Source organism: Ylistrum balloti, unplaced genomic scaffold, assembly GCF_031769215.1.
Source record: "Ylistrum balloti isolate Yb309-2 unplaced genomic scaffold, AGI_CSIRO_Ybal_v1 Utg370682, whole genome shotgun sequence".
In the NCBI taxonomy this organism is placed as follows: Eukaryota; Metazoa; Mollusca; class Bivalvia; order Pectinida; family Pectinidae; genus Ylistrum; species Ylistrum balloti.
Window position 1 is genome coordinate 2,759 of NW_026782411.1, and position 60,948 is coordinate 63,706.

General features: G+C 35.8%; 1 long non-coding RNA gene across 1 annotated transcript; it reads left to right on the top strand.

The window, feature by feature from the left end:
- Positions 1-33,052: 33,052 nt before the first annotated feature.
- LOC132557518 (uncharacterized) lies at positions 33,053-52,987 on the top strand. The gene is made up of 2 exons (XR_009554516.1): positions 33,053-33,217; positions 49,631-52,987. It is a non-coding gene; the product is annotated as an uncharacterized LOC132557518 (long non-coding RNA).
- The last annotated feature ends 7,961 nt before the right edge of the window (positions 52,988-60,948 follow it).

The following is a 60,948-nucleotide window of genomic DNA, read 5'->3' on the forward strand; positions in this document are numbered from 1 at the left end:
TTTTGGATTTTTCGAAAAATTTGACCTTTTTATTTTTCAGTTTCCATCACTCCTGAACATTTGTATTGGGTATAGCGCTTAGGAAATTTGGATTTTTCGAAACGTTTCGAACTTTGGTTTCTTCATTTTCCATCACTCACAGGTATTCTTCGATGCTGCCCTATGCTGCAAACACCGAAGTTTTGCTATTTGGAGTAATAGAAAAAACAAAAGCCAAAACTTGTTGGTAAGTTTCAAGTCATCTAAACATCTATATAGGTGATTGCGCCTAGGAAATGTGGATTTTTCGAAAAACTTCGAAAGTTGGATTTTTCCTTTTCATTCACTCCTGAGGCTTCCCCGGTATTACATAAGCCTGCAAATAACGAAATTTTCCGAATTTAAGTAAAAAGCTAATTTTTGCAAAAAATATCAGGAATTTTATGATTTTTAGAAAAATTTCGAAATTTTTATTTTTCAGTTTCCATCACTCCCGAGACTTTCCTGCTGCTGTCCTGACCTACAAACACCAAAAATTGTAAGAAAATAAAATCGTTCCTTAGTTACAAGTCGTCCAAACCTCTGTTTGGGTTTTGCGCCTAGGAAATTTGGATTTTTCGAAAAATTTCGAAATTTGTATTCTTCATTTTCATTCACTCCTGAGGCTTCCCCGGTGCTGCACTAGCCTGCAAATAACGAAATTTTCCGAATTTAATGAAAACAAATTTGACCAAAAAATATCAGGAAATTTTGGATTTTTCGAAAAATTTGACCTTTTTATTTTTCAGTTTCCATCACTCCTGAACATTTGTATTGGGTATAGCGCTTAGGAAATTTGGATTTTTCGAAACGTTTCGAACTTTGGTTTCTTCATTTTCCATCACTCACAGGTATTCTTCGATGCTGCCCTATGCTGCAAACACCGAAGTTTTGCTATTTGGAGTAATAGAAAAAACAAAAGCCAAAACTTGTTGGTAAGTTTCAAGTCATCTAAACATCTGTATAGGTGATTGCGTCTAGGAAATGTGGATTTTTCGAAAAACTTCGAAAGTTGGATCTTTCCTTTTCATTCACTCCTGAGGCTTCCCCGGTATTACATAAGCCTGCAAATAACGAAACTTTCCGAATTGAAGTAAAAAGCTATTTTTTTGCAAAAAATATCAGGAATTTTATGATTTTTAGAAAAATTTCGAAATTTTTATTTTTCAGTTTCCATCACTCCCGAGACTTTCCTCTGCTGTCCTGACCTACAAACACCAAAAATTGTAAGAAAATAAAATCGTTCCTTAGTTACAAGTCGTCCAAACCTCTGTTTGGGTTTTGCGCCTAGGAAATTTGGATTTTTCGAAAAATTTCGAAATTTGTATTCTTCATTTTCATTCACTCCTGAGGCTTCCCCGGTGCTGCACTAGCCTGCAAATAACGAAATTTTCCGAATTTAATGAAAACAAATTTGACAAAAAATATCAGGAAATTTTGGATTTTTCGAAAAATTTGACCTTTTTATTTTTCAGTTTCCATCACTCCTGAACATTTGTATTGGGTATAGCGCTTAGGAAATTTGGATTTTTCGAAACGTTTCGAACTTTGGTTTCTTCATTTTCCATCACTCACAGGTATTCTTCGATGCTGCCCTATGCTGCAAACACCGAAGTTTTGCTATTTGGAGTAATAGAAAAAACAAAAGCCAAAACTTGTTGGTAAGTTTCAAGTCATCTAAACATCTGTATAGGTGATTGCGCCTAGGAAATGTGGATTTTTCGAAAAACTTCGAAAGTTGGATCTTTCCTTTTCATTCACTCCTGAGGCTTCCCCGGTATTACATAAGCCTGCAAATAACGAAACTTTCCGAATTGAAGTAAAAAGCTAATTTTTTGCAAAAAATATCAGGAATTTTATGATTTTTAGAAAAATTTCGAAATTTTTTATTTTTCAGTTTCCATCACTCCCGAGACTTTCCTGCTGCTGTCCTGACCTACAAACACCAAAAATTGTAAGAAAATAAAATCGTTCCTTAGTTACAAGTCGTCCAAACCTCTGTTTGGGTTTTGCGCCTAGGAAATTTGGATTTTTCGAAAAATTTCGAAATTTGTATTCTTCATTTTCATTCACTCCTGAGGCTTCCCCGGTGCTGCACTAGCCTGCAAATAACGAAATTTTCCGAATTTAATGAAAACAAATTTGACAAAAAATATCAGGAAATTTTGGATTTTTCGAAAAATTTGACCTTTTTATTTTTCAGTTTCCATCACTCCTGAACATTTGTATTGGGTATAGCGCTTAGGAAATTTGGATTTTTCGAAACGTTTCGAACTTTGGTTTCTTCATTTTCCATCACTCACAGGTATTCTTCGATGCTGCCCTATGCTGCAAACACCGAAGTTTTGCTATTTGGAGTAATAGAAAAAACAAAAGCCAAAACTTGTTGTTAAGTTTCAAGTCATCTAAACATCTGTATAGGTGATTGCGCCTAGGAAATGTGGATTTTTCGAAAAACTTCGAAAGTTGGATCTTTCCTTTTCATTCACTCCTGAGGCTTCCCCGGTATTACATCAGCCTGCAAATAACGAAATTTTCCGAATTGAAGTAAAAAGCTAATTTTTGCAAAAAATATCAGGAATTTTATGATTTTTAGAAAAATTTCGAAATTTTTATTTTTCAGTTTCCATCACACCCGAGACTTTCCTGGTGCTGTCCTGACCAGCAAACACCAAAAATTGTAAGAAAATAAAATCGTTCCTTAGTTACAAGTTCACCAAACCTCTGTTTGGGTTTTGCGCCTAGGAAATTTGGATTTTTCGAAAAATTTCGAAATTTGTATTCTTCATTTTCATTCACTCCTGAGGCTTCCCCGGTGCTGCACTAGCCTGCAAATAACGAAATTTTCCGAATTTAATGAAAACAAATTTGACAAAAAAATATCAGGAAATTTTGGATTTTTCGAAAAATTTGACCTTTTTATTTTTCAGTTTCCATCACTCCTGAACATTTGTATTGGGTATAAGTTTCGAACTTTGGTTTCTTCATTTTCCATCACTCACAGGTATTCTTCGATGCTGCCCTATGCTGCAAACACCGAAGTTTTGCTATTTGGTGTAATAGAAAAAACAAAAGCCAAAACTTGTAAGGTTTCAAGTCATCTAAACATCTGTATAGGTGATTGCGCCTAGGAAATGTGGATTTTTCGAAAAACCTCGAAAGTTGGATCTTTCCTTTTCATTCACTCCTGAGGCTTCCCCGGTATTACATCAGCCTGCAAATAACGAAATTTTCCCAATTGAAGTAAAAAGCTATTTTTTGCAAAAAATATCAGGAATTTTATGATTTTTAGAAAAATTTCGAAATTTTTATTTTTCAGTTTCCATTACTCCCGAGACTTTCTTGGTGCTGTGCTGACCTACAAACACCAAAAATTGTAAGAAAATAAAATCGTTCCTTAGTTACAAGTTCACCAAACCTCTTTTTCGGTTTTGCGCATAGGAAATTTGGATTTTTCGAAAAATTTCGAAATTTGTATTCTTCATTTTCATTCACTCCTGAGGCTTCCCCGGTGCTGCACTAGCCTGCAAATAACGAAATTTTCCGAATTTAATGAAAACAAATTTGACAAAAAATATCAGGAAATTTTGGATTTTTCGAAAAATTTGACCTTTTTATTTTTCAGTTTCCATCACTCCTGAACATTTGTATTGGGTATAGCGCTTAGGAAATTTGGATTTTTCGAAAAGTTTCGAACTTTGGTTTCTTCATTTTCCATCACTCACAGGTATTCTTCGATGCTGCCCTATGCTGCAAACACCGAAGTTTTGCTATTTGGAGTAATAGAAAAAACAAAAGCCAAAACTTGTTCTTAAGTTTCAAGTCATCTAAACATCTGTATAGGTGATTGCGCCTAGGAAATATGGATTTTTCGAAAAAACCTCGAAAGTTGGATCTTTCCTTCTCATTCACTCCTGAGGCTTCCCCGGTATTACATCAGCCTGCAAATAACGAAATTTTCCCAATTGAAGTAAAAAGCTATTTTTTGCAAAAAATATCAGGAATTTTATGATTTTTAGAAAAATTTCGAAATTTTTTATTTTTCAGTTTCCATTACTCCCGAGACTTTCTTGGTGCTGTGCTGACCTACAAACACCAAAAATTGTAAGAAAATAAAATCGTTCCTTAGTTACAAGTTCACCAAACCTCTTTTTCGGTTTTGCGCATAGGAAATTTGGATTTTTCGAAAAATTTCGAAATTTGTATTCTTCATTTTCATTCACTCCTGAGGCTTCCCCGGTGCTGCACTAGTCTGCAAATAACGAAATTTTCCGAATTTAATGAAAACAAATTTGACAAAAAATATCAGGAAATTTTGGATTTTTCGAAAAATTTGACCTTTTTATTTTTCAGTTTCCATCACTCCTGAACATTTGTATTGGGTATAGCGCTTAGGAAATTTGGATTTTTCGGAAAGTTCCGAACTTTGGCTTCTTCATTTTCCATCACTCACAGGTATTCTTCGATGCTGCCCTATGCTGCAAACACCGAAGTTTTGCTATTTGGAGTTATAGAAAAAACAAAAGCCAAAACTTGTTAAGTTTCAAGTCATCTAAACATCTGTATAGGTGATTGCGCCTAGGAAATATGGATTTTTCGAAAAAACCTCGAAAGTTGGATCTTTCCTTCTCATTCACTCCTGAGGCTTCCCCGGTATTACATCAGCCTGCAAATAACGAAATTTTCCCAATTGAAGTAAAAAGCTATTTTTTGCAAAAAATATCAGGAATTTTATGATTTTTAGAAAAATTTCGAAATTTTTTATTTTTCAGTTTCCATTACTCCCGAGACTTTCTTGGTGCTGTGCTGACCTACAAACACCAAAAATTGTAAGAAAACAAAATCGTTCCTTAGTTACAAGTTCACCAAACCTCTTTTTCGGTTTTGCGCATAGGAAATTTGGATTTTTCGAAAAATTTCGAAATTTGTATTCTTCATTTTCATTCACTCCTGAGGCTTCCCCGGTGCTGCACTAGTCTGCAAATAACGAAATTTTCCGAATTTAATGAAAACAAATTTGACAAAAAATATCAGGAAATTTTGGATTTTTCGAAAAATTTGACATTTTTATTTTTCAGTTTCCATCACTCCTGAACATTTGTATTGGGTATAGCGCTTAGGAAATTTGGATTTTTCGAAAAGTTTCGAACTTTGGTTTCTTCATTTTCCATCACTCACAGGTATTCTTCGATGCTGCCCTATGCTGCAAACACCGAAGTTTTGCTATTTGGAGTTATAGAAAAAACAAAAGCCAAAACTTGTTAAGTTTCAAGTCATCTAAACATCTGTATAGGTGATTGCGCCTAGGAAATGTGGATTTTTCGAAAAAACCTCGAAAGTTGGATCTTTCCTTTCTCATTCACTCCTGAGGCTTCCCCGGTATTACATCAGCCTGCAAATAACGAAATTTTCCCAATTGAAGTAAAAAGCTATTTTTTGCAAAAAATATCAGGAATTTTATGATTTTTAGAAAAATTTCGAAATTTTTTATTTTTCAGTTTCCATTACTCCCGAGACTTTCTTGGTGCTGTGCTGACCTACAAACACCAAAAATTGTAAGAAAATAAAATCGTTCCTTAGTTACAAGTTCACCAAACCTCTTTTTCGGTTTTGCGGATAGGAAATTTGGATTTTTCGAAAAATTTCGAAATTTGTATTCTTCATTTTCATTCACTCCTGAGGCTTCCCCGGTGCTGCACTAGCCTGCAAATAACGAAATTTTCCGAATTTAATGAAAACAAATTTGACAAAAAATATCAGGAAATTTTGGATTTTTCGAAAAATTTGACATTTTTATTTTTCAGTTTCCATCACTCCTGAACATTTGTATTGGGTATAGCGCTTAGGAAATTTGGATTTTTCGAAAAATTTCGAACTTTGGTTTCTTCATTTTCCATCACTCACAGGTATTCTTCGATGCTGCCCTATGCTGCAAACACCGAAGTTTTGCTATTTGGAGTTATAGAAAAAACAAAAGCCAAAACTTGTTGGTAAGTTTCAAGTCATCTAAACATCTGTATAGGTGATTGCGCCTAGGAAATGTGGATTTTTCGAAAAACCTCGAAAGTTGGATCTTTCTTCTGTTTGGGTTTTGCGCCTAGGAAATTTGGATTTTTCGAAAAATTTCGAAATTTGTATTCTTCATTTTCATTCACTCCTGAGGCTTCCTCGGTGCTGCACTAGCCTGCAAATAACGAAATTTTCCGAATTTAATGAAAACAAATTTGACAAAAAATATCAGGAAATTTTGGATTTTTCGAAAAATTTGACATTTTTATTTTTCAGTTTCCATCACTCCTGAACATTTGTATTGGGTATATCGCTTAGGAAATTTGGATTTTTCGAAAAATTTCGAACTTTGGTTTCTTCATTTTCCATCACTCAGAGGTATTCTTCGATGCTGCCCTATGCCGCAAACACTGAGGTTTTGCTATTTGGAGTTATAGAAAAAACAAAAGCCAAAACTTGTTGGTAAATTTCAAGTCATCTAAACATCTGTATAGGTGATTGCGCCTAGGAAATCTGGATTTTTCGAAAAACCTCGAAAGTTGAATCTTTCCTTTTCATTCACTCCTGAGGCTTCCCCGGTATTACATCAGCCTGCAAATAACGAAATTTTCCGAATTTAAGTAAAAAGCTAATTTTTGCAAAAAATATCAGGAATTTTATGATTTTTAGAAAAATTTCGAAATTTTTATTTTTCAGTTTCCATCACTCCCGAGACTTTCTTGGTGCTGTGCTGACCTACAAACACCAAAAATTGTAAGAAAATAAAATCGTTCCTTAGTTACAAGTCGTCCAAACTTCTGTTTGGGTTTTGCGCCTAGGAAATTTGGATTTTTCGAAAAATTTCGAAATTTGTATTCTTCATTTTCATTCACTCCTGAGGCTTCCCCGGTGCTGCACTAGCCTGCAAATAATGAAATTTTCCGAATTAAATGAAAACAAATTTGACAAAAAATATCAGGAAATTTTGGATTTTTCGAAAAATTTGACATTTTTATTTTTCAGTTTCCATCACTCCTGAACATTTGTATTAGGTATATCACTTAGGAAATTTGGATTTTTCGAAAAATTTCGAACTTTGGTTTCTTCATTTTCCATCACTCAGAGGTATTCTTCGATGCTGCCCTATGCCGCAAACACTGAGGTTTTGCTATTTGGAGTTATAGACAAAACAAAAGCCAAAACTTGTTGGTAAATTTCAAGTCATCTAAACATCTGTATAGGTGATTGCGCCTAGGAAATCTGGATTTTTCGAAAAACCTCGAAAGTTGAATCTTTCCTTTTCATTCACTCCTGAGGCTTCCCGGTATTACATCAGCCTGCAAATAACGAAATTTTCCGAATTTAAGTAAAAAGCTAATTTTTGCAAAAAATATCAGGAATTTTATGATTTTTAGAAAAATTTCGAAATTTTTATTTTTCAGTCCCGAGACTTTCTTGGTGCTGTGCTGACCTGCAAACACCAAAAATTGTAAGAAAATAAAATCGTTCCTTAGTTACAAGTCGTCCAAACTTCTGTTTGGGTTTTGCGCCTAGGAAATTTGGATTTTTCGAAAAATTTCGAAATTTGTATTCTTCATTTTCATTCACTCCTGAGGCTTCCCCGGTGCTGCACTAGCCTGCAAATAATGAAATTTTCCGAATTAAATGAAAACAAATTTGACAAAAAATATCAGGAAATTTTTGGATTTTTCGAAAAATTTGACATTTTTATTTTTCAGTTTCCATCACTCCTGAACATTTGTATTGGGTATATCACTTAGGAAATTTGGATTTTTCGAAAAATTTCGAACTTTGGTTTCTTCATTTTCCATCACTCAGAGGTATTCTTCGATGCTGCCCTATGCCGCAAACACTGAGGTTTTGCTATTTGGAGTTATAGACAAAACAAAAGCCAAAACTTGTTGGTAAATTTCAAGTCATCTAAACATCTGTATAGGTGATTGCGCCTAGGAAATCTGGATTTTTCGAAAAACCTCGAAAGTTGAATCTTTCCTTTTCATTCACTCCTGAGGCTTCCCCGGTATTACATCAGCCTGCAAATAACGAAATTTTCCGAATTTAAGTAAAAAGCTAATTTTTGCAAAAAATATCAGGAATTTTATGATTTTTAGAAAAATTTCGAAATTTTTATTTTTCAGTTTCCATCACTCCCGAGACTTTCTTGGTGCTGTGCTGACCTACAAACACCAAAAATTGTAAGAAAATAAAATCGTTCCTTAGTTACAAGTCGTCCAAACTTCTGTTTGGGTTTTGCGCCTAGGAAATTTGGATTTTTCGAAAAATTTCGAAATTTGTATTCTTCATTTTCATTCACTCCTGAGGCTTCCCCGGTGCTGCACTAGCCTGCAAATAATGAAATTTTCCGAATTAAATGAAAACAAATTTGACAAAAAATATCAGGAAATTTTGGATTTTTCGAAAAATTTGACATTTTTATTTTTCAGTTTCCATCACTCCTGAACATTTGTATTGGGTATATCACTTAGGAAATTTGGATTTTTCGAAAAATTTCGAACTTTGGTTTCTTCATTTTCCATCACTCAGAGGTATTCTTCGATGCTGCCCTATGCCGCAAACACTGAGGTTTTGCTATTTGGAGTTATAGACAAAACAAAAGCCAAAACTTGTTGGTAAATTTCAAGTCATCTAAACATCTGTATAGGTCCCCGGTATTACATCAGCCTGCAAATAAGGAAATTTTTCGAATTCAAGAAAAAAGCTAATTTTTGCAAAAAATATCAGAAATTTTATGTTTTTTAGAAAAATTTCGAAATTTTTATTTTTCAGTTTCCATCACTCCCGAGACTTTCTTGGTGCTGTGCTGACCTACAAACACCAAAAATTGTAAGAAAATAAAATCGTTCCTTAGTTACAAGTCGTCCAAACTTCTGTTTGGGTTTTGCGCCTAGGAAATTTGGATTTTTCGAAAAATTTCGAAATTTGTATTCTTCATTTTCATTCACTCCTGAGGCTTCCCCGGTGCTGCACTAGCCTGCAAATAATGAAATTTTCCGAATTAAATGAAAACAAATTTGACAAAAAATATCAGGAAATTTTGGATTTTTCGAAAAATTTGACATTTTTATTTTTCAGTTTCCATCACTCCTGAACATTTGTATTGGGTATATCACTTAGGAAATTTGGATTTTTCGAAAAATTTCGAACTTTGGTTTCTTCATTTTCCATCACTCAGAGGTATTCTTCGATGCTGCCCTATGCCGCAAACACTGAGGTTTTGCTATTTGGAGTTATAGACAAAACAAAAGCCAAAACTTGTTGGTAAATTTCAAGTCATCTAAACATCTGTATAGGTGATTGCGCCTAGGAAATCTGGATTTTTCGAAAAACCTCGAAAGTTGAATCTTTCCTTTTCATTCACTCCTGAGGCTTCCCCGGTATTACATCAGCCTGCAAATAACGAAATTTTCCGAATTTAAGTAAAAAGCTAATTTTTGCAAAAATTTACATAGTAAGGACAAGGTCAGTGGTCTGATTTACACAGTAAGGACAATGTCAGGGGTCTGATTTACACAGTAAGGACAAGGTCAGTGGTCTGATTTACACAGTAAGGACAAGGTCAGAGGCTAATTTACACAGTAAGGACAAAGTCAGGAGTCTGATTTACATAGTAATTACAAGGTCAGGGGTCTGATTTACATAGTAATTACAAGGTCAGGGATCTGATTTACATAGTAAGGACAAGGTCAGGGATCTGATTTACATAGTAATTACAAGGTCAGGGGTCTGATTTACATAGTAAGGACAAGGTCAGGGATCTGATTTACATAGTAAGGACAAGGTCAGGGATCTGATTTACACAGTAAGGACAAGGTCAGGGGTCTGATTTACACAGTAAGGACAAGGTCAGTGGTCTGATTTACATAGTAAGGACAAGGTCAGAGGCTAATTTACACAGTAAGGCCAAGGTCAGAGGCTAATTTACATAGTAAGGACAAGGTCAGTGTTCTGATTTACACAGTAAGGACAAGGTCAGTGGTCTGATTTACATAGTAAGGACAAGGTCAGAGGCTAATTTACACAGTAAGGACAAGGTCAGGGATCTGATTTACACAGTAAGGACAAGGTCAGTGGTCTGATTTACACAGTAAGGACAAGGTCAGTGGTCTGATTTACATAGTAAGGACAAGGTCAGTGGTCTGATTTACATAGTAAGGACAAGGTCAGTGGTCTGATTTACACAGTAAGGACAAGGTCAGTGGTCTGATTTACATAGTAAGGACAAGGTCAGGGGTCTGATTTACATAGTAAGGACAAGGTCAGTGGTCTGATTTACATAGTAAGGACAAGGTCAGAGGCTAATTTACACAGTAAGGACAAGGTCAGAGGCTAATTTACACAGTAAGGACAAGGTCAGTGGTCTGATTTACATAGTAAGGACAAGGTCAGTGGTCTGATTTACATAGTAAGGACAAGGTCAGAGGCTAATTTACACAGTAAGGACAAGGTCAGAGGCTAATTTACACAGTAAGGACAAGGTCAGTGTTCTGATTTACACAGTAAGGACAAGGTCAGTGGTCTGATTTACATAGTAAGGACAAGGTCAGGAGCTAATGTACACAGTAAGGACAAGGTCAGAGGCTAATTTACATAGTAAGGACAAGGTCAGGGGCTAATTTACACAGTAAGGACAAGGTGAGAGGCTAATTTACACAGTAAGGACAAGGTCAGTGTTCTGATTTACACAGTAAGGACAAGGTCAGTGGTCTGATTTACATAGTAAGGACAAGGTCAGGAGCTAATTTACACAGTAAGGACAAGGTCAGAGGCTAATTTACACAGTAAGGACAAGGTCAGGGGCTAATTTACACAGTAAGGACAAGGTCAGAGGCTAATTTACACAGTAAGGACAAGGTCAGGGGCTAATTTACACAGTAAGGACAAGGTCAGAGGCTAATTTACACAGTAAGGACAAGGTGAGAGGCTAATTTACACAGTAAGGACAAGGTCAGTGTTCTGATTTACACAGTAAGGACAAGGTCAGTGGTCTGATTTACATAGTAAGGACAAGGTCAGGAGCTAATTTACACAGTAAGGACAAGGTCAGAGGCTAATTTACACAGTGAGGACAAGGTCAGGGGCTAATTTACACAGTAAGGACAAGGTCAGAGGCTAATTTACATAGTAAGGACAAGGTCAGTGTTCTGATTTACACAGTAAGGACAAGGTCAGTGGTCTGATTTACATAGTAAGGACAAGGTGAGAGGCTAATTTACACAGTAAGGACAAGGTGAGAGGCTAATTTACACAGTAAGGACAAGGTCAGTGTTCTGATTTACACAGTAAGGACAAGGTCAGTGGTCTGATTTACATAGTAAGGTAAAGGTGAGAGTCTAATTTACACAGTAAGGACAAGTCAAGTGTTCTGATTTACACAGTAAGGACAATGTCAGTGGTCTGATTTACATAGTAAGGACAAGGTCAGGGGTCTAATTTACACAGTAAGGACAAGGTCAGAGGCTAATTTACATAGTAAGGACAAGGTCAGTGTTCTGATTTACACAGTAAGGACAAGGTCAGTGGTCTGATTTACACAGTAAGGACAAGGTCTGACAGTTAGGACAAGGTCTGGGTTCTAATTAACATAGTAAGGACAAAGTCAGGGGTCTGATTTACATAGTAAGGACAAGGTGAGAGGCTAATTTACACAGTAAGGACAAGGTGAGAGGCTAATTTACACAGTAAGGACAAGGTCAGGGACTAATTTACACAGTAAGGACAAGGTCAGTGTTCTGATTTACACAGTAAGGACAAGGTGAGAGGCTAATTTACACAGTAAGGACAAGGTCAGGGACTAATTTACACAGTAAGGACAAGGTCAGTGTTCTGATTTACACAGTAAGGACAAGGTGAGAGGCTAATTTACATAGTAAGGACAAGGTCAGTGTTCTGATTTACACAGTAAGGACAAGGTCAGTGGTCTGATTTACACAGTAAGGACAAGGTCTGACAGTTAGGACAAGGTCTGGGTTCTAATTAACATAGTAAGGACAAAGTCAGGGGTCTGATTTACATTGTAAGGACAAGGTGAGAGGCTAATTTACACAGTAAGGACAAGGTGAGAGGCTAATTTACACAGTAAGGACAAGGTCAGTGGTCTGATTTACACAGTAAGGACAAGGTCAGAGGCTAATTTACACAGTAAGGACAAGGTCAGGGGCTAATTTACACAGTAAGGACAAAGTCAGGAGTCTGATTTACACAGTAAGGACAAGGTGAGAGGCTAATTTACACAGTAAGGACAAGGTCAGAGGCTAATTTACACAGTAAGGACAAGGTCAGTGTTCTGATTTACACAGTAAGGACAAGGTGAGAGGCTAATGTACACAGTAAGGACAAGGTCAGAGGCTAATTTACACAGTAAGGACAAGGTCAGGAGCTAATTTACACAGTAAGGACAAGGTCAGTGTTCTGATTTACACAGTAAGGACAAGGTGAGAGGCTAATTTACACAGTAAGGACAAGGTCAGGGACTAATTTACACAGTAAGGACAAGGTCAGGAGCTAATTTACACAGTAAGGACAAGGTCAGTGTTCTGATTTACACAGTAAGGACAAGGTGAGAGGCTAATTTACACAGTAAGGACAAGGTCAGGGACTAATTTACACAGTAAGGACAAGGTCAGTGTTCTGATTTACACAGTAAGGACAAGGTGAGAGGCTAATTTACACAGTAAGGACAAGGTCAGAGGCTAATTTACACAGTAAGGACAAGGTCAGGAGCTAATTTACACAGTAAGGACAAGGTCAGTGTTCTGATTTACACAGTAAGGACAAGGTGAGAGGCTAATTTACACAGTAAGGACAAGGTCAGGGACTAATTTACACAGTAAGGACAAGGTCAGTGTTCTGATTTACACAGTAAGGACAAGGTGAGAGGCTAATTTACACAGTAAGGACAAGGTCAGTGTTCTGATTTACACAGTAAGGACAAGGTGAGAGGCTAATTTACACAGTAAGGACAAGGTCAGGGACTAATTTACACAGTAAGGACAAGGTCAGTGTTCTGATTTACACAGTAAGGACAAGGTGAGAGGCTAATTTACACAGTAAGGACAAGGTCAGTGGTCTGATTTACACAGTAAGGACAAGGTCAGAGGCTAATTTACACAGTAAGGACAAGGTGAGAGGCTAATTTACACAGTAAGGACAAGGTCAGGGGCTAATTTACACAGTAAGGACAAGGTCAGGAGCTAATTTACACAGTAAGGACAAGGTCAGGGGCTAATTTACACAGTAAGGACAAGGTCAGTGGTCTGATTTACATAGTAAGGACAAGGTCAGAGGCTAATGTACACAGTAAGGACAAGGTCAGAGGCTAATTTACACAGTAAGGACAAGGTCAGTGTTCTGATTTACACAGTAAGGACAAGGTGAGAGGCTAATTTACACAGTAAGGACAAGGTCAGGAGCTAATTTACACAGTAAGGACAAGGTCAGAGGCTAATTTACACAGTAAGGACAAGGTCAGAGGCTAATTTACATAGTAAGGACAAGGTCAGTGTTCTGATTTACACAGTAAGGACAAGGTCAGAGGCTAATTTACACAGTAAGGACAAGGTCAGGGGCTAATTTACACAGTAAGGACAAGGTCAGGGGCTAATTTACACAGTAAGGACAAGGTCAGAGGCTAATTTACACAGTAAGGACAAGGTCAGGGGCTAATTTACACAGTAAGGACAAGGTCAGAGGCTAATTTACACAGTAAGGACAAGGTCAGGGGTCTGATTTACACAGTAAGGACAAAGTCAGGAGTCTGATTTACACAGTAAGGACAAGGTGAGAGGCTAATTTACACAGTAAGGACAAGGTGAAAGACTAATTTACACAGTAAGGACAAGGTCAGAGGCTAATTTACACAGTAAGGACAAGGTCAGAGGCTAATTTACACAGTAAGGACAAGGTCAGAGGCTAATTTACACAGTAAGGACAAGGTCAGTGTTCTGATTTACACAGTAAGGACAAGGTGAGATTTACACAGTAAGGACAAGGTCAGAGGCTAATTTACACAGTAAGGACAAGGTCAGGGGCTAATTTACACAGTAAGGACAAGGTCAGGGATCTGATTTTCTTTCTCCCCATAAGTTCCCTATACAAGTCCCCTACATAACGTTATTCTGTCTCTATAGGTTCCCAGATCAAGCCCTCTGTCGGACTTTTTTCCTTCCCCAAATGTTTCCTGAACACGCCCCCTGCCTATCTGTTCTCCCTCTCTATAGGTTCCCTGAACAAGTCCCCTACCTACCTTTTCTCCCTTTCTATAGGTTCCCTGAACAAGTCCCCTACCTAACTTTTCTCCCTCTCTATAGGTTCCCTGAACAAGTCTCCTACCTAACTTTTCTCCCTCTCTATAGGTTCCCTGAACATGTCCCCTACCTAACTTTTCTCCCTCTCTATAGATTCCCTGAACAAGTCCCCTACCTAACTTTTCTCCTTCTCCAAATGTTTCCTGAACAAGTCCCCTACCTAACTTTTCTCCCTCTCTATAGATTCCCTGAACAAGTCCCCTACCTAACTTTTCTCCCTCTCTATAGATTCCTTGAACAATTCCCCTACCTAACTTCTCTCCTTCTCCATTGGTTCCCTGAACATGTCCCCTACCTAACTTTTTTGCCTCTCTATATGTTCCTTGAACAATTCCCCTACCTAACTTCTCTCCTTCTCCATTGGTTCCCTGAACAAGTCCCCTATCTAACTTCTCTCCTTCTCCATTGGTTCCCTGAACAAGTCCCCTATCTAACTTCTCTCCTTCTCCATTGGTCATTCCTTGAATAAGTCCACTACTTAACCTTTTTTCAAAGAGGCCTGTATTATAATTCCCCTTTACTAATGATCTGTTCTCTTTCAATTTAGCAATTTTCCCTTTCCCCTTCACATTTTTGTTCTTCTAAATCTTTCAACTCCTTTTGTTTTTATTTAACAATAACCCCACTCAATCCATTACAGTCCTTATTTGTCTTTTCCCAAATACACACAAATCTTTTCTTATTTCCCCTCTCATCTGCCCTATTTCTCATTCAGCTCATCTCCTCTCTCTTTCACTTTCCCTTTCCCTTCCACCTCTCTTTCCTCCTTCATCCTTTCCTTTTGCCTCCCTTTCTTATTTATCCCCCTTGCCTACCCCAGCGTGGGCTATATAATGATAGGTGACTCACTAGGTATGTAAGATCTCTATGGAACATTTCTATCCAATGACAGTTCATCACTATAGTAAGTAATTTTGCTACCACAATGTCTGTTTATCTCGCTACAGAACCAACACTCATAACAGACTACATTTATCATAACTCCTATTTTTTAACCTCTTCCAGAGAAAATAATATCTATATCTTTTTCCCCCACAACATTAAATTCTTGAGATTAAAAATGTTTTTTCTAATGGCCTCAGCTTCATAAGAGTCCTTGTGAACGGCACCATGGGAAAAGTTTGAATCAGCATCTCCTACTTGTTGGAAATTCCAATTTTTTTTTTGGCTTGTTGTTAAAAGCACAAAAACATGTTATATCTTATTAAGCAAAGTTTTGAGGTATTTTGCTATCATTTCTTTCATATTAGAATTTAAAAACACAAATGAAATTAATTTGATAAAGAGATTTATCTCCTAACAAAATTTGCTTTTTCAAGACATTACTACTCATGTTATGTTGGCACTGATGTACTTTAACTATATATAGATATCAAGTGTACAGTACTGTAACTATATATAGATATCAAGTGTACAGTACTGTAGCTATATACATAGATGTATATCTAGTGTACAGTACTGTAGCTATATACAGATGTCAAGTGTACAGTACTGTGACTATATACATAGATGTATATCTAGTGTACAATATTCTAGCTATATATAGATGTATATCTAGTGTACAGTATTCTAGCTATATATAGATGTATATCTAGTGTACAGTATTCTAGCTATATACATATATGTATATCTAGTGTACAGTATTCTAGCTATATATAGATGTATATCTAGTGTACAGTATTCTAGCTATATACATAGATGTATATCTAGTGTACAGTATTCTAGCTATATACATAGATGTATATCTAGTGTACAGTACTGTGACTATATACAGATATCAAGTGTACAGTACTGTGACTATATACAGATATCAAGTGTACAGTACTGTAACTATATATAGATATCAAGTGTACAGTACTGTAGCTATATATAGATATCATGTGTACAGTACTGTGACTATATACATAGAAGTATATCTAGTGTACAGTACTCTAGCTACATGTATATACATAGATGTATATCTAGTGTACAGTATTCTAGCTATATACATAGATGTATATCTAGTGTACAGTATTCTAGCTATATACATAGATGTATATCTAGTGTACAGTATTCTAGCTATATACATAGATGTATATGTAGTGTACAGTATTCTAGCTATATACATAGATGTATATCTAGTGTACAGTACTGTGACTATATACATACCGTAAATATTCACGTATAGTGCGCACTCGCGTATAGTGCGCAGGTACTTTTTGGAGATCAGATTTTAAAAAAAAATCTACAGAAAAATTAATTGACGGGTCACTACGACGAAACATTTGATGTGGTCTGATCCATTGATAATTAGGAAACCACAATGAGCGTGACCCTAACACATATAATTACCTTAAGTAAACAAATTTACCCAGGTGAACTTACAAGCATGACAGGCTTGGCTGATTGTATAATTAACGGTTAATGACAGTTAACACGTTGAGTATGTGGAGACTGATGACACCCGGCTTGGGCTGAACGCGTACTATTGGTCAGAAAACGATGTTGTTTTAACTGTCTGAACATTTTCAATCCTACCTTGTCCCCATAAAAGCAGGTGGTTTGTTCAGTATAGGCATGATCTTTCATGGTATCTGTACCCATCGCGGTATCCGAAGGTATTTAATGATAGATTGTTTACACCGACTTTGACATGGGGAAACAGCGAACGCCATTTGACTACGCCGAGAGACTGGAGTTTCGTGCCGCCGGTCGCCACTTCAACATTCCAGAGTGAAATATCAAGGCACGGAAGAAAGAAAAGACCGTCTAAAGTCCCAACCACTGACCAGAAGGGCTGACATAGGTGCGACAGCGAAACACCCAGAGATGGAGAGAGAGAGCTGTTCAACTTTGTATGCAATCGCCGATATCCCGGCATCGCTGCCAGTACAACAGAACTGCACGTGCGGGCCATGCAGATCAAGAGAGGTCATGGGGTCACCAACTTTGGGCATCGGTGGGATGGGCTGTCCGATTTATGAACAGAACGACAATCGCCTAAAAACTTCCGGATTCATTGAATTCCACAGATACAGCATCAAAATGAGGCAGAAATTCAGACACTACTATAGCCCCGACCAATAGTAAGACCGACGGGAAACAAAAAAAAATTAGATTCACCGTAATGCTAGCGTGAATGACAGATGATTAAAACATTTTTTTATTTTATTTTTTTGTTGTTTTTATCTCCAAACTATCATATAAGACCGACGACTTTTACATATAACTATGTGAAGGGAGGTAATCCAATATGGCGGATGCAGAACTCGGGAATAATAACCCCAGGAATGGCATGTACCTGCGTATAGTGCGCACCCCCTTTTTGACACGACAGTTTCAGCTTAAAAAAGTGCGCACTATACACGAATATTTACGGTAGATGTATATCTAGTGTACAGTATTCTAGCTATATACATAGATGTATATCTAGTGTACAGTACTGTGACTATATACATAGATGTATATCAAGTGTACAGTATTCTAGCTATATACATAGATGTATATCTAGTGTACAGTACTCTAGCTACATGTATATACATAGATGTATATCTAGTGTACAGTACTGTAGCTTTATACATAGATGTATATCTAGTGTACAGTATTTTAGCTATATACATAGATGTATATCTAGTGTACAGTACTGTGACTATATACATAGATGTATATCTAGTGTACAGTACTGTGACTATATACATAGATGTATATCTAGTGTACAGTATTCTAGCTATATACATAGATGTATATCTAGTGTACAGTATTCTAGCTATATACATAGATGTATATCTAGTGTACAGTATTCTAGCTATATACATAGATGTATATCTAGTGTACAGTATTCTAGCTATATACATAGATGTATATCTGGTGTACAGTACTCTAGCTACATGTATATACATAGATGTATATCTAGTGTACAGTACTGTAGCTATATACATAGATGTATATCTAGTGTACAGTACTCTAGCTATATAGAGATATCAAATGTAACGAGATAGCCATATATCGTTGTCAAAGGTACAGTCTTAACAGTATGGTAGCTATGTTACTATATAATTTCCACATCCTGATAAACATATGGTAAATAATGATAATTATTACTCTCTACCATACAGTATCACTTTACCAGCAGTAATAGAAGTTTAAGGTGTTGCTAGAGAGAATTTGGCAGGTGCTTCAAACTTTTCGCTGAAGTAAAGTATATTGATGGCATGGAAACAGCTGCTTCCATTTATAAAGTAGAGTGTGATATCAATAGATTGGACCTTAATGAAAATTTGTAGAGGTATTTATCTTGATTGATAAATTAAATAAGTTGAACTTTTCCAAAAGTAATCAAATATTATCTTTTACATGTATATATGTATTGAAAAAAATTGATTGGTTTATTTACATTTTTACAGATATAACTTATCACTTACGTGTACTGGTTTCTGCATGTTTGAAAGATAAGGTGTCTTTAAAAGGTGGACTTGTAAGAGAACAATGAAATGATACTTGTGTGTAATGTTGCTGAATAGCAGTTGTTATGGTGGGCTTATGAACAGACATCAGCTTATTGTCAAATAAATATGTTAACTTTTACAGATGAAATCAGGCAATATCATCATTCTTGTCATCTGTTGATGTCATTGATTGTTTGTTCCAGTTTCTAAAAATGTTCTCTTTTTCTGCACAGATGATGTTTTAATGACCAAGTTTTACAAATGTTTCTGTTTTTAAGGATCTAATTAAAGTCAAATAAGGCTTCCAAAGTGTTTCCATGATGTTCTACCCTGTTTCCAATTGTTTCATATCAATAACAATGTGACTTTACTGTGATAGATATATATCTGGCCACTAGTGATGACTTTACTGTGATAGATATATATCAGGCCACTAGTGATGACTTTACTGTGATAGATATATATCAGGCCACTAGTGATGACTTTACTGTGATAGATATATATCTGGCCACTAGTGATAACTTTACTGTGATAGATATATATCTGGCCACTAGTGATGACTTTACTGTGATAGATATATATCAGGCCACTAGTGATGACTTTACTGTGATAGATATATATCTGGCCACTAGTGATGACTTTACTGTGATAGATATATATCAGGCCACTAGTGATGACTTTACTGTGATAGATATATATCTGGCCACTAGTGATGACTTTACTGTGATAGATATATATCTGGCCACTAGTGATGACTTTACTGTGATAGATATATATCAGGCCACTAGTGATGACTTTACTGTGATAGATATATATCTGGCCACTAGTGATGACTTTACTGTGATAGATATATATCAGGCCACTAGTGATGACTTTACTGTGATAGATATATATCAGGCCACTGGTGATGACTTTACTGTGATATATATATATATATATCAGGCCACTAGTGATGACTTTACTGTGATAGATATATATCTGGCCACTGGTGATGACTTTACTGTGATAGATATATATCTGGCCACTAGTGATGACTTTACTGTGATAGATATATATCAGGCCACTAGTGATGACTTTACTGTGATAGATATATATCTGGCCACTAGTGATGACTTTACTGTGATAGATATATATCAGGCCACTGGTGATGACTTTACTGTGATATATATATATCAGGCCACTAGTGATGACTTTACTGTGATAGATATATATCAGGCCACTGGTGATGACTTTACTGTGATATATATATATATATATCAGGCCACTGGTGATGACTTTACTGTGATAGATATATATCTGGCCACTGGTGATGACTTTACTGTGATATATATATATATATATATATATCAGGCCACTAGTGATGACTTTACTGTGATAGATATATATCAGGCAACTAGTAATGACTTTACTGTGATATATATATATCTGGCCACTGGTGATGACTTTACTGTGATAGATATATATCTGGCTACTGGTGATGAATTCCCTGAGGTACATTCCAGTTCCAGCTATGTTGTACTAGGTCTTCTTTCTTATTCTTATCCTGGTATGTTACTTATGGTACTGGATTTATTTTCAGTGAGTAAAAAAAAATCCACCTCATCAGTGTCAAGTAAATACTGATTATATCACCTGGACAGTTCTGGTTGCTAAAACTGTACTGTACAGGTATCCCATCCAGCCACAGCCACTTTGTCTACCCTCCCTTCTCTCTTGTAATGAACAGGTACTGTAATAGGTCAAACATACAAAAATATATATCACAGCATCAACACACAGACTCAATCTCTGTCCATCACCAGGTACTGTAATAGGTCAAACATACAAAAATATATACCACAGCATCAACACACAGACTCAATCTCTGTCTATCACCAGACACTGTAATAGGTCAAACATACAAAAATATATACCACAACATCACCACACAGACAAATCTCTGTCCATCACCAGACATTGTAATAGGTCAAACATACAAAAATATATACCACAGCATCAACACACAGACTCAATCTCTGTCCATCACCAGGTACTGTAATAGGTCAAACATACAAAAATATATACCACAGCATCAACACACAGACTCAATCTCTGTCTATCACCAGGTACTGTAATAGGTCAAACATACAAAAATATATACCACAGCATCAACACACAGACTCAATCTCTGTCCATCACCAGGTACTGTAATAGGTCAAACATACAAAAATATATACCACAGCATCAACACACAGACTCAATCTCTGTCCATCACCAGGTACTGTAATAGGTCAAACATACAAAAATATATACCACAGCATCAACACACAGACTCAATCTCTGTCCATCACCAGGTACTGTAATAGGTCAAACATACAAAAATATATACCACAGCATCAACACACAGACTTACTCTCTGTCCATCACCAGGTACTGTAATAGGTCAAACATACAAAAATATATACCACAACATCACCACACAGACAAATCTCTGTCCATCACCAGACACTGTAATAGGTCAAACATACAAATATATACCACAGCACAGATGTGAGGTCATAATCATAATTTGGAACAGTGGAATTTCAGGATGACTGAACTACAATCACGGCATGGGTACTGTCAATTTTATGAAGATGTTGATTTTTGTTTCCTTTGGGTAGAAGAATAGAAAATGGTGTTGTTTCATGTTTCATTGTTGGGAGATCAGGCAGATCAGTAGAAACTAGTTTTGTGCCTGTATGATAAAGTTAGGAAATATGAATAAATAAAAGCTTCCAGCTTGGTTTTCCATCCAAAAAATACATCGTTTATTGAACCAATGCTGTAAAATACTGTATCAACTAAAGATGTACATGGTTAGGATAATGTATGTCTAGTGATCAAAGTGTCTGTACTGTGTTCCTGGGGTCAGTAATATTGTAAAATACTGTAAAAATTAAAGATGTACATGGTCAGGTTAATGTATGTCTAGTAATCAAAGTGTCTGTGTACAGTGTTCCTGGGGTCAGTAATATTGTAAAATACTGTATAAATTAAACATTGATAGGATAATGTATGTCTAGTGATCAAAGTGTCTGTGATCAAAGTGTCTGTGTACAGTGTTCCTGGGGTCAGTAATATTGTAAAATACTGTATAAATTAAAGATGTACATGGTCAGGTTAATGTATGTCTAGTGACCAAAGTGTCTGTGTACAGTGTTCCTGGGGTCAGTAATATTGTAAAATACTGTATAAATTAAAGATGTACATGGTCAGGTTAATGTATGTCTAGTAATCAAAGTGTCTGTGTACAGTGTTCCTGGGGTCAGTAATATTGTAAAATACTGTATAAATTAAAGATGTACGTTGCCAGGATAATGTATGTCTAGTGACCAAAGTGTCTGTGTACAGTGTTCCTGGGGTCAGTAATATTGTAAAATACTGTATAAATTAATTATTGTCAGGATAATGTATGTCTAGTGACCAAAGTGTCTGTGATCAAAGTGTCTGTGTACAGTGTTCCTGGGGTCAGTAATATTGTAAAATACTGTATAAATTAAAGATGTACATGGTCAGGTTAATGTATGTCTAGTAATCAAAGTGTCTGTGTACAGTGTTCCTGGGGTCAGTAATATTGTAAAATACTGTATAAATTAAAGATGTACATGGTCAGGTTAATGTATGTCTAGTAATCAAAGTGTCTGTGTACAGTGTTCCTGGGGTCAGTAATATTGTAAAATACTGTATAAATTAAAGATGTACGTTGCCAGGATAATGTATGTCTAGTGACCAAAGTGTCTGTACAGTGTTCCTGGGGTCAGTAATATTGTAAAATACTGTATAAATTAAACATTGATAGGATAATGTATGTCTAGTGACCAAAGTGTCTGTGTACAGTGTTCCTGGGGTCAGTAATATTGTAAAATACTGTATAAATTAAACATTGATAGGATAATGTATGTCTAGTGACCAAAGTGTCTGTGTACAGTGTTCCTGGGGTCAGTAATATTGTAAAATACTGTATAAATTAAACATTGATAGGATAATGTATGTCTAGTGACCAAAGTGTCTGTGTACAGTGTTCCTGGGGTCAGTAATATTGTAAAATACTGTATAAATTTAACATTGATAGGATAATGTATGTCTAGTAATCAAAGTGTCTGTGTACAGTGTTCCTGGGGTCAGTAATATTGTAAAATACTGTATAAATTAAACATTGATAGGATAATGTATGTCTAGTAATCAAAGTGTCTGTGTACAGTGTTCCTGGGGTCAGTAATATTGTAAAATACTGTATAAATTAAACATTGATAGGATAATGTATGTCTAGTAATCAAAGTGTCTGTGTACAGTGTTCCTGGGGTCAGTAATATTTGGTCTGTAAGATGTATGTAATAGTTTTGAATTTATCACTAACTACTGGTGTAGTTAGGTAGTTAGTGACTTTAGTATGATTTGTTTTTCAGGATTTAATGTGTTTAGCCAAATGTCATATGTCAAAACAGTGAAGTAAAACTGATAGAAAGCCAGAATTATCACACTGAGGTGTTCAAATGGGATCTTTTCTTTACTAGGCTGTGTTACATTGTTGTCAGGTGTTCAAATACTGACTGCTTTTATTGAAACATTTCTAGATTATAAATTTAGGTTGACAACATTGCATGCCTGGAGCATTTACCCAACCCCCTGTGGTAAAGTCGTCTTCATTGATATTTCCAACCCAGGAGGAGTCAAACAGTTCTTATCCAAACATGTTTTAAAAATACTTCTCCTTCAGCATACTTTTAATGAAACATGTTAATCCAAGATTGATAAAGAAACAATTACAAGGCCTATTGTCTTGCCAACAGTACTCTTTCCATCTGAGGTTTCTGCACTTGGTCATTACCACAAAGGGAGGTAACTGTATTCTGTGAGTCACCACCTGTATAAACAATAACAGAACGGCAGAGAAATAATAATTTTTTTCTCCCAACATCCTATGGTTTTACACATAATCTTTTAGATATTAAGTATTACACAGAGTTAACAGCAGTGCAGATTAAGATATATGTACATTTCTATCACTGCTGCTCGGATGTATTACAGGAACATCTGTGATGTCTCCACTGTCAGTCAGATCTGTACAGAGCACAAAAACATCAACTTTTAGTGTAGGATAGATAGGTTTAACAAAAAAATATACACTGAGGACCTAGTTGGAACATTGTGTGTTTAGATTTGACAGATTTTACTGTCAAAACAATGAGGTACTGGTTAGATTAGTTTTACATAGAAACAGAAACTAAGAGACTCTGACTGAACTGTTGTGTGTTGGGTTTTCCAAAGTTTTACATAGAAACAGAAACTAGGAGACCCTGACTGAACTGTTGTGTGTTGGGTTTTCCAAAGTTTTACATAGAAACAGAAACTAAGAGACTCTGACTGAACTGTTGTGTGTTGGGTTTTCTAAGTTTTACATAGAAACAGAAACTAGGAGACCCTGACTGAACTGTTGTGTGTTGGGTTTTCACAAGTTTTACACAGAAATAGAAACTAGGAGACCCTGACTGAACTATTGTGTGTTGGGTTTTCACAAGTTTTACATAGAAACAGAAACTAGGAGACCCTGACTGAACTATTGTGTGTTGGGTTTTCACAAGTTTTACACAGAAATAGAAACTAGGAGACCCTGACTGAACTAACTATTGTGTGTTGGGTTTTCTTAAGTTTTACACAGAAACAGAAACTAGGAGATCCTGACTGAACTATTGTGTGTTAGGTTTTCACAAATTTTCCAAACTATTGTGTGTTGGGTTTTCACAAGTTTTTCCAAACTATTGTCTCTTGGGTTATAACAAGTTATACACAGAAACAGAAACTAGGAGACCCTGACTGAACTATTGTGTGTTGGGTTTTCACAAGTTTTACACAGAAATAGAAACTAGGAGACCCTGACTGAACTATTGTGTGTTGGGTTTTCACAAGTTTTACATAAAAACAGAAACTAGGAGACCCTGACTGAACTATTGTGTGTTGGGTTTTCACAAGTTTTACACAGAAATAGAAACTAGGAGACCCTGACTGAACTATTGTGTGTTGGGTTTTCACAAGTTTTACACAGAAACAGAAACTAGGAGACCCTGACTGAACTATTGTGTGTTGGGTTTTCACAAGTTTTACACAGAAACAGAAACTAGGAGACCCTGACTGAACTATTGTGTGTTGGGTTTTCACAAGTTTTACACAGAAACAGAAACTAGGAGATCCTGACTGAACTATTGTGTGTTGGGTTTTCACAAGTTTTACACAGAAACAGAAACTAGGAGATCCTGACTGAACTATTGTGTGTTGGGTTTTCACAAATTTTCCAAACTATTGTGTGTTGGGTTTTCACAAGTTTTACACAGAAACAGAAACTAGGAGACCCTGACTGAACTATTGTGTGTTGGGTTTTCTAAGTTTTACATAGAAACAGAAACTAGGAGACCCTGACTGAACTATTGTGTGTTGGGTTTTCACAAGTTTTACACAGAAATAGAAACTAGGAGACCCTGAATGAACTGTTGTGTGTTGGGTTTTCTAAGTTTTACATTGATCGGGTACAGAATAGATTATTTCTTTTAGAAATATATACTAAAGAACCTGACTTACGGCTTGTTTGAATTGATAGTTTTGAGGAATTATACTGTCTTAAACATCAGTTTATACATAGATGTATATAGTTTTATTTACAAATAAATGTACTAAGGAAACTGACTGAAGACCTCGTTTGAATTTTTAGTTTTGACAGATTGTACTGTCTAAAACAGCAGATAGATCTGTTCTGTCTATCTTTGTGTAATATATAAAGACATATGGGGAACCAATGTATTCATTGACGGCATCTATATTCTGTTCTTATGTCTCGTTTTTTCACTAATTAATAGATGTGGATGTATGGGGTTACTATCGGTAGTAGTAGAAGCGAACACTTCTTTTGATATATGATTTCTGACTCATCGGATTTTGTCAGAGAGAGCCAACTTTATCTGGTACATGGATCCTTACTTACTGTTGGTGTTGTTTTGAAGGGCGGCGGTGAAGCTGTATATTACTCACTGTGTTTTGTAAACAACTTCCTGTGTATTTTTGCTGCAATCACACATGACTTATGTTAGAAGAAAAAAATTTGGCAAGAAATTTCCAATAGGAAATCTCGAAAGTTTCTGACTTGTTAATTGTTTATAAGAAGTTTCGGGTAATTGTAATATTTCCGGTCTTTTGTTAACAAATTTGAAGCAATATCAATATATCTATTGGAAATAGAACCAGTCTCCATTTTTATGACTTGGCTGTTCTCCTGTACCTGAAAAGCCATATCACTTTCGATTGTACTGTTAATATGGAAATATATGTATTTGTACTGTATTCATGTTGAATGCTTCTAATGTTCTTTGTAATTATCACAAACATATACATTTGATAAAAACTTCTTCAGAGCTCTCCAATATTACACAAAAGGAAATAAACCAAGAAATAAGCATTAAACAATCAAGGTATATGACAACAGGGTGAATCGCATCTGATTCCCGACCTGCCGAAGTGTATTAACAAGCAAGTCCATAAGAATTCCTAAAAATACCTTAAGCTTACTGAAAACAGCCAAAATCTTTTAAACAATAACTTTTGCAATATATTTTTAAATGCAACCATAGAAACTATGGTATCATAACATAGGCCATAAAGGCCGCATCTACTTTCGGTACTTTTCCAATGTGCAATCAGATTTTATTTTGCAGTTTGTATGATGTTTCACGTCTAAATAAATGCGATTTGGGCAAAAGAATTGAAAAAGCGAAGTTTGAAGTGATTGTAGCCTTTTTTTTAACAAGTCCATACTACAATTGGCATACAATAGGCCAGTTTACATATCATATGCAAATTTGTTGTTTTCCACAACTTGAGGGGTTTTATTGTGAAAATATAATTATTACCTTTTAATATTTTCACTCATTTTGACCAATCAGGGCGCAGTAATTACAATGAAAATATTACATCTGGTTGTCATGCCAACCACTATGTTCTGCGTTTCAGATTCATTGTTCTGATATTTGGTTAGAAAGCTGTACAAGGGAACTGTATTTCTCCTGATAATATCAGTAAATAGATATAATCTGCTGTCTGTTAGACAATAACTGACTGGTGATGTATCATTCTAGTTTGGAGATGTTTTATTGTTTTGTGTGTGTCATGTTGAAAACATTACTAAGCATATCATCAAAAAAATGTGAAATGTTATGAAATTCTTTTTTAATGTAATTGATAATTCCTAATGCTACTGAATCAGATTATTTGAGTGTTTCAGTTAAGTTAAAGTTGAATCATTTGTAGACTATCCCAGATGTGGAAATGTATTATCTGGTGCAGCAATGACAATGTAATATATAAGATACATAGAAGTAAATTAGATCGGGGAATATCTTGGAAGGTAGAAGAAACTTTTGATACATTTATTATTCATTTATGCTGCAAACTAAAAAAAACCACAAAATTTCAACCCCAGTCATGAAGAAACTAGACCTAATAATCTGTGGGCAGCCCTAGGTGATTGGTTTATCTAGACCTCTATATCTCTGGGCAGTCCTTGGTGACTTGGTTGATCAAGACCTCTATATCTATGGGCAGTCCTTGGTTACTGTTACTTGATCAAGACCTCTATATCTGTGAGCAGCCCTTGGTTACTGTTACTTGATCAAGACCTCTATATCTGTGAGCAGCCCTTGGTTACTGTTACTTGATCAAGACCTCTATATCTGTGAGCAGCCCTTGGTTACTGTTACTTGATCAAGACCTCTATATCTGTGAGCAGCCCTTGGTTACTGTTACTTGATCAAGACCTCTATATCTGTGAGCAGCCCTTGGTTACTGTTACTTGATCAAGACCTCTATATCTGTGAGCAGTCCTTGGTTACTGTTACTTGATCAAGACCTCTATATCTGTGAGAAGCCCTTGGTTACTGTTACTTGATCAAGACCTCTACATCAGTGAGCAGCCCTTGGTTACTGTTACTTGATCAAGACCTCTATATCTGTGAGCAGCCCTTGGTTACTGTTACTTGATCAAGACCTCTACATCAGTGAGCAGCCCTTGGTTACTGTTACTTGATCAAGACCTCTATATCTGTGAGCAGCCCTTGGTTACTGTTACTTGATCAAGACCTCTATATCTGTGAGCAGCCCTTGGTTACTGTTACTTGATCAAGACCTCTACATCAGTGAGCAGCCCTTGGTTACTGTTACTTGATCAAGACCTCTATATCTGTGAGCAGCCCTTGGTTACTGTAGGTTTATCAAAGATCTGTGAGCAGCCCTTGGTTACTGTAGGTTTATCAAAGACCTCTATATCTATGGGCAGTCCTTGGTGACTTGGTTTATCTAGACATCTATATCTCTGGGCAGTCTTTAGTGACTTGGTTTATCTAGACCTCTGTATCTCTGGGCAGTCCTTGGTGACTTGGTTTATCTAGACCTCTGTATCTATGAGCAGCCCTTGGTGACTTTGTTGATCTAGACCCCTATATCTATGGACAGTCCTTGGTTACAGTAGGTTGATCAAGACCTCTATATCTGTGAGCAGCCCTTGGTGATTGTTGGTTGATCTTGACCTCTTTATCTTTGTTGCAACCATTGGTGACTTGGTTGATCTAGACTTCTATGTGTATGGGCAACCTCTGGTGGCTGTTGTTTTTCCCTTGATATTATTAAACCAATAGCTTCATGGAATTGAATGCAATATATACAGCTAAGAACAATAATATGTCTGATACTCTTAAATGAAAATGTGTCTATGATAGTAAAATGCCTAACTGGTACATCAACTCTAGCCATGAACATGAAAACATCAATATAAATCACCAGGAATGATCCAAAGTCTTGATGTTTTCTTGGTCGTCCTTTGAACTATGGAACATTCAAGTTTGACTGTATATGTATCAGTAGCAGTACAGATAGGTTTACATTCAGGATGGATTGGATTGTTTTGACAGTTTTAAAACTATTGCCTACTGATAAATATTATTAAGATTTTGTAATATGCACTTAAACCTCATTATCTAGAACTTGAAAACCACATTTAATTTGAAACACTTCATCTGTCTTTACACAAAACATTTGAACTCACTTCAATTGAATTCTTGGTTATCTCAAACTTTTCCCGTGGTCCTGCTGAGTTTGAGATAACCAGGTTGGAGGTTCGACAATAGCTTGGAGTCTAAAGATTCTGATGTAAGATTTGCTGTATTACTTATTATACAATTCCTGTAGGTTTATAAAACGTCAGGGCTTCAGAGGTTATGTCTGAATATTTGTCAGTGCTAGTATATGTGCCTGGTATATAGGTGTATTTTATCTTACCTTCTTCCTAAAGTACCATGCTGATCTCAGCTGTGAAAGATATAGACTCTATATATAAACAATAATAGCACACTCTCTATCTACATTATCAGTTAACAAAATAACCAAACTGATTCTTCACCACTGAAGAGAAAAATAGAAAATGTTGAGTCCAGGTTAAATCTTAAGACTATTTTTCATTTGATTTTATCATGTAATATATGAAGCTTGTACTTATTACATGTATGATACAGAATGTAAAGATCAGGTGTCTGCAGGCTTCTTACAATCACCATATTCTTTTCTTTTGTCATAGACGAGTTTTCACAGTCTGCTTTCAGATTAAACTTGTATATTTCCATTTTAAGGTCTAAAGTGTATCTTATTCTACTTCATTTTTGTTCATGTACTGTAACTGTATTGTAAGTATCACTAAAGGTAAGGGTTTATCTTTCACAGCTAAAATAGGCTTTCTAATTTCTGATGGGAATTCTAATTTTGATACCTGTCTGTGATGAGATTACATTTCCTCGTCACATTCTCAGATGGGATTACTAATATGTTTAATATCTAAATTTTTTATCTATCAAGAAATGAAATGTCAGCATTAAGAAAGGAATAGAAATAAAATCGAATGTTCTCACCAGGTTTAGGCAGTGTTCTGTCAAATTGTTCTCTTATATTAAATCTTATTCTTGGTTATATAAAGTGTTAAGATAATAGTGGGAATACACAGGTAACCTTACAATGTACCTATAATGAGTTTTACCTCTGTCCCTAGAGTAATGATCAGGGCATTCACCTGATGTTAAGTGGATGATGTTGATTTGACTGGAGTGTAACTCCCCTATGACCGACTAGGTACTGTGTTGTTTGTATGGATCCTAACACAAACAACATGCAGAATTCTGTAATTACCAGATCAGGCTAATTTCTATACTGTTTTCCAGGTTCACCATGTAAATGACGTTTAATGTGTTGCGACTTATTAGTTTCAGCTTTTGAAATAAACAATAACAGGATGAAGCATGGCCATTTTTATGCATTTTTTATATGCCTGGCATAACTTTTGTTTTTCTCCTCGCACAGTTTTAAACATTTCTTTCAAACTTGGTAGGCTTAGTCACCATGACATGAAGTTGTGTGTCTGTGTTACTAAGAGTTACTGCCACGAGTTTGCATAATGTTACTCCTGTTCCGAGATCTCTTTCTGTTTTCAATAGAATTTTTTTTTCAAACTTAGGAGGATTAATCAGTTGTGTTTTCCTGAATGTCAGTTTGATTTGTCTGTATTTGGAAGAGTTAATGCCCCTTGTTGTTTTCATATTATTAATTTTGTCTGGTGATCTTCTCTTTCAATTTCAAACCTATTTCTTTCTAACTATGTGTGCTTTATCACCATTATACGACGTATGTTTTCTTGAACGACAGCTTGTTTCGACTGAAGAGTTACTGCCCCTTGTTGTTTTCATCAAATTTATCTTGTCCATAGATCTCTCTCAGTTTTCAACCAATTTGTCGCGGACTTGGTAGGCTTAATCACATAGCATGAAGTTGCATTTTCTGAATGGTGGTTGGATTTTACTATATTTAGAAGTCACTGCCACTTGATTTTAGCTCACCTGGCCCAAAGGGTCTATCATTCGTCATCTGTTAATTTTTACTATATATTGCAACTATTCGTGAACCTTTTGCAGGTTTTAATTTCAAATTTGATCTGAAGCAGCCTTGATGAAAGAGGAAATAATTTGTGAAAATGATGGGCCTGCCACCGACCCCTTTTCTTAAATTCAGAAATTTGATTTGAATCCTAAAGACCTGGGATGGGGCCCCAAAAGGGCAGTTAGGCAACACTTTGCTTCAAAAAGCTACTCGTCCTTAATGCTTGAATGGATTTCATTCAAATCTTGTCCGCAACATCAGTAGGGGTTGGGAAATAATTCTTAAATTCAGAAAGTTAATTTGACCCCAAAAGACTTTGGGACATGGCTTCGAAAGGAGAAGTAATCAATATTTTGCTTCAAAATGGTATTCTACCAAATTTGGTGTGAAACATTATTGTTAGGTAAGTTACCATTTCTTAAATTCGGAAAGTTGAATTGATCCCTCTGAACCTCAGGGCGGGGTCACAAATAGGAAGGTGATATTTTGCTTCTAAACGCTACTCTTCCTTAATGCTTCAATATATTTCATTCCAATTTTGTCTGAAACAACAGCAGAGGTGGTCAATTAATTCTTAATTCAAAAAGTTGGTTCAGCCCCGAGGTACCTGGGAGTGGGACCCCAATGGGAAAGTTAGTCAATGATTTTGCTTGAAAATGCTATTCTTTCTTAATGCTTGAATGGATTTATATCAAACGTGGTCTTAAATATCATCATGGGAATTAATCAGATATGTCAGAATATCATCTGTTTTATCTGGTTTGTCCATCACTGCATCAATTGTCAGATGACTGTTAAGGGTAATGGCCCTCTTGTTTTGTTTTAAGATATATCATTTAAAATTGCAAAACACAGCACACACAATATACTTCCCTGCCATAGCATATCTCAATTATCTCAAATATTATGTGTTTTATATCATACGTTGTAAAACTTTACACAGGGCGTGTATGTTGTTAATGGCATTGTCTATTAGTATTATAAGCTTTTTGTCCTGACCATGACCATACAAAATTATATATTATAATCACCATATGAATTCTCTACTATCCCAGTTAGTGCCTGTTGTATTCTTCATGACAAGCAACAGTTACAGTTTTCACTGGTCTTTATTATAACAACTATCCTAATTGTACGTTGAGAAAGATCATACAAATTAAAACCTCTTTACTTATATAGCTACATGTTCTTATTATTACTGTGATATAGTTTTGACAGTTTTTTTGTATAGGTCATTCTCTGTTTATATATATATAAAGGTCAAGTGAGTCTTTTTAAATAATAAACTTTATTTATTTTACAACAATTGCGAAGCAAGTTTTTCCAACTTATATAAATCACTCTTGTTGGCTCGGATGGAAGTGCCCGAGGGAAACCGGAGTACCGTGGGAAAACCCACGTGGTCGGGCAGGTGATCCCATACCTTTTCACGTCCCTTCCGGGAATCAAACCCTGGACGGCTAGGTGAAAGGCGAGTGCGTTACCACTGTGCCACCCGACCACCTCTTTCTAAAGAGCCATGACACCTAATGTGGTTGTATTTGGCCTATAGCTGTATCAGGAAGGACTTGTCTGATTGTTTCAAATCATGTTCTCTCACATCCACGAACTTTCACCATTGCACATCCAAACTTGTAGCAAAGCCTCTGTTTGGTCAAAATTTAAGTTTGGCCTGATTTTGTCCTAATTTATTTGGTATAGGTGAGATTACGTAGGGAACTTGACCCTGGACTTTGATTAAGATCAAATGTTTTAGAGATCTATGTATAATTTCCACTAATAGATCTCACTTATACTGCTCCATTCTTCTTCAGGTTTGAAGAATATTGATAGCTATTGTAGAAACTCACCTTTTGTGCCATAGTTTGTGATGTGAGCACTGACCACAGAAGTAACCGTTTACAATTTTCCTGTTGTTTTCTAGATTGCCGAAGTTGATGACATGCACGCTTAGCTGTTGAAGTTGATACTGTTTACGATTTTATTTTATTGTTTTCTAGAGTGCCGTAGTTGGTGACGAGAACGCTGACCTGTTGAAGTCCATGTTGTTTACAATTTTACTTTATTGTTTTCTAGAATGTCGGAGTTTATGACGTGAACGCTGACTTGTTTAAGTCGCTAATGTTTACAATTTTACTTTATTGTTTTGTAGAGTGCCGTAGATGATGACGTGAATGCTGACTTGTTGAAGTCGATGTCATTTACGATTTTACTTAATTGTTTTGTAGAGTGCCGTAGATGATGACATGAACGCAGACCTGTTGAAGTCGATGTTATTTACGATTTTACTTTATTGTTTTCTAGAGTGCCGTAGTTGATGACGTGAATGCTGACCTGTTGAAGTCGATGCTGTTTACACCTTTATTAATTGTACATGTGATAGAGATTTCACTTATCTCCCTTGGCTTCCTGATCCTCATTGGAACAGTCATCTATGGATTGTGTGAACAACAAATTAGAAGAAAGGTAATGGTATCAACATACATTTGTATCGAATGTCTCTGTCTTTATCCTGAGCAGTGTGAATATTATATATCTCAAGGAACGCATGTATATTCACACTTTGTTATAAGTATGATGTAGGTGTCACACTCCCTGTTCTGTTATATTTTGTTATAAGTATGATGTAGGTATCACACTCCCTGTTCTGTGTGTTATAAGTATGATGTAGGTATCACACTCCCTGTTCTGTCATACTTTGTAATAAGTTTGATGTAGGTATCACACTCCCTGTTCTGTCATACTTTGTTATAAGTATGATGTAGGTATCACACTCCCTGTTCTGTATGTTATAAGTATGATGTAGGTATCACACTCCCTGTTCTGACATACTTTGTTATAAGTATGATGTAGGTATCACACTCCCTATTATAAGTATGATGTAGGAATCACACTCCCTGTTCTGTATGTTATAAGTATGATGTAGGTATCACACTCCCTGTTCTGTGTGTTATAAGTATGATGTAGATGTCACACTCCCTGCTCTGACATACTTTGTTATAAGTATGATGTAGGTATCACACTCCCTGTTCTGTATGTTATAAGTATGATGTAGGTGTCACACTCCCTGTTCTGTATGTTATAAGTATGATGTAGGTGTCACACTCCCTGTTCTGTATGTTATAAGTATGATGTAGGTATCACATTCCGTGTTCTGTATGTTATAAGTATGATGTAGGTGTCACACTCCGTGTTCTGTATGTTATAAGTATGATGTAGGTGTCACACTCCCTGTTCTGTATATTATAAGTATGATGTAGATGTCACACTCCCTGTTCTGTATGTTATAAGTATGATGTAGGTGTCACACTCTGTGTTCTGTATGTTATAAGTATGATGTAGGTGTCACACTCCCTGTTCTGTATGTTATAAGTATGATGTAGGTGTCACACTCCCTGTTCTGTATGTTATAAGTATGATGTAGGTTTCACACTCCGTGTTCTGTATGTTATGAGTATGATGTAGGTATCACATTCCCTGCTCTGTATGTTATAAGTATGATGTAGGTATCACACTCCCTGTTCTGTCATACTTTGTTATAAGTATGATGTAGATGTCATACTCCGTTTGTATCCAGAAAGATATTTTGGTTAAGTAAAATCATATTGCAGTCATTCAGATTGGACAAGGTTTGTTAGGGACAGAAGGCAACCAAACTACTACCACTCTTTCTCATCCTATTAGAAACCTGTTATCTTGTTAGCTTTCCTTTGTTTGACTGCTAGATTTTTTTGAGACAGAGAGAGAGAGAGATTCTGTAAATGTCCTCAAAAGTTGATAACCCAATATGTGCTGGGAAGAAGGAATATTCACTGTAGGATAATTGTATATTTTGAACTTGCTTATTTTCTCGACAACACAGCTCAAAGGTGTACCTCTTGTTAAGTTGTGATAAGAAATTTACCCGTTTGCATTTCCAAAATGAAGCCTGACTTAAAAATTTCAAACCTGTAGCCTGTTGGAATTGAGTTAGTATGCTATAAAATTTATGAGAAAACAAATGACTTTGACCCATATTCAAGATCATAAAGTTTTGTTAAACTTTCTAATAACTTTTGATTAACCAGAAAATCTGTTTAATGAATTGTTAACAAAATGTTATTTTTAGCTTTCCAAAAAACAAAAAAACATCTCTTTAAATTCTAGAAACCCTAGAATGATATTAATTCTTTCCAAAAGGATACACCATAAGATGTAGATCTTGATGAATTATATCAAAATGGAGTACAAACATTTTGGTTTTTATCCTCACGATGATAGTCATATGTAGGGATCTGCACGTAAGTATGTACATTCTAGTCTTACGTGTCCCACATGACAATCAACTTTTGTAAAAGTTTGCATCTGAAGCTTCCATGTTAAAAAGAAACATTTTCCAAAAAGAATTGAGTGTCAGCTGAGCAATACAGGCAGGCCCACTGGATTCTTCACAACGAAGTTGGAGGGTATACTGGAATATTGTTCAGAGAACTGCACCTAAGCCATGGAATCAATTCCAACAAAACTTTATATCAATGTAAAGGATCAGAAGTAGATGTGCATGCAAATTTTTCTTCTTTTTTTTCCAAAACTTTAGTTACCTGGTAACTGGTAATTGCAAACAAAATTTACTATATATGCCATTACTCCTTCATCATTGAACAGATTTTATTATTTGAATATGGTCAAATCATGTAAGTAGTTAAAACCTATAGAAAGATACATTAGGTGTTTCAGAAACAGCTACTATGGCAACACAGTTCTGGCTTCTGATTGGTCAAAATTAAGATATTATTCTATTTTTACCAAATTTGGTTTAAAGGGGTATAAGGGGATGCCAAAAATCACTGTATGTGTTTCATTGCCATGACACCCATGCTAAGGCAAATGGTGGATTCTGATTGGTTGAAATTTAGATATTGACCAATTTTCTTCAAATTTGGTTCATAGGGGCTTCAGGATATGCCAAACATCACTGTAATGTTTCAATTGTTATGACAACTATGTTGAGGTAAATTTTGGCCTCTTATTGGTTAAATTTAGATATTTGATTTTTATCTGATTTTGTGTGCACTAGTATTAGGAAATGCTGGTAATTTTTCAACTGCTTTTGACGTCTTTTTGGCATTTAGACCAAATTTAATATACAGAGGTCCTTGAATCTGAATTTGAAGTTGAAATGAATTCTATACATTTCCATAGAAATATGAAATACCTACCAGTAGTGTAGGATGTTAGTAGTAACAGAGAGTTACAGGTTGATGCTTGACTCAATGTGTAGCCCAAGTTTAGGACATCAGTGGTAACAGTTGGTTACAGGTTGATACCAGACAAAATGTCTAGCAGAAGTCAAGGACATCTGTGGTAACAGAGGGTTACAGGTTGATACCAGACAAAATGTCTAGCAGAAGTCAAGGACATCTGTGGTAACAGTGTTATAGGTTGATACCAGACAAAATGTCTAGCAGAAGTTAAGGACATCTGTGGTAACAGTGTTATAGGTTGATACCAGACAAAATGTCTAGCAGAAGTCAAGGACATCTGTGGTAACAGTGTTATAGGTTGATGCTTGACTCTGGATACAAAATCAGAAGCACATGTCCTGATGGTTTATACAAGTTACAGAATACAATGTATCTATAAACACCTTGATTACATAACATCCACCACCGGCAACTCCTCAATAGAAAACAGTTGGCTGCTTCTACATAGAATTCATAGGGCAATGAACTTTTCTTTGTTCAAAAGATTCAAGTCAGTATATTGTTTCTCGGCCTTAGATATTACATGTACATACAAGTCACAGGAATATGTAACAGTTTAACTGGTATAGACCAGGACAGTGGTGGGCTTGTAATAGCAGTTCTCAAAAGTACTGTCAGTTTCATTAGAAAAGTCTACAAAATCTTTGTCATAGCTTTATTATCAGACTCTGGGTCAGATATGTCACATGTGACCCCTGGCATCATGGTTTGAAATGTTGTTATCAGATACCAATAGTGTGTCTGACTCAAGCATTTGACACATGACACTTGGCATCACTGCTTGGTCTGCTTTTGTGATCTGATGATGAGAGTGTATAAGACTTTTTAGTCAGACATTTGACACATGACACTTGGCATCACTGCTTGGTCTGACAGTGTATAAGAACAACACTTGGCATCACTGCTTGGTCTGTCGTTATGATTTGATGATGACAGTGTATAAGACATTTTAGACAGACATTTGACACATGACACTTGGCATCACTGCTGGGTCTGCTGTTGTGATCTGATGATGACAGTGTATAAGACTTTTTTAGTCAGACATTTGACACATGACACTTGGCATCACTGCTTGGCCTGTTGTTGTGGTCTGATGATGACAGTGTATAAGACATTTTTAGTCAAACATTTGACACATGACACTTGGCATCACTGCTTGGTCTGCTGTTGTGATCTGATAATGACAATGTATAAGACATTTTAGACAGACATTTGACACATGACACTTGGCATCACTGCTTGTTCTGCTGTTGTGATCAGATGATGACAGTGTATAAGACATTTTTAGTCAAACATTTGACACATGACACTTGGCATCACTGCTTGGTCTGCTGTTGTGATCTGATAATGACAGTGTATAAGACATTTTAGACAGACATTTGACACATGACACTTGGCATCACTGCTTGGTCTGCTGTTGTGATCTGATGATGACAGTGTATAAGACATTTTTAGTCAAACATTTGACACATGACACTTGGCATCACTGCTGGGTCTGCTGTTGTGATCTGATGATGACAGTGTATAAGACATTTTAGTCAGACATTTTAGACAGACATTTGACACATGACACTTGGCATCACTGCTGGGTCTGCTGTTGTGATCTGATGATGACAGTGTATAAGACATTTTAGTCAGACATTTTAGACAGACATTTGACACATGACGCTTGGCATCACTGCTGGGTCTGCTGTTGTGATCTGATAATGACAGTGTATAAGACATTTTAGTCAGACATTTTAGACAGACATTTGACACATGACACTTGGCATCACTGCTGGGTCTGTTGTTGTGGTCTGATGATGACAGCGTATCAGATTGTAGGTAGACCCTTATTTCCTACATTACTGTTTTTAGAACAAGTTCCACTTAAAACTTAAGAAAAGCCCATGGATGTCTATGATGAATAAAGTTAAGGCTGGGCTTTATGACTCCTTATGTGTGGAAGGGCTGCTTTGGATCGTTAACCTTTATTTTGAAATAAAACATAGTTATTAGAAGAGTTATCTGAGGACATCATAGGCTCAGTGGGACATCAGTCAGGATTGATCATCTCTCCTAGATCACAGTAATTTGTCATCTGTTTCTTTTTAGCTCACCATTTTCTGATGGTGGTATGTTCAAATAACACTACACCCATTGTTCTTAAACAATTCTTGTTATCGCTATTTGTTAAAAAGTTCTTGATGCATGTCCACTGTCTATTTTGGGACAGATCTGAAAATAAATGGCGGAAAGGCTTCCATCTTGGATTTTGACAGTTATTGTTTGTTATCGCAGTTTATACCTTCTTACTGGAACATTGCTAAAATTTCATTTGTAGTTCACCATGGGCACTAGTTGGGCATATATATTTAAAAACCAATCAAAGAAAAGTAAAAAGAAGAAAAAGAAAAAGAACGAGTTGATTAAGAATGAATACCAAAAGATCATATATTAGTGGACACCATGATCCTTCTAGGATCTCTTGTCAAGTTTGAAATTTGATCATAGAATTTTAGAATTTGACAGTTTTACAAAAAGTTTGAAGCAAAAAAGATGTGTTTTTCATGTAAGTCATGACAAGAACTTTAACATGGTATAAAATTTCTCTAATAATGCTTTATTTCACTATTATGATTTTTTCTGAGTTCAATCCATTCTCAGAAATAATGAGAATGTATCCCCTCTTAAAATAGAAACATTGATTCACACTGAGTAAAGGAAATAGCATAGTTCCTATGCTTTATTCTACCAAAAATTGTCTTTCTTGGGGAAATTTGATTTCAATCCAGAAAGTCTAAAGAGAATTTATCCATTTGATGCTTTTACATATTGAAATAGGACAAGATGAACAAAGCTTGTAGGGGTTATACATAATAAGTTGTTTGTTTTTGTTGGCATGAGACCTGGTTGTACATAGGATTGTGTCTAGATTATAACATAGAGCTCTGCCACTGTTAGACACACATACATATAGTATCATACACATTGTACCCTACATTATCCCACAGGAAGCTTCTGCTTCATTCATTGAAGTACCGGTAATCAGGATCACATGTATGTTTTGTTCCCAGTCTAAGTGGTGCATTAGCACAAGCATCAGATATACTTTGATCATTTAAACCGTAATAGGCAGAACATGTTTTATATAATTCTGCAGGATGGGAAGGAAAGGTATTTAAAAATGTGTTTTATTTGGAGAAACATAGCCTATCTCACTGATTGTTAGAGTAGTAGATTAAGGATAATAGTATTGAAAAGTTATTCCAGTGGTCTATAAACAATTTATTTTTACATGCAGCATGTTTCCGCAGCATGTTTATGGTATTGGTCCCTGGTAACCATCCACAACTCAACTTCAATTGTATCAAAGTGATGCCAGTGGTGCAAGTTCTATCTCAAAACAGATCTAGGTTATATAAGTTCTTCTGACAGATAAAACGTACTGTTTTATCTTCAGCAGAAATCAGACAAAATTTGGGTTTTCCATAATGGTAGTGAATGAATAATCATGGAGTTAAATGTGAGTTTTATGTGATATCGTATTTTATAACTTAAGTTATGTGAAGATTTAAACATAGATGTCAGAAAATTGAATATTTACAAGGATGAGTCAGAATTAGTCATGTATAAATGTAGTTTACTTGTGCTTGTCTGTTCCATCATGTAATCAAACTACTACTTGTCAACTTTGTTTCAAGTCAAAACTTGTCAGTTCTGTACGAATTCAAACTTCTACTTGTCAGTTCTGTATGAAGTCACACTTCCAGTTGTCAATTCTGTTTGCAATCAAACTTCTACTTGTCAATTCTGAATGAATTAAAACTTCTACTTGTCAATTCTGTATGAATTCAAACTTCTACTTGTCAATTCTGTATGAGGTCACACTTCTACTTGTCAGTTCTGCATGAATTCAAACTTCTTCTTGTCAGTTCTGTATGAATTCAAACTTCTAGATGTCAGTTCTGTATGAAATCACACTTTTACTTGTCAATTCTGTATGAATCAAACTTCTACTTGTCAGTTCTGTATGAAGTCACACTTCTACTTGTCAGTTCTGTGTGAAGTCACACTTCTACTTGTCAGTTCTGTATGAATTCAAACTTCTACTTGTCAGTTCTGTGTGAAGTCACACTTCTACTTGTCAGTTCTGTATGAATTCAAACTTCTACTTGTCAGTTCTGTATGGAGTCACACTTCTACTTGTCAATTCTGTATAAATTCAAACTTCTAGTTGTCAGTTCTGTATGAATTCAAACTTCTACTTGTCAGTTCTGTATGAAGTCACACTTCTACTTGTCAGTTCTGTATGAATTCAAACTTCTAGTTGTCAGTTCTGTATGAAGTCACACTTCTTCTTGTCAGTTCTGTATGAATTCAAACTTCTACTTGTCAGTTCTGTGTGAAGTCACACTTCTACTTGTCAGTTCTTCAAACTTCTTGTCAGTTCTGTATGAAGTCAAACTTCTACTTGTCAGTTCTGTATGAAGTCACACTTCTTCTTGTCAGTTCTGTATGAATTCAAACTTCTACTTGTCAGTTCTGTGTGAAGTCACACTTCTACTTGTCAGTTCTGTATGAATTCAAACTTCTACTTGTCAGTTCTGTATTAAGTCACACTTCTACTTGTCAGTTCTGTGTGAAGTCACACTTCTACTTGTCAGTTCTGTATAAATTCAAACTTCTAGTTGTCAGTTCTGTATGAAGTCAAACTTCTACTTGTCAGTTCTGTATGAAGTCACACTTCCAGTTGTCAATTCTGTTTGCATTCAAACTTCTACTTGTCAATTCTGAATGAATTCAAACTTCTAGTTGTCAGTTCTGTATGAAGTCACACTTCTTCTTGTCAGTTCTGTATGAATTCAAACTTCTACTTGTCAGTTCTGTACGAATTCAAACTTCTACTTGTCAGGTCTGTGTGAAGTCACAGTTCTGTGTGAAGTCACACTTCTACTTGTCAGTTCTGTATGAATTCAAACTTCTACTTGTCAGTTCTGTATGAATTCAAACTTCTAGTTGTCAGTTCTGTATGAAGTCACACTTCTTCTTGTCAGTTCTGTATGAATTCAAACTTCTACTTGTCAGTTCTGTATGAAGTCAAACTTCTACTTGTCAGAAGTCACACTTCTACTTGTCAGTTCTGTATGAATTCAAACTTCTACTTGTCAGTTCTGTATGAATTCAAATTTCTACTTGTCAGTTCTGTATGAATTCAAACTTCTACTTGTCAGTTTTGTATGAAGTCACACTTCCAGTTGTCAATTCTGTTTGCATTCAAACTTCTACTTGTCAATTCTGTATGAGGTCGCACTTCTACTTGTCAATTCTGTATGAATTCAAACTTCTTTTTGTTAACACTGTTCATGTCAAATTGTCAATTCTGTATTTAATTTCACTTTTTCTTGTCAGTTCTGTATGAATTCAAACTTCAGAGTCATGTACTACTTGTTGTCACTGCTCAAAAGTTTAATTTCACTTTTCTCCAGAGTCATGTACTACTTGTTGTCACTGTGAAGTTTAATTTCACTTTTCTCCAGAGTCATGTTACTTGTTGTCACTGCTGAAGTTTAATTTCACTTTTCTCCAGAGTCATGTACTACTTGTTGTCACTGCTGAAGTTTAATTTCACTTTTCTCCAGAGTCATGTACTACTTGTTGTCACTGCTGAAGTTTAATTTCACTTTTCTCCAGAGTCATGTACTACTTGTTGTCACTGCTGAAGTTTAATTTCACTTTTCTCCAGAGTCATGTACTACTTGTTGTCACTGCTGAAGTTTAATTTCACTTTTCTCCAGTCATGTACTACTTGTTGTCACTGCTGAAGTTTAATTTCACTTTTCTCCAGAGTCATGTACTACTTGTTGTCACTGCTGAAGTTTAATTTCACTTTTCTCCAGAGTCATGTACTACTTGTTGTCACTGCTGAAGTTTAATTTCACTTTTCTCCAGAGTCATGTACTACTTGTTGTCACTGCTGAAGTGGAATTTCACTTTTCTCCAGAGTCATGTACTACTTGTTGTCACTGCTGAAGTTTAATTTCACTTTTCTCCAGAGTCATGTACTACTTGTTGTCACTGCTGAAGTTTAATTTCACTTTTCTCCAGAGTCATGTACTACTTGTTGTCACTGCTGAAGTTTAATTTCACTTTTCTCCAGAGTCATGTACTACTTGTTGTCACTGCTGAAGTTTAATTTCACTTTTCTCCAGAGTCATGTACTACTTGTTGTCACTGCTGAAGTTTAATTTCACTTTTCTCCAGAGTCATGTACTACTTGTTGTCACTGCTGAAGTTTAATTTCACTTTTCTCCAGAGTCATGTACTACTTGTTGTCACTCTGAAGTGAAGTTTCACTTTTCTCCAGAGTCATGTACTACTTGTTGTCACTGCTGAAGTTTAATTTCACTTTTCTCCAGAGTCATGTACTACTTGTTGTCACTGCTGAAGTTTAATTTCACTTTTCTCCAGAGTCATGTACTACTTGTTGTCACTGCTGAAGTTTAATTTCACTTTTCTCCAGAGTCATGTACTACTTGTTGTCACTGCTGAAGTTGAATTTTACTTTCACCACTGTTAGAAGTCAAACTTTTTTGTCAGTTCTTAGAGAATTTAGTCACATGCATTTTCACCCCCTAAGATAAATTTGATGTTAAAATCATGTTCTGTCATTCAATTTTCTTTTTTTCTTCAAATTTAACTACACAAAACTTTGTATATATATCAAACTTGTTCTCTCAGAGTTACTTTTGCTTTGGAGAAGTTTTCTTTTTTTAACTTTTTCTGTTACCTAGGAAACAGCTATGTACAAACCTTGCTTTTTTGGAAGCTCACAGTGTACATATAATATTGTACCTGGAATGTAGTTTCACACATAAAGCTACCTTACTAGTGATGTCATCTGCAACGGAAAGGATATGATTTTGTGTTTAGTTTTTATGTTGCTATGGAAACAAGAATTAATGTTTTGCAGTTTCTGAAGATTTTTCACCCAAAATAAAAATATCTACTTGAAATTTTGCAGGTGATGCCAAACCATTCTCAAAACATCGTAAATGAAATATGATTTCCCTCAAAACACCACTGGTGGTGGAATGAAGTGATTACTTGTCATTACTGGTATTCTATCTAATTGCAGGACTCCGGGATAATGTCACAATATGTACTGGCTTGCCATCTGTTTTAATATTCTGCTTACATGACACCTGAAGACTTAGGTGCATTTTTAGCTCATCATCAGATGTTGTGCTGTTCAAATCACCATATATTCATGTTTATGTTCCATCTGTATGTCATTAAACAAATTTTCTTATCATAATTTCATTTCTGAATAATTTTAATGCAACAGTCTTAATGCAAAAGAAATTGAGCCACAGGCAAACCATGTGAAAGCCTGCTCCTTAACAATTTCTTGAGAGGACAGGATGGATCTTTTTCAAATTTCATATGTAGGTGTCCCTTGGTCCCTAGATGTGGTCTTTCAATTTCGAGACTGATTAGAAAAACAAAAGTGGCTAACAGGCGACCATCTTGGATTTGGCAGTTTAAGATTAGTATGGCTATTTCTTCAGAGGAATGTTTTCATTTCATATAATTAAGAGCAAAAGATAGGAAAGAAGAAAAAGGAAGGGAAAAGAACCAACTTTTAGAGAACAAATAAAGACCAAACAATGTTAGGTACAAGATCCCTCTAGGATCTCTTGTTTTATACAGAAAGTAGCTTGTTCTAAATTGTCTTGTTGCTAATGTTTGGTTGGTACTGTATTACTGTTTTGTCAACACTGACTAACCTCAGCATAGGCTAAACATCAGCCAAAATAAACCAGGTCTTAGGATTGTTTGTCTATTATATAAGTACTTGTATGTACTAAGGATTGTATGTCTATTATATAAGCACTTGTATGTACTAAGGATTGTATGTCTATTATATAAGCACTTGTATGTACCAAGGATTGTATGTCTATTATGTAAGCACTTGTATGTACCAAGGATTGTATGTCTATTATATAAGCACTTGTATGTACCAAGGATTGTATGTCTATTATGTAAGCACTTGTATGTACTAAGGATTGAATGTCTATTATATAAGTACTTGTATGTACTAAGGATTGTATGTCTATTATATAAGTACTTGTATGTACTAAGGATTGTATGTCTATTATGTAAGCACTTGTATGTACTAAGGATTGTATGTCTATTATATAAGCACTTGTATGTACCAAGGATTGTATGTCTATTATGTAAGCACTTGTATGTACTAAGGATTGAATGTCTATTATATAAGTACTTGTATGTACTAAGGATTGTATGTCTATTATATAAGTACTTGTATGTACTAAGGATTGTATGTCTATTATGTAAGCACTTGTATGTACCTTTATATTTCTAAATACACATTCAATTATGAGACAGTCTTGAATAGTTTTCACATATTTTGCTTAATAAAATCTGGAGTCCTCATGTTGGGTGAAATAATCGGGTAACACTTTGGTTAAGTGCCCTGGATATATGAAATTATTGGCTGAGAAATGTGCAGTGCTCAGGATGAGTAAATTCTTGACTGAGGAAATTACAATGCCATTGGTAGGTAGATTCCACATGGCTGGGAATTCTCCTGAAAAATAACTGAATGATCAGTGGTTTTCCTTGCTTAGGTATACATTGAGGTTATTCCACAAATGAGTTATCATTGTTTTTCCATGGCTGAAAAGTTGGAGGTTTCCAAGGACTGAGTAACTAGAGGTTCTCCATGGCTGAGTAACTAGAGATTCTCCACGGCTGTGTAACTAGAGGTTCTCCACGGCTGAGTAACTAGAGGTTCTCCACGGCTGAGTAACTAGAGGTTCTCCACGGCTGAGTAACTAGAGGTTCTCCACGGCTGAGTAACTAGAGGTTCTCCACGGCTGTGTAACTAGAGGTTCTCCACGGCTGTGTAACTAGAGGTTCTCCATGACTGTGTAACTAGAGGTTCTCCACGGCTGTGTAACTAGAGGTTCTCCACGGCTGTGTAACTAGAGGTTCTCCACGGCTGAGTAACTAGAGGTTCTCCACGGCTGAGTAACTAGAGGTTCTCCACGGCTGAGTAACTAGAGGTTCTCCACGGCTGTGTAACTAGAGGTTCTCCACGGCTGAGTAACTAGAGGTTCTCCACGGCTGAGTAACTAGAGGTTCTCCACGGCTGAGTAACTAGAGGTTCTCCACGGCTGTGTAACTAGAGGTTCTCCACGGCTGTGTAACTAGAGGTTCTCCATGACTGAGTAACTAGAGGTTCTCCACGGCTGTGTAACTAGAGGTTCTCCACGGCTGAGTAACTAGAGGTTCTCCATGGCTGTGCAACTAGGGTTTTCTCATGACTGAATAACTAAGGCAGAGAAACATTGGTTTTTCCATGGTTTTATAACTAGGGGCTCTCTTAAACAATGACAATGACAATGATTGATAAGGGTTTCTCCTTGGGTGAGGTATTATGGATTTTTCATGACTAATTAAGTAGGGTTTTCTTCATTGTTGAGCAACAAGGCTTTAATTAGGATTTCTTATTGGCAGAGTAACTAGGATTTAATAATGGTTAATGACTGTGTAACTAGGCTCTAATTAAGGTTTCTCCATGGCTAAGTAACTAGGCTTTGATGAGGGTTACTTCATGGCTGAGTAAATAGGCTTTAATTAGGATTACTTATTGGCTGAATAACCAGGATTTATTAGGGTTTCTCCATGGCTGAGTGATTAGGGTTTCTCCTGAATGATGTCTGAATAAGAAGGGTTTCTCCATGGAGAGTTAGGATTTTTCTGTGGGTGGGTAACTATTCCAGCACCAAGGTTCTCCCATATGGGAAACCAGAGTTTCCTCAAGACAAGTTAATTAGGGTTTCTCCATGACTCAGTAAATAGTTTATTTATACTTAGGTATCTAATGTTTCTTAATGGGTAGGTAGCTTCTCTAAGGCTAGGTAATCAAGGTTTCTTCATAGCTAGGCAATCAAGGTTTCTCTAAGATTAGGTCATGATTCAACTCATTACTAGCATTTATACACCCCCTGCCATCTCTGACACATGTCGTTGTTCTATATAGTGATGCCAGTACCTATATTTATATATATTTCACCTTAGACCATTGATGTAAAAGCTACCACTGCTTTCTTTCAAAAGCAAAAATTGATGGCACTCTGCAGAAACTAGTTTTGATACTTTGATAGTTCCATGATGGCTTGGTGATCAGTGAATCAGATATTTTGAGGAATATAAATGTATTCTGGCACCAAGTACCAAGTAAAAACACCCTGTACCTGCTGGGTTTGGGAGGAAAAATCTGAAGAAGAATTAAATGAATTTTGATCTGTGATAAAACCATGCTTGTTTTGGTAGATAACATTTGACTTCATCGTTTTTACACTTACGTAATCAGAGCAAGTAAATTATCCTCCTTCTATATTGAAATCTTTTATCAAGGCTGCATTAAAATGTACTTGATTTTGTTTATTGAATTATTACATCAAATAGCCTAAATTAGCAACACTTAGTCAGAGAAAATCTCTAGTATCTAGTGACACTTGGTCAGAGTGAATCTTTAGTATCTAGTGACACTTGGTCAGAGTAAATCTCTAGTATCTAGTGACACTTGGTCAGAGTGAATCTTTAGTATCTAGTGACACTTGGTCAACACTTGGTCAGAGTAAATCTCTGTTATCTAGTGACACTTGGTCAGAGTAAATCTCTAGTATCTAGTGACACTTGGTCAGAGTAAATCTCTGGTATCTAGTGAGACTTCGCCAGAGTAAATCTCTACTATCTAGTGACACTTTGTCAGAGTAAATCTCTGTTATCTAATGACACTTGGTCAGAGTAAATCTCTAGTATCTAGTGACACTTGGTCAGAGTAAATCTCTAGTATCTAGTGACACTTGGTCAGAGTGAATCTTTAGTATCTAGTGACACTTGGTCAGAGTAAATCTCTAGTATCTAGTGACACTTGGTCAGAGTAAATCTCTGTTATCTAGTGACACTTGGTCAGAGTAAATCTCTAGTATCTAATGACACTTGGTCAGAGTAAATCTCTGTTATCTAGTGACACTTGGTCAGAGTAAATCTCTACTATCTAGTGACACTTGGTCAACACTTGGTCAGAGTAAATCTCTAGTATCTAGTGACACTTGGTCAGAGTAAATCTCTAGTATCTAGTGACACTTGGTCAGAGTAAATCTTTAGTATCTAGTGACACTTGGTCAGAGTAAATCTCTAGTATCTAGTGACACTTGGTCAGAGTAAATCTTTAGTATCTAGTGACACTTGGTCAGAGTAAATCTCTAGTATCTAGTGACACTTGGTCAGAGTAAATCTCTGCTTAATATTATGACACATGCTGTCATTTAGTCATTATATGATCAATTGATAGCTATTAGATTTTATTACTCTTCATCTGAATCTTTTACATAAAAGAGTTTTTGCTGTAAAGTTCATTTTGATAGGGAGGATTTATTTTGTTTTCACATTTAACCAATGTCCAAAAATCAATTAAATGTAATATTGAAGAAGTATCAATTAATGTCTTAAGTGTTTTCTTAGTACACCAAATTAAGTGCACACAAAATAGTATTCTTTGAAATCCATGATATTTGAACCCCACAAAAATTTATGATTCGACAGTATATGACAAATTGATATATCATCAAGGAGGTAGTTCAAAAATCATTTAAGTAAAACCATCAGTGTTGTTTTTGCTGGGCAGCTTGGCTAGGTAAGTGATATGTTTAAGTCTTCACTGATCCCAGCTTTATCTCAAGACCAAACATTCTCAGCTTAATGGTTTCTAAATCTCTACTGCATATCTATCAATAAGTTACACTTAAACACCAGATTACAAACAGATATGCATCGCCTGCTTAGATCTCTGGCTGTAGGCCTGAATCTGTGGGGGTTCTCACATCACACAAACTCAATGGCTCAATACATTGGAAATACACATACTGAAGACTTATTAGATTTCTTCTGAAATATCATCATCTCCACATTTCTGAGTTTGTTTGTTCAGAGGCTGGTATGAAATATCATTTATTAAATGAGAGAATAGCAGATTTTTGTTATATTCACAACAGTGGGTGTGAAGATTACTTCAGTTGTGCCACAAAAGGGTACTTCATTGTTCACATCCACCTCAACAAGTGTGGTTTGAATTTGTTGTTTTGAAGAACTAGGTATATATATATATTTCTATAAACATCAAATGTTCTGTTATCTTTAACAATGGATTGATATTTTCATCATTTTATGTGACATGATGTATTTTAATTACAATTTTCACTTGTATAGTAACTGGCAATGTTTTACCATTACATGGTGGACTAATAACTTTTTCTCCATTGTTTGTGAATTCTGTCATTCATCCTGAAAAAAATTCTTTTATCACTATTTGTTGAGAAGTACTGGATAGACTCTTCTCAAATTTCATGTAAAGGTTCCCCTTACTAATTAATTGTACCTGTCAGTATAAGTCAGTTTAATTGATTTAGAAAAGCAAAATGGCTGACAAATCAGCCATCTTGAATTTGACAATATAATATTTATTAAGGTTAATTGATCTCCACAGACAACTTACTGATGTTAACTGGTAGTTCTCAGTATCAGAAATAGACATTACTTCAAAGATTTTCAGTAAATTCATAACCTGTGATTAAATTTGATATCATTGAAGAATTTAATGATTAAATGTCTTTAAAGCAGAAAGGGATGTTAACTTCACAACAAAAACTTATGACAGTTTTGCAAAAGACTTCTTCATGTTCTGTTCCGAAATAATGTGTTAATATTCTGATCTAAAATCATTTGTAAGTATGCCAGAACTTTTATTGTTGATATTTATAACTAGGGGTTGTTCAAACTTTAAATATCAGAATTTGTTATTTTATCTTGGCCAACCTTTGATCTAACAGATGGTAAATAAACAAGAGATAGGAAGTTCACCCTGACAGGAACAGAAATCATTATTAGTGATTCTGACAGAGGTGGAGATCATTTAAGATATTTTAAGCTGCCCTACTGTTGGCTGGTCTGGTATTACGCTCACTAAAAAGCATCTTTGGCTGGAGATAGAAGTTTTATGACCCAGAAAACCTGCATACCATATGTTGACCAACAAAACACAGATATCTTTCATTGCAACTTATTAGGTGGTTGGGGATATAAAAGAAACACTTGAAATGTGTAATATCCATGTAATGTAGTGACCTACATTGTTAAACTCAGATTTATAAAATACATTTTGTATATCAAAGAAATTTCTAGTGTTGTCTTCCAAATATTACAGAAGCAAATTACATCCAGATCTTTGAGTGATCGTTTGACAGCAGTATAACTATTGTATTCTACTAATCTCTGATTCTTATCATACTTCTTCTGTGATGATTTTAGAATAAGAAACTCAGAGTTAAGGTTAAATCAAGTTAGTTTAAATTATTATCACAAACTCTAGAGTTGTTGAGGAGTTCATTCTACCGGCGTCTGTCTCCTATGATGCTGTTTGTATACTTTTGTATGACTTTGTGCTATTATTTATTTGTCGATTATCTGGGCTTATTGCAAAAATGTCCGGATGGTAAATCAGACATTTCAGGATATCTGTTAATGTACATGTTTGTTAAATGTGCTTTATTTATGCTTTCAGGAAATCAATGGTCGAAGGATGAAGAAATGTAATGTCAACTGTTTCCATAGAAGTCATGACATGGATGATTTAGACAAGCCACTTGTCACAGGATGAACCACATGTCTGTCATGTGACTAACAGCCAATCACAGGCTGTGTTACAGCCTTAGGATAAATGATATGGTTTATCTTATCATATTGATTTTTTGATATCTTCTGTAAAAAGCATTAAGATTACATGTGTGGGCATTAATGGGCATCAGTTTTTTACTTGCTAATATAAACCATCTGCAACAATGATTTTTTCTGCTTAGTTTTTCATCAAAATGAGATTTTGTACCCTCGCAACAAAAGTTATCAAGGGTATAGAGATTTTCCAGTATTTATGTCAATCCATACATCTATCCATCCGTATGTACACCACCCCATACACTGTCACCACTTTACAGCCTGCCTTTTTTGTTAAAATATCATGGTGCTTCATACACCTTTTCCGAAACGTCATTCGTTGTTGGAGTTTGCCCTTCTGCAGAAAAAATTAGGTCATTATTACTATAAGTAGAAATTAACAGTTCACAAGCATCACTTTTTGTGTGAGTTTGCGTTTCAACCTTCCGCAGTCAATAACTTGGTCACCTTTACTCTTACTCATAGTTTCAATATTCTTATTTTCAATGTAAGGTCATGATTAAGACATTTAAGATATATTTCTGAAAGATAGACTTGTTCATGAAACAGGCCAAATCACTCTACAGTTCCTTCACACTTGGTATTTTATACAACTATGGGGCGCAGGTGTATGTATCATAAGGGATGCTTTATTTATGTAGTAAGTATAGAGGAATAATTTCACGAGGTTTTGACCTGATTTTGTTATAAACTGGATTATTTATCATTATAGGACATAGTTATGTAACAAATTTATATGGCCAAAATCTTTTATTGATAAAGTAACTTATATGTTATACAATATAAATCAATGTATGTTGATATCTTAAAACTGACCAACTATCCAAAAGTTGTCAATTATTATTTATACTTCATTATCCACAAAACGTTACTATCACAGAATTGTGGGAAATATATCATTATTTAGTAGCTAAAACATGTACAGTATTGTCTGTGTGAGTACAGGTAAGAAAGGGTTGTGATTGTGTATATAGACCCATAATTTTTGAACATCGAGCAGGGAGATATTTTGTACTTGTATATATTTTTGGAATCCTGAGCTAGCGACGACAGTCCTTCTTGTGTTGTGACTGCCGTCCAACGATGCATGTGTATCAATGCAAATATTTGGTGAGACCTGGGTACCTATCAATCATAGGTATAATAATACTAGGCCACCAAGTTCTGTACATAGCTGATGAGATATCCAATGTGTGTGTATGTGTGTGTGTGTGTGTTTGTGTGTGTGTGGTCAGTACCTCTGTTTAATGTTCATTTTTGTTTTATTTGGCTGTGATCTGGACCTCAAATATCGTATCCTAATATTTTTATTTAGTTTCATGAAAATATATTGAAAATGAAAATTGGCAAAGCTCAGACAAGTAGATTCTAATGTAGATGTGTTTAAATAGAATTCTATACTCCCTCTAGATTTGACGATGATAAAGAGTAAAATAAAAATAATACAGAAAATTGTTTTTAAAAAGTCCAGGAAAAATACAAAGTGTTATATTACAAAATTATGTAAACTTTTAGTTATCTCACAGTGTTAAGTGGAAAGGAAATCCAGCTATTTCTAGATTTGTAAGAAGATTCGCTGTGTTTTGTACATAAAGTGTTTTATTTGTTGGAATATGAATGTGTTCCTTTGGATGATTGAGTAACTGTAGCTTGTGATTAAAAACAATTTATTTTCTAATGCATGGTATGATACCAGAATGTTTATCATTCTTATGTTAGGAGCAATATGAGATGTAAACATGATACTGTGAAGGTGTTTTATGTAAAAGTTATAAGTATAACTGACTGATTTAAACTGTTTGTATAAAGTGCATTTAATCAGATATGGAAATCAACATAGAAATTCAAAAGGTAGAAATAGATTTTAGAGAAAGGAACTCTCCTGTTTGTAAGTCTCTGGCATGAGCCGCCTTAAATCTTTGAAGTAAACAGAAAAAATCTTCACCACATGCATTGAGACTGTATGGATTTAAACCTAGATTGTAGGTAACATGGAGGATTTACATTAACTAGAAATTGAAATAACATGATATCATGTTGATTTCTTTTTTATATCTACATCTGGCAAATGAACAAAATTTGTCTGGTCCTAATTTCCAAAATCCCTATTTCTATCCCCATATTGATGGAAAATTGACTTGAAATGGTTGTGATGACCTTGAAGTTAGGTAGCTAGTGAAGCTTGGGAAATTAATGTTTTATTCCTTGTATATAGCAAACCATTATCAATTCGTGTTATTTCACTTTCAACTATTGACCTGAAAATTGTAAATATTTATTTTGCCAAATTCCTTCACCAGTCACCATGGTGACAGATAAGTCACCAATCACAGGCCTGCTGACAACATCAGAGGTCCTGTCTGCTGCACCAAATTCCACAACTTTATACAGATTTTTGTTAGGTAACATGGGTAGAATTATTAACATGGAGTGTCAACACTGTCTGGGAAAGTTGTGTGGAAATTCATCTACTGGAGACAGAAATGTCTGAGTACACACTGGTGATGGAAAACTGGCATGGACATTCATGTCAATGTTACCAAATGTTATATACAATTTTCAAATTCCAGTTTTACATATTTTTGATCAGTGCTTAAAAAGAATGTTTTTTATCTGGATCTTTCTGTCTTTGTGTAATTTTTGTTCTGGGTATAGCTATTATTGGATCTGTTGTTTGTTGAAATTCTGTGGAAAGTTTGATTTTTTACACTAATGCTGTACCTTATAGTCTGCACTGCCAGAGTTACCTTAATTATTTATCTAATTATTTAATTAATTTATTTGCATATTTTGTTTCTTTTATACTTTCTTTATAAATCACCAGATGATATTTCCTCTTTGGTTTCTGTTTTTGTAATCAAAGTAATCTAGAGCTATTGTTGTACTAATTACCGCAAAGGATTTGAATTCGCAATTGATTCTCCTCGCTGTTAATGCGAAAATAAATCCCATGCAAAATATAAGTGCTTTACAGTATACTGTCATAGATTAAATATATTTGTCATCGGAATTCCATGTCATCATATATGAACACTGAACACTTGGGTGATTAGATTTCCTATATAGTCCTTTGTACCTTTGTGTCTGTACAGATACTAGCTATCACCTTTCTCTAATTTGACATCTACTTAATATATCTTCCTCATTTCAATGTTTTGCAAAGTTTTCTATTAAAAGATCTGAAGTTTTTATGTTTTTGTTATTTCTTAAAAGATAAGACATGTAAATTTACGACAACTTCAGACTAATGATGAAATTCAACAATGTAAAAAATATATGAAATCAATGTCTCATAATTATATGTACTGCATAAACTTACAAAATATTTCAAAATTAAAAAGTCTAGTTGTGACTTTTTGTAAGTGTTAATTGTCATAACAATGGTTTTCATGTCCAATTCCTACCAAAATTAATTAAATAAAAAATTCTCAATATTTGATCATTTAGTTGCAGGTCATCAATGTATTTAAAAAATAATAAATGAAAAAAAATGTTGACCTTGATGCTTTAAAGAAAAAATGAACTCGGGACATAAAAATCAAAATACATTTAAAAAGTTTTAAAGTCAGAGGGTTGAAATACTGAAACAAGTAAAAGCTTACTCAAATCCATTGTACAGTTATTTTGAGAAATGAAATGAAATCCTTAGTCAGGACTACCCTGCTGCATTGTATATTTAGATATCATAACATCAGTAATTTGATATCTTAAGTCTGTGATTTAAACATTTACAGAAAGTAAATCATGATGTTAGATATCAACATAATTCACCAGGCAGCAGAAAATCTGAAACAAGTGACACATTTCCCAGAAAAACGGACATTATTGTAAAGGTCATTTTACATCATAAAGTGTTCAACCATGCCCTCCCGACATTTAGAAATATCAGCAATGGTCTTCAAAGAGACCAGGAATCATGTCTTCATATGTCCTCACGACACTCAGAAATTTCAGCAATGGTTTCCAAAGATAATATGGAGCATGTCCTAACGACATCCAGAAATATCAGCAATGGTTTTTAATGAGACAAGGACACATGTCCGCCAATGCCTTTGTCATGACTTTGGACACCCGCTGCGGTTCCATGAAACCGTTGGAATTTTACATGAAAACTGCGGAACAATCATGTTTTGTCGTCATATGTGGAAGCGCCGTGAACGTGGGAACTCTGACACAGTATATTGCTGGTAAAGTGAAAGTAACTTGTTCAACATTCATGTAACTAGTTAACTTTGGTGGTCATACAAGGTATCATAGCAACCTGAGATCAATTGTTTTATCCAACAAGAGCGTGTTATACTGTAGCTTTCATCAACGCACATAAATTACAATACTAACAACTCCAATACAGAATTATTTTTCTTCTTGTTAGGAAAAGTACACCATTAACTATGTGGAGCCCTTTGTATCCACTCCGACAGTGGTACATAGTGACATCGACCTTCCCTCCCCTGTTTTCCTATCCAATATTCCTTCCCTTCCTTTACCCAGTCAATGATACACTGGACAGGTAATTACTCTGTTTCGGCTACTGACAGAAAAAAAAACTTTCATTTAAAGGCATCGCTCATTCTCATCATCAGTACCATGTTCTAAACTAATTACCGCGAGGACCACCAGGGGGCAGTGTAATGGTACACACAGCTCGTCACTCTCTGTAAATTAAAGTTTAAAAAATGACTTGTCAGATGACAAAGTTAAGGAACAAACACGTGCCCCTGTAATTTCTAGACTTGGTAGATAAGGACCGATGTAAATCATCGTCTGACATCGCTGCGCCTCTAGTATCGCATCCTTCCATCCTCTCTTTCCCTCATCGTCCTTTACTCCTGAACTAACCATCTGTTCTTTAGTGATGTACACCCCCAACATCACACCAACATTCAGACATTTGTAAAACTACGTAGAAGCAATTACAGATCACAAAAAGGAACATTCACCCTAAGGATTAACTGTGTCTTAAGATTTACAGGTAAGAAAATTACGTAAACCATTGTTCAATGTCCAGTCCTTAACCTAATTGTTGACGGTCATTTATAAAACCGTTACCATGACAACACATATACTTCCAATGTTTTATAGAATTTGGAGGTTTCAGAAGTTTATTATATTTAATGTATCAGCATCAATTAAATGCACTAGATTATAGAAATGGTATGTAAGAAATGAAATCCACAGCTATGACCTTTAATCATGGAGAACTACCGTGTTTAACACATAAATAGCACTAAGAATTCGATGTTAATTCAACACGTTGTGTTTTATTACCGAAATTGATTTTGCTTCATTGAAAACTTCATGCCAATATATCTATAAATAGCAATTACTACTGTACTGCCTAGAAGTCAGTATTTCAGACATTACATTAAAAAACTAATTAGTTTGTAAACAGGAAGCAGATTTCATTGTAAAAGTTCATTTCTCCAGTACCACCCGCATACTAAGCCAGGCACAGACCTCTGACATACGGGTCTCTGTCACGAGCAACCGTTAATTAGCATATACCTCGAACTAGTACAACCGGCACTTGCACATGCACGTGACTGCTGGAGTAGGGGGAAACGGGGGACGGGGCAGGTGTGTTACACTTTACCAGTTACCAATCGAGCTTGTTTATAACTCTGGAGATAGAGTTAACACAAACCTCTTGAATTTTTATTGATTTGGATTGACAGGGTCAATATCTCAAATGATGTGACTTTCTCTTTTTTTTTCGAAAGTTTTTTTTTAAATCATCTGAACAGGAGTTTTGAAAATGTAAGCCGGCTCGGTCGGAGTAAACCGATTCACGTTCACTGTACAGATTCGAAACTGTTAGTAACGATCAAATAAAACGTGACTACAGGAGTGTACAAAAACAGAACGTTGAATCTGTGTGAACGTAATTGTAGATGTTCTAACGAGTCTCTGTATTTCGTTTGTATTTGTTTCTGATCGTTTTTGGCTGTCCATGCTTAATGAATCCCCCGAACGATCACACCAGGTTTACGTCTGATCAGGTGTTCAGCAGTGAAGACTTCCCGTATAGAATCCTTTATTACATATTTCGAAGCCATAACTTTTACCACTTACAGCTCCTTTTTCCTCTCTGTTACTGATCTCTGCGAAGGGATGTGTGCAAAAAATGAAAACTGCAAATTTTGCATTCACTGCAGAGCACGGTCTCATAAAATAATGATTATGTACATATATAAAACAGACTTTTCTGTTTCGCTATTGAAGTTTCAGGCTTGCCCATCAAAATATTGCTAAAGAATGAAAATGCATTATATCAAAATTGAACTGGAAATTAAATTTAAACCAACCATTCATATTTGGGGCACATTTTCCTGCATGCTGCAGTTGAACGCCTCTACAGACAAAGAAGCCATATATATGCCCCCTGAACCCCTAATGGGCACCGCAGACTTCACCTCTCCTTGCACCAGACATTAGGTCACGTGATTATTTAAGGGAGGTACCCTGACATTTGGTCTTTTTGTTTTCACATTTTCTCAGCCACAGTTTGAAGATCGACAATAGTTCACTATTCGCTTTAGTATTGTCTGTTGTTGTTCGTTTCCGGTTGAATTGTAAGGAGATATAACGCTGTCAACATTTTGGCATTTGTTTAGAGTTACATCTCTGGTGTGTGGCCTTTGCACCAGAGGTGTCAGCTCGGCCATACCAAAATACAATGAGGTATGAATGTTGTTTGTGATGAGAGAAGCGGTTAAGAACTCTATTTTTGTTGAATATTTATCATTATGTAAAACACTCTCTATGTTTTTCTTGTTTCCTGTCCGTTCTGTAGACTACAGACGTTTTAGAGGATAAGCATTTATTACACCGGAAGTACCAGGATGACAATCACGGACAAAAAGGAGCACCTTGTCGCCAACCAAACTACCAAATCAACAACGTCATCGGTAAGTCGCTTCCTTGCCTCGTAATGACTTACACTTAAAATTCGACGCAAATTTTCTTCAATTGCGATGAACGAAACATTTTATTTTCATTCGTAAATTGAGGTATGGGGAGATTTATAATACATTTTTAGATAAATTATGTTAAACCTTTACGATTGCTCAAAGAAAACACGAAATATGAGTTTGTAACATTTGTCTGTTATAGAAAAAAATATAACTCAGCGTTTTAGGTGAACGAGTCGGAGAGTTGATAAAGGATTTCTGTTTAAACAGTAACAGTTGTTAATACTGACTGTGTTAACGCCTCATAGAAACCACGTGATCAGACATGGAAATTGTTAACATTCGTTAAAAAGGGGGAACTTTACTTCAAACTGACTTTAAAATGACAAAACTTTTTACTTCATGCCTTCTGTAACGTTACAATAAATGTTCCATATTGAAGTTGTGACGTCACAGTTGAAAAAAAATGAGGTTACAACCAACCACAAGTCTGATAAAGTCTGATAATATAATTAGTGTAAAGGTTATATTACAGTGATAAAGGTCACAAAATAATTAGTGTAAAGGTTATATTACAATGATAGAGGTCACAATATTATTAGTGTAAAGGTTATATTACAATGATAGAGGTCACAATGAACGTAAAGGTTATATTACAATGATAGAGGTCACAATGAACGTAAAGGTTATATTACAATGATAGAGGTCACAATGAACGTAAAGGTTATATTACAATGATAAAGGTTACAATGACAACGTAAAGGTTATATTACAATGAGAGAGGTCACAATGAACGTAAAGGTTATATTACAATGATAGAGGTCACAATGAACGTAAAGGTTATATTACAATGATAGAGGTCACAATGAACGTAAAGGTTATATTACAATGATAGAGGTCACAATGAACGTAAAGGTTATATTACAATGATAGAGGTCACAATGAACGTAAAGGTTATATTACAATGATCACAATGAACGTAAAGGTATATTACAATGATAGAGGTCACAATGAACGTAAAGGTTATATTACAATGATAGAGGTCACAATGAACGTAAAGGTTATATTACAATGATAGAGGTCACAATGAACGTAAAGGTTATATTACAATGATAGAGGTCACAATATTATTAGTGTAAAGGTTATATTACAACTGATAATTTAAGGGTAGTTATATTAATGCTAACAACGGTCTTGTGTTTTCTAAAAAAATGATAAAATCACGGTTATTAGAATGAAAAATATAGGCCCATATTCAGGATTACATAAGTATTACGTTTTAATTACTTCAAAATGTCTTCTTCTAACAAACCCTAAGACGTAGACATGACACATGCTCGTTAGTAATTTAACATCATCAAATACAAAGACTGAGTTTCAGAGTCACACGTGTCATATATTTTGTTTCGTGTACTTCGTTAACAGATACAAGGATCCCTATCGTGTGAAGATGAGATCAAAAATGGATTTTTACCGACAAAATTTCCACAAAAGCGGAATAAAATGTGTGGTATCACTTTGTTTCGAGAGTTGTTGCCCTTTGTTGATATGCAAACCGTTCTGTGATGGGCTGGTACTTATGTCAATAATGTCTATATATATATACACCTGACGTAAAGTGAAGACGTTAAACTTTTATGAATATTACTCTACGATGGAAAGGTGTGTTCTGTTCTGTTTAGAATGCGCCCCCTGTCGGTCGGGGAGGGATGGTAGATTACACAAATGCACGTGTTTAAGCCTCAACTGCTTCCGAAGTAAATACCCCTCTTCACGTTATAATTAAAAAGGAGAGTAGTCAGCTGCTAGATTAAATGTGCCAGAACTAATTAATGTGTGTATCTAATAAGACTTTCGTTATATATGTATCATTAACAGTGCACGACTGAAACGTACCTTAACCACAGGGGTTTAACTAACTGTAGATTGCAAACAACTTTATACAAAGTAAACAACAATATAATGTTGTCAGAAGAGAATTTTTAGATAAAATTAATCTCGTTCTCTTTCAATCACTTGAATTTTCATGGTCCATGACAACATAATCAGTGTCGGTCTTCACCTTATGCATGAACTCGAGTAAATCAGTGTCCGTCTTCACCTTATATGAGGACTCGATAAAATCAGTGTCCGTCTACACATCACACGCGGACTCGAGTAAGATCAGTGTCCGTCTACACATCACACGGGGACTCGCGTAAAATCAGTGTCCGTCTTCACCTTATACATGAACTCAAGTAAATCAGTGTCCGTCTACACATCACACGGGGACTCGAGTAAGATCAGTGTCCGTCTACACATCACACGGGGACTCGAGTAAAATCAGTGTCCGTCTACACATCACACGGGGACTCGAGTAAAATCAGTGTCCGTCTTCACCTTATACGTGTCAGTGTCCGTCTACACATCACACGGGGACTCGAGTAAAATCAGTGTCCGTCTTCACCTTATACGTGAACTCGAGTAAAATCAGTGTCCGTCTACACATCACACGGGGACTCGAGTAAAATCAGTGTCCGTCTTCACCTTATACGTGAACTCGAGTAAAATCAACGTCCGTCTACACATCACACGGGGACTCGAGTAAAATCAGTGTCCGTCTTCACCTTATACGTAAAGTCGAGTAAAATCAGTGTCCGTCTACACATCACACGGGGACTCGCGTAAAATCAGTGTCCGTCTTCACCTTATACGTGAAGTCGAGTAAAAACAGTGTCCGTCTACACATCACACGGGGACTCGCGTAAAATCAGTGTCCGTCTTCACCTTATACATGAACTGAAGTAAATCAGTGTCCGTCTACACATCACACGCGGACTCGAGTAAGATCAGTGTCCGTCTACACATCACACGTGGACTCGAGTAAGATCAGTGTCCGTCTTCACTTTATACGTGAACTCGAGTAAAATCAACGTCCGTCTACACATCACACGGGGACTCGAGTAAAATCAGTGTCCGTCTTCACCTTATACGTGAAGTCGAGTAAAATCAGTGTCCGTCTACACATCACACGGGGACTCGCGTAAAATCAGTGTCCGTCTTCACCTTATACGTGAAGTCGAGTAAAATCAGTGTCCGTCTACACATCACACGGGGACTCGCGTAAAATCAGTGTCCGTCTTCACCTTATACATGAACTGAAGTAAATCAGTGTCCGTCTACACATCACACGCGGACTCGAGTAAGATCAGTGTCCGTCTACACATCACACGTGGACTCGAGTAAGATCAGTGTCCGTCTTCACCTTATACGTGAACTCGAGTAAAATCAACGTCCGTCTACACATCACACGGGGACTCGAGTAAAATCAGTGTCCGTCTTCACCTTATACGTGAACTCGAGTAAAATCATTGTCCGTCTACACATCACACGGGGACTCGAGTAAAATCAGTGTCCGTCTTCACCTTATACGTGAACTCGAGTAAAATCAACGTCCGTCTACACATCACACGGGGACTCGAGTAAAATCAGTGTCCGTCTTCACCTTATACGTGAACTCGAGTAAAATCAGTGTCCGTCTACACATCACACGGGGACTCGAGTAAAATCAGTGTCCGTCTTCACCTTATACGTGAACTCGAGAAAAATCAGTGTCCGTCTACACATCACACGGGGACTCGAGTAAGATCAGTGTCCGTCTACACATCACACGGGGACTCGAGTAAGATCAGTGTCCGTCTATACATCACACGGGGACTCGAGTAAGATCAGTGTCCGTCTACACATCACACGGGGACTCATTATACGGTTAACTAAGTAATTAATCCTACGAAGTTACCAAGATGGGATGTTTATGTATCACAATATACATAACTTATTCGTCAAACTAGATAGGAAAATTGTTGTGAATAAACTTGTTCTTAATCTAGCGATTGAAAACGAAATCATGTTAAACGTTTCCGAGCGGGAAATATCTATGTTTTCTTCTAATTAGTTTATCTAATTAACTACAAGGTTAATACATAGAGAGAAATTCTTTCTGATTAAAAGACGAGTCTAGGGCTTGATAGAAGGTTATACACAAGTAAATACTTCTTGTTTCGAACAATGCACTGCTTTACTGATTAAATAACAACAACATTTAATAGGTAGATTATCTACCTGTGGCGATGATATTGTATACAGACACATATGACGTATGTGCTGTTTACGTTGATAATCAATTACTACACACATTCTTCAACCCTATTAACATGTGTGGGTACATATCAGACATACACAATACGTATATTCTAAC